This window comes from Alosa pseudoharengus, unplaced genomic scaffold (genome assembly GCF_046254945.1).
Source record: "Alosa pseudoharengus isolate Yale_2024_CS ecotype anadromous, Long Island Sound unplaced genomic scaffold, YU_APseudo_1.1 YU_APseudo_1.1_scf_10, whole genome shotgun sequence".
NCBI classification, from domain to species: Eukaryota; Metazoa; Chordata; class Actinopteri; order Clupeiformes; family Clupeidae; genus Alosa; species Alosa pseudoharengus.
The window spans coordinates 27,198,860-27,270,948 of record NW_027468565.1 but is presented as its reverse complement, the minus strand read 5'-3'; the positions used below and the strand labels follow the sequence as shown (position 1 = coordinate 27,270,948).

Below are 72,089 nucleotides of genomic sequence, written 5' to 3'. Positions count from 1 at the left end.
TAGTGAAGTTGAACCGGCAAGCCCAAAGGCCGTAGCCCTAACCAGTAGGCCATGGCTGCCCCAAAAGGCAGCATTTGAACATTAAACCACACAATGATCCAAAACATACAGCCAAACAAGACAAGAAATGGTTAACAGAGAACAATATCAACATTTTAGAGCGGACCTCAATCCGTCAAAAAAATGAGCACAAGGCCAAAGTGATGGCAAATAATCGTTCCTGCCTCAAAACCCAGATTGCTAAAAAGGTGCAGTCTACAATTATTGTGGAGAGGCTTGGTGGATATTATATGAACCATTTTGAGAGCTGTGGAGGTAAATAAAGATGTTTCCAGTGATTATTTAAAAAGGGTATGAATAATTTTGAACACGCATTTTTTATAAAAAAGATAAAAACACTTTTTTTTAGATTCCATGTTTTTACCACATTGTCTTGCAACCTTTTGGCATGTGCAAGTGTCATTTTAAGTAAGAACAAACATATTGGTCAAGAGAAAAATCAATATTTGCCAGGGGTATGAATCATTTTGTTCTTAACTATATCTTAAAAAAGTCTGAAAAGTAAACATCCGAATAAACTGCTTGTCAAATTAAAAGATAGCTAGGTTATCATAAAAAGTTGCATTGTTTGCATGATAAAATGTAATCAGGTAATCCCCAACAATGTAACTGTAATCTGATTACACATTTTTGTGTCACTAAATTTTATTGTAATCTGGGCTGATTATAGCCAACCCTGCATATGTGACCTTTAAAGAAAAGGTCAGAATATGAAAGCATAACAGGTGAATACAGTATTTGTCCAGCTCAAGCTGTCTGTTTTGCTATTTTCTGTTTTTCTATTTTAAAAACTCAACTGTTTTGTTTCTAGGGATTTATCCAAAATACTCTTGCAGGTTGAAATACCCAGAAACATCTCATTGGATAACAACACATACACTTTAGCCACTTATTTCCAGATTCTAATACTATTCCATTAATTTAATAAGGTTGAATATGTTCTGAACTCACAAAATTATTTGCAATTCAGTAGTCACCGCAACCTTTGAAACCTTCAGGGACCTGGAATGGCAACAGTACATATCGTATATGTTCTATAGTTGGAATCAATATGAAGGCAGCACCAGACGGACCACCTACAGAGAAAATAGTTCACTGCTCTGACTGAAGTCATTATCCTCAAGTCACTCAGAGCACATTCAGCCCCCACTCAAACTTCCCATGTCACTTTACTGAAATCTATGGAAAGAAAAAGGTGTTGCTTTAAAACACCAGAAGACCTACTTGTGTTTGTCCGTGAGGGAGGAGAGACTGGGCAGTGGCTGTCACTCAGGCTGAGTGAGGAGTGCACCTGAAGCGAAGATGTGTGGTGACAGATGTGTGATGTGTTCTGGAGCAACCAGCAGGCACTAACGCCAGCTCACAGAGGAAAGCAAAAACGAGAAACAAAAGGGGACTGCTGAATGGATTTGAGGCACAACGTTTTACCCCCCTTCCCCCCTTTTACGTTTGCAAAGATGCTTGAGGTTTTGCTTTTCATAAATCTAAGCTAAGACCTTAAGCTTTAGGTCTTATTCATGGAGAGTATAATCAAGGCCAGCATGCAAGTTTACATTACTGTAAACGGTAAAACATACCTGTGGATAGCTCAATGTTTGGAGAAATGCAAAAGGAGGATGTTTTGATTGCCAGAACATCGCGTTGCAAGAAAAGAAGTGTCTGAATTAACTATGCCCACTCACAGGTGCTTTATGCTCTGCTGAAGCACCAATTAGAGCATCCTATTTTGGGTGTTTTTTTTCTGTTTCTTCCTCATAGTTAGCAACTCACAGCTCCATAAAGAGACTGCACTGTTTTGTTTGAAATACATGACATGGCTGTAGATGTCTGATGTGCCAAAGGTGCAGAGGCATAACAAAATAATCTGGCGAATATTCTGACCTTTTTAATAAAACTATTGATGAGAAAATGTATTGCTTCAATCTTTTGTCATCATCATCGTAACCTTCAATACTGTAATGTACCACCTTTACCTCTGTGACCTGTGGCTGCATCATAGATGGCTGTAACACTCAGATATAAATACACATACCAAAATCCTCTGCATGTTTAGAGAGTGTTATGTGAGCTGCATGTTTATAAATACATGAGATACATATGCAAGAGCTACCTTTGTACTCTAAATGTAATGTGAAAGCCACCAGAACATATCCGCTTTTCAGAAATCATTTGTATTTTTAGATATTGATGCTACATCAAGCATTTTCATTTGCTTAGACTAAATTAAGAATGGAAGCTCATTATCTTTGAATAAATAATTAATAATTTACGCTTGTGTTGAAGGGTACAAGGATGCAGAAAAACCCTCCATTTTGAAAGGAGAATAAATTCACTTATAGTCTATGACATTCGCAAAGTGAAACTAGAAAGGAATTCATTCAGATGTGAACCTATTCTCTTTACTGAATAATTCTCTTTCTATCATGCTTTTGTGTGGCCCATGCCTTGTGAAGCCTTGATGAACTCAATTATGCATACTGCATGTCAACCTTTGTCATATGTATGAATGTTTTGTGAACTTGCTTGAGCTGTGTATGAAGCTCATGTCAGCTTCAGTTCTTTGGTGGTAGTGTAACATGTTCATCTCTGCCCTTGCCAGTGTTGTCTTCTGTTTTGGGAATCAGTGCTGAATGTATAGCTGACCACTATTCCAGGGAGACTATAGTTATACTTCTGGCAGATTCAGCATATGTGTCACTTGAAAAGTCATTTTTGCAATTATGTAAGCACATAATGTAATCTGAAAACTGCTGCCCTGAGTAAAATAAAACCAATGCAAATGTTCTCAGATGGTATTCTGTCTATAATGGAGTGGAATGAAAATGTCAGTGTCTCCAAACTTTTCAGTGTATGTTTGCATCAGCAGGTGAGTTCTTTCTAACCGAACACATGGCTGCATGTGCCCACATGAGGGTGCCCACTGAGTCTCACCCAGCTGTGGCGCTGGATAGCAGCATTCAGTCATGAGGTGCCAGCAGGAATGGATTACTGAACTGGCCTACCAGGCCCAGGGCACTAAGAGCTCAGTGTGTGTGTGTGTGTGGTGGGTTGGCCTTTTCGCATCTGTGCCCAGAGACCCATTATGGGGCTTCGGGCTTGTTACCGGAGAGTTGCCGGTTCGAACCCCGACCAGTAGGCACAGCTGAAGTGCCCTTGAGCAAAGCACCTAACCCCTCACTGCTCCCCGAGCGCCGCTGTTGTTGCAGGCAGCTCACTGCGCCGGGATTAGTGTGTGCTTCACCTCACTGTGTGTTCACTGTGTGCTGAGTGTGTTTCACTAATTCACAGATTGGGATAAATGCAGACACCAAATTTCCCTCACGGGATCAAAAGATTTTATATACTTACTGTATACTTATACTAATACTTATACTAACCCGTCCATGGATGCCAAAGGATGGCCCTGCAGGGTGTGAGTTTCCATGTTTGAGCTGTGACTAATATTCAATTGAAACTGTTCTTGGGATCTTGAGAAATGTCAGACACTTTCTTAATTAGTGCCCAGCTGTGGACGGCCTGTAATGTCTAGTTGATATTGTGATGAGTTGGGTGGTGTTTGTGATTATGATAATCAGAGTTATGTTGATGCTGATGATTATGATGGTATGGATGCCATAAGAATGTCCATTTAAAACAAAACCTATTCATGCTCCAATGAGACTGCATTAATCAGCCGTATGTTCACCCATAATTACCTAGAACCATTATGCCCAGATTTTTCCCATTGCACATAATGACTAAATACGGCAAGCGCACAAAAACATCTGCTGCTCAGTATGGATAGTTGACAGTGATGTAGTCCTCAATTTTGCGATTATGCACATGAGATATATCTTTGTTGATCAAATGTGTCCTTTTTCTTGAGATTCTTTTTCTTGTGATTGTAATAGGCATAATTTAAGATGAGGGCTACTCTCAATGAATTAAATAAATCTTGAGAGAGTGAGTGGATGAATGAATGGTTGGATCAGAGAGGTTGTGGAAATCTAGCAGCAGAACAGAGGAATAAGACGTCTCATGAACAGAGATCAGGAGTGCAAAGGAGGTGAGAGAACAGAGAGAAAACAGATGTGAGGAGCACAGAAAGGAGGTGAGAGGAGCACAGAGTGAAAGGAGGTGAGAGGAGCGCAGAAAGGAGGTGAGAGCCATGATGCCGATAACCAGGAGGGAGCAGTAAACAAAAAGTGTACTGAGAGCATCAGCTCAGAGAAACTTGCAGTCACAGATTATCTCAAATGTGCAATTCATGGTCTATTTTTCAGGGATGAGAAATTAGCTCTGCTAGTCTTAGGTTAAAAATAGCTCCCAGGATTTGGGCATAATTCCCAAACCATACAGGGAGAAAATCCTAAACAGTAAAAATCTGAACTGTAACCACTATATGGGCTAAATCAAACAACAACAAAGCAAGGACTCGAGAAAGAAAAGACAATTCAGACCTCCACAATTTCTTCCACGAAACACTGTCAATTGGGAGACATTTAACTACCAAACCAGAAATATATGTTCTTTCAATTATTCGATGTCAAAGTAAAGGCTGATTCAAAGGTTCATGTTCTTGTTGATTACAGCTGTGTAATGTCTGTGAATTGTGTTGACATGAGTTTTTGGGTGACTGAACATGCTGACAATTGTCTGTCAAATGTGATACACTGAACAATACGGTCTGAGTTATTCATCTCCAGCTTCATGATCAAAAGGATGACATAACATGGAACTCACAGTGCAAGCAAGAGTGAAACGTAAATTAATCAGTCTACTGCCTTTAATGAGACTCAACAATGTGTTTATGCATGTTTTTCTATCTGTACTTCACCTACACACTAGAATAGAAGTGAAACACGCTAGAATAGAAAGCGAAAATACTTTTTCCTCTACTTTTAACGACCAAAACATGCACGTAATTCGCTGCCGGTGTAAATTGATACACTGATTTTAATGGAATTCTAACACCAACAATAGATGGACATCAGACAGGCGACTGAAAAACACTTTAAAAAAACGGCTAGGGTAAGATGGACACAGTGACTCAGGCACAAATAGTGGCATCTCACTCAGTCAACTCTACATGGGCTCTAGGCCACATCCCCATCACAAGGGTCTTCTGCGACCAAGTGTCCTCTAAGTCAACACAAGCACCATCCAACTCAAATCAGCAATGGTGTGTGTTCATGTGAGGAGTTTGTCTTGTCCCAAGCACTATCACATGTGTGCACTGTCAGCACTGGGGTACATGCAATTTGCTATTCCATCCATCCATTTCAGATGATGCCCACTTCCCCTGCATCTCTCTCTCTCTCTCTCTCTCTCTCTCTCTCTCTCTCTCTCTCTCAGTGCAGGCAGACAATTAATCAGTGGTCTGTCGGCTCAGTGGCGTGTCTTCACTGCAGCTGCTTTGCTCAGCAAAAAGGGGGGGGGGGGGGTTGTTTGGGTAAATTAAATAAAACGCTTACTACACTAGCAGAAGGGTAAGAGATGAAGAGAGCCAACAGCAACGGATATCCTACTGGTATGACCAGACGTCTAGATGTTTTCGCCCTATTTTCACCAGCAGCCACCGACCCAGCATAAGTCAAATCAAGTCAAGTCAACTTCATTTTATAGCACATTTCATACACAGAGGTTATTCAATGTGCTTTATAAACATAAGCAAACAGGAATAGCGGATAAAAGCATAGAAGGGCAATAGTCAAAGAATAGTTTAAAAAGTAAAGAATAATAATAAAGACCAATAAAAAGAAAACATAAAACGCACAAGGTAAAATCATTTAAAAATAAAGAATAATTAATAAGCAAAGCATAGCTGAAGGGCCAGTCAATTCCACTTGCCCGAGAGGATGGGAGGGCAGGAAGTGTAATCCTCTGTTCACAGTCACAAGGACAGGCAGACACACACATAACAGACTCTACAAAGAGTCGGCAACACGCAAACAACAGCAACAACATAACAGGAGAGGTAGAGCTATTGCACAACAACAACAACAACAACAACATAACAAGCAGGGACGTCACTAGGATTTAGAGACTGGGGGGGCTTAGCCCCTATCAGTTTATTCAATGCACGCATAGCGCGCGCCAAAAAAATTTCATCACATCTTTAAAGTGCTTCTTTAATTCATCATTTATTACAGTAAAGAGTATAGCACAGCATATAGCAGAGCTGTCACCCTCTTTTCTTTACCTGCCTCCTAAGACCTCCTGCTTACCTCTCTTTCAAAATGTCCTCTGTTATGTCATATGCACTACCATTACATCTGTGGCAAGTGGAAGGTCAGTGGCATGACTGGCAGGCTCTGGCATGCTGTGCCATATCTCTGTTGCTTATTAAAGGTGCTCTAAGTGATGTATGGGTAACGTCACTTCTGTTGACTTTTAAACAAGTTGTTGTGCAATAGCTATACCTCTCCTGTTAAGTTGTTGTTGTTGTTGTGCAATAGCTCTACCTCTCCTGGGGGGTATTCCATCAACCTCGCTAAAGGCCAAACCTGGCTTATTTCGATAAGTCTCACTAATTTTAGTGAGAATTCCGTTCCATTAAAGGATAATTCCGGTGTGATTTTGATCTAAGGTGTGTTGAAACATGATACCGAGTGTGAATGTATGTCTAATAGCTCACCTCGGATTGTCCGCTGCACTCAAAAATTTGGCTCTAGTTAGCCAATGCTACCAACAGTGTTTCGTTGTGGTGCCTCAGGCATCGGCCTAGCCATGCAAATAAATCACTGTTTTACACCATTTACGAGGCTCAAAGTAGCTCCATACTTCATTGGTAGACTTCCGAGGGCCTTGACATTTAAAACGAGACATGGAGAACTTTGAAAAAGCACTGGTAGTTTATTTACAAGACGATTTATACAGACAGTACCTTAAGGAATTTTACCGTTCAACGCCATCTTGAATTTAGTCACGATAAGTCGAGCGACGAGTACGAACGAACAGGTATGATAAGGGATCAGATTCCAAAAAACACTTCCGTGGAAATGGATGGATTCCAGTTGGGGCAACTGGAAGCGATTGAATCCATGCATTTCCACTGAATTATGTTTGGAAAAAAGTAAAGCGCACTCCAATGGGGATACCTAGTAGTAGCCTTGGTAATATCAGTCCGCCGCAGAGTTGTTTAAATGCCTATACCAACTTCAGGGAACAAAGTATAACTATTGCAACGCGATGCGAGGGTAGTTGTATTTCTTACACTATTCTATGAACACGGACATTTACATCGATTGTCCGGAATTTGCCTTGGGTGTGCTTTGGAGTGGGTAAGAGTGGCAGGCTAACACATACCATTGACTTGCGCTAGCCTAGCACCTGCGAACTCCTAGCACCTGCGATAATGCCATTTTTTCAGTTATGTCTACTGTTGATAAAGGGTCATGCACATTTGGTAGGCTGTTCAGTGACAGTAATATGCTTTGCCAATGGGCTATAATCTGATGCAAGCCAAAGGATAATTCTGTAGCCTCTAGGCAGCTAATAATTAAAACTGCTTCATGTGTCGACAATTGTTCATGAATGTCAAATCAACTGTGTGCTACACAGATTAAATACTAGGCATAAATGACAAATTGAAAGCCACTGCATTTCAGATAATTATATTTCAAACACTTTGTGACTTATGGGAGACAATAGGCTATTATGTTGATACTACTTTATTTTATGACCACCTATACTTAGACAATAATTTGGAGTGAACTCTTTTAATCTAAGAACGTAGGCTATAGATAGTTTTGAATATATGCCAAAGTTGTTTTTGAGTTTATACGATTTATTCATTCACTTGTTTTGTTCAAGCATAGACTGTATAGTCTATGTGTTCAAGAGTGAAGCCAATCAAACGCGCAATTGATTTCAAACCATTAGCATTGTTGTTTTAAATGCTTTCATTATTCTCCAATTTCTGTAGGCAATCTATTTTTTTCTCTCAATGTTAAATTTGATGACTTTCGATGAAAATCCTGTAGATGGTGCTTGCCAAATCGAACAGAAATCGTCTAGTAGGGCCTATTGTCTTAATTTTACGACATCATATCCTCTTTTCGTCAATCTACTGTTTTGGTCTACTGTTCTACCTCGTGCATGAGCAGAGATGAAGCTGAACTAAACCTCGCTTGAATAAACGAGGCCAAGATGCCGCTAACTTGAGTTAATGGAACGGCATCAGCCCCAAGTGAAAGTCTACGCTAGTTCAAGCCAGACTATTTCTGTTAAGCGCCGCCTTCATTAGCGAGGTTGATGGAATACCCCCCTGTTATGTTGTTGTTGTTGTTTGCGTGTTCCCAACTCTTTGTAGAGTCTGTTATGTGTGCGTCTGCCTGTCCTTGTGACTGTGCACAAGGTGCTCTAAGCGATGCTGGGTAACGTCACTTCTGTTGACTTTTAAACAAAACAGAGAGCTAGCTCGCTACTTCCTCCCACTCCCTTCCGTGCTGCTCCCATGCAATTGAAACTCTCCTAAACGCGCATCTCGTCTGTGATTTGCTGGAACAGTTTGTTATGTTTTTATGGGCTAAGTTAGTCCAGGTTGTTTTTGTTGCCATTTTTGGAGTCTGGGCTGTCCACAGAGATCGCATTTTTTTACAGTGTATTCAGGACACAGACAGCTAGCGGTTGGTTAGGTGATGTTTACAGTAAGTGACATAAAATGTTTTAGCCTAAAAAACACGCGGCATCGCTTAGAGCACCTTTAATGTGAATGGCATGTTAATCTAAAAGATAGCATGTTAAACAACATGTTCTCCAAATGGAGACCAACTCAGCCCTTCTTTTAGGAAGGAGAGCAAATGGCCTCTGTTAAATATTTATCACTCTTTGCCGAGGTTGTTGGATTCTTTATACACTTGCTGGGTATGAATTATTAAGCATATGTAGTCAGAGATGGGCAGTATTTATGATGCATGTATTAAAAATACATATTTCAAATACATATTTCAAATACAAACTGGGGGAAGCCGTGGCCTACTGGTTAGGGCTTCGGACTTGTAACCGGAGGGTTGCCGGTTCAAACCCCGCAAAAAGTGGGTATGCGCTACATGCGGCGCATAGGGGCGCAGCTCCATGGGGGCGCCAAAGCGATGGTAAAAAAAAATTCTATATGTAGCTACTGCTGTCCGTTTCTAAATCATTTTAACATTTTCTCAATGTTCTATAACATTTTAGAGGACTAACAGGCTAGAGGCGCCCTATCTCATAAGATTCCATCTAGAATTTTGACATAGAAGAGGGAGTGGGGGCGCCGTGAGCGCTGGGCGAGCAGATAGGCCTACGAGTAGTGAGTTGCCGTCTATGGAAAAAGATGGATACAGCAAAAAAAGCTGTTGGCGACTAAAAATAGAAAAAGAAAGAGGGAAAAGGAGATGGCATGTCAAGGGATGCAACAGCAGTTAAATACGTGGACGGTGAAAGGCAACAGGTAGGATTTAAAGTGATGACGTCTGTGCTTGGAGGCTTGCAAATATGAATGTTAACAGACTAGCGTTTGTTAAGCATAATGCCGATTGAAACATAGCCTATTCCATTCAGATAGCTAGGTGGCTACCATGCTCATACTGCACTTTTAATGGCCAACTGCAAACAGAAATGTCACGCTAGCAGCACCTCATTACATGTTTCCATATCCTAACAATGAAGGCTGCTGACATTATGAGAACCGTTTAGACTCTTTTAAAGTGACAATGCACCATTTATCAATACTTATCAAGTATAACATCAAATTGGCAACATTTCTTTAAAAACGTATTCAATAGACACTAATGCACAGTAATAGCGCCAATATTGTTGTTGCATACCCCTCAAAAATGGGTAGCTGCGCCCCTGGTCGGGATTAGTGTGTGCTTCATCTCACTGTGAGTTCACTGTATGCTGACTGTGTTTCACTAATTCACGGATTGGGATAAATGCAGAGACCAAACTTCCCTCACGGGATCAAAAGAGTATATATACTTATACTTACTTAACTATTTTGCCATTTGTATTTTATTGGGTTGAAGAAAATGGCTACGTATTTTGTATCAAAGTACTTTATATAGGTGTGTATTTTTGTAACAATACTGCCAAATGTTTTTGGTAAAACCAATACTTTTGGTGATGTGATGACATCATAAACATGCAAAACAATAAATGTAGCCTCTGACTGAGTAATTTGCCATGGCTTGTTGCGATCAGAATATTGACATTCAGAAAGATGACCCAGTGCAAAATGAGTAACGTGTAGGCTGCTCTCACACACAATACACTCCCTCTCTCACACCAACCCACTCACTTCACCACATGTTTACTTGCTCACCCACACTTATAAGTTTGCCTGTTTTTGGTGGAACTTTGGAACAACTTTGACTGTGATGTGTAGGCCTATGTGTCCTCCAAAGCTGATGATACACACTTTTCTGAGCAATGTTGCTGGGCAACGTTCCTATTGGGATACAGTAGAGGGTGGCAAGGGGTGAGGAAAGGAGAAAAAACTGACTCATCTAGTTAAAAAGTGTCAGCCTACTAGGGTGCAGTTGTTTTGGTTTGAATATTATTTACAGATAGCCACACAAAGGCCTACTCAGAAAGCAAACCAGACATATAAGTTTTTGTACACCCAAGTTTTTGAATATTTACTAGACTTTGGCCACAATATCTGGACTTATTTTCTATACCAATGCACACATTTATGTCCATATTAGTTATGGTTGTAATTTATTCAACCCATCACTGGCATTAGATAGCCTATGTTTATGTTTAGCCAATGATTATTGTCATATAGTCACATTGCACTGTCTAAAAGAGATTAGTCAATATTTCTTGATTTGCCATTCAGATCAGAAATGGTTAGTTGTCCATTCCTCAAAATCATGCATGGGGTGAGGAAACGGGCAAAACCTGTTCAAAAGTGTCATAGCTTAGTCTAGGGTGCAGTTGTTGTTTACATGGAGCCATGGTAGTGGCCAAACAAAGCAAACCAGACATTAAATGTTGCACAAGTTTTTCAATATTTGCTAAGCTTTGGCCACAATATTTGGAGTTATTTTTCTATACTTCGACTGTGTTAGCTAACATTAGTCTAGTTGACAAACGCCACGGAGCATTAATTAGTATAAAGTTACCAAGTCTGCTAACGTTACCTACCAGCTGCTGGTATGCTAATTGAAGTTCGTTGTAAAAGTTTGTTTTGTTTCTGTTCAGCAGTTCATACCCAGTGAATACAGAACTATGTTTGCATTAAGGAATGTTTTTTTCTGGTGTTCAGGGAGACAGGCCCAAGATGAGACAAATGACATAATGATGCCTTAGTAGGTAAGGGATAAAGGACAACACGGTTGTCTGTTCACAGAAATTAATGCACGGTCGAGGTTGTAAAACGGCCCAACACGAAGCGGAGGGCCGTTTAAACCTCGTAACTGCATACATTTCTGTGAACAGACCACCGTGGAGTCCATTATCCCGCTTATTCCACGCTTATATCACTGTAGTAAATGTTTTGGTTCTGTTTTGTTTTGTTTTGTTTTGTTTTGTTTGTTGCTGCTTGCTTTTTAGATATTTATTTCAAATTATAGGCTACATATAACAAATGATCACAAGTAATTGGATAAAATAACTCACTGAGGATAGTGTTTGACTGGAACTGAAGTCTTTCAGTAAATTAAGCAGCTCATGTGTGCATTTCAGAGAAAGCATTTTACAAACAAATTGTGCTTGCTAACCCAATTAGCTAAATAGATTTTCCATCGATTAGAAAGCCGATCCGTTTGGGGAAAATGTCACATAGCATCCTCATTTGTCTCCATAGGTCACACTCAAGAAGCCTTAACAAGAAGGTTAAAGCTGCATACACAGTGCCCTCCTCTTCAATAGCACAAAGGTGTCTTGTTACCATCCTGAGCAGCAAGGTGTCTTGTTGCCCTCCTCCTGAACAGCAGCAAGGTGTCTTGTTACCCTTTTGCCCTCATTTATCAGCACCAAGGTGTCTTGTTGCCCTCTTGAACAGCACCAAGGTGTCTTGTTGCCCTCCTGAACAGCAGCAAGGTGTCTTGTTGCCCTCCTGCTGAACAGCAGCAAGGTATCTTGTTCCCTCCTTTTTCAGCACCAAGGTGTCGTGCCTAAACCAGTTGTGTGCCTCTCAGTTACACCACTGTGCTGGTCTGCATGAATACAAAGACGTTCTTGGAAAGAGCCCCATTGTTGTGCTGTGACTCCATCTAGCTGCTATGCAGACAGGAAGCCCCAGACAGTGATGAAGCTGAGGAGGTCGCCTGCTCGACAAGAGCCAACATGAACCTATACCACTCTCCTGCGGCTATGCTGTGGAGCCCACCACACACCCTAACACACAAACACACATAACACAGCTCTGCAGTGGAGCCCACCACACATCCTCCTGAACACACAAACACACATAACACAGCTCTGCAGTGGAGCCCACCACACATCCTGAACACACAAACACACATAACACAGCTCTGCAGTGGAGCCCACCACACATCCTGAACACACAAACACACATAACACAGCTCTGCAGTGGAGCCCACCACACATCCTGAACATACATAACACAGCTCTGCAGTGGAGTCCACCACGCATCCTAACACACAAACACACATAACACAGCTCTGCAGTGGAGCCCACCACACATCCTGAACACACAAACACACATAACACAGCTCTGCAGTGGAGCCTATCACACATCCTAACACATGAACAGTGATGGAGCGTTGGGGGGTGGGGGCGACGACTCTGGAACAAGGCACACTGGAATGGAGTGGCAGGGTTAAATCTGACTAGTTTAAAGTAAAAAAAAATCAAACGATAGGCTAACACAGTTGCTCTGATAGTCCCAATGATATAAACAGATCTGATAGCATACTAGTCTGAGTATAAAATGTTTAATAGTGAAATATATTGCCATGGTTGGTTAAGAGTAGGCTTATTCCACAGACATTACTGACGTTTCATAATGGGCAGACATTCTTTTCCTTGCAATAACTGGTGACTATTACAAATAAAATCTCCTGAAAGTAGTCTCAGTTTATTCTGACAAATTAAAAATGAATTTACTTTTTTTGAAAATGCATGGCGTACAATTGTCACTGCCTTTCTTATAAATGTTTCTCATATTGTCCTCCTTTTTTCCAAAGAAAACAAATTAGCAAAACATGTTAGATATTTTTGTCAGTTTATTTATGTCTGAAAACTAATTTCCCAGAGCAGATAGGGTAATGTGTTCATGAGACTGAGACAGAATGACAAATTGTTGAAGTCATTCATTTTCATGTGTAAGGATTTAAATGGCTTCTGCAGTATCCTGAAAAACATGAAAGGGCCTCAAATTGTTTTATTAAAATGAGGTGTTAGACAAAAATATAAACAGATACACCTACTCAACTACCTATTGGAGGACTTGAATGAAGACATTTAACAAGAGTAGCACCTAATCAATAAAGAACCCCTTCCTCATTCAAAAGGTTCATGTGATCACAATTACAGAGGCAAGGTCAGTTCACTGTCAACATTAATACAAGTCGTTTGGCTAACTGAAGTAGTGTATTATGCAGTGACATACTGTATATGTTCTGCAGTAAGACAAGGCGCTTCGGAACTCACCACCTGCTGCCCTCTGGCTAAAGATCACTTAGCGTGCTGCGGTGTCCCTCACCGTGACCCAGTCCCACACGAGTGCAGCTGACTGACTGCAGAGGACTGCATGTACTGTAGCAGCAAGGCCAGGCAAAATGCAGTGCTGTCGCAGTCAGTGACCCTGTTGTTTATTTAAGATGCCGAAGTGTAAGGAATTATGGTGGCTTTGCACTTGTTTGGTGAGGCCGTGTTAGCCATTGCTGGTATGTTTTAAAAGAAGTGGTGGCGGGTCTTGGTTGGGTTGGTGGTGGCTTAGAAAGACCCTCCTCACTCTCCTGCCTGCTTAGATGTATTTGCCTTTGGGCTAAAATATAGTACTCTTGGTTTTTAAAATGTTTAAAATGGTTTAAAAGTCTCTTACTATATATATATATACTGTATATATATCTCTTTCCATATCCGTATCTCCTTCCACCTGTAATTACATTGTAAGATGTAGCAAGACTGTTTTGAATTTATGCACACTTGAAGGATTCATGTTTGATTCCTAAATCAGTAATTACTGAGTGGCCTGTGTTTACCTCAACACAGCTGTGGGACTGTGTGTGTCTGTGGCCCCCCCACTTTAGAGATCCATGATTGGTCACACATGTGCGATAGCATTACTAACTGGGTGGTGGCGTCATCACCTCTCTGAGGACTCATGCACTGCGAGGGGTAAAGAAACAAATGTGTGTGTGTGTGTGTTTGGAGTGCTGGAGGACGAGCGGGTGAGAATTAGCCGGTCAGATGCAGTGAGCCCTGGAGCAGGTCTTGTCCCCTCTTGTCTCCTCAATGTTTCCATAGCTCCGAGGCTGCTCCCTGTATCACGGGATCTTGGGGCTCAGTGACCTTGCATGACTCCAGAAAGAGTCGTCCACTCTAAGGATGACAGGACGCAGCCAGAGGTCATCTTACAGATAAGCCTCATTGCAGACATCAGCAGTCTAACTCCAGGCCCATTTTGCATTTAGCCCCCTTTAAAATACATGAATAAATAAATAAATAAATAACACCCTGCTGTCCAGACAATTGGGGTTAACAGGCTGACTGTTAGCTGGAGGAGCAGGCCCATGAACCATGAAACAACTGAGTGGTGTAATTTCCCTCAGATGGGGCTCTGCGCACACGCTGCTGCTGCACCACTGGCAGGCAGGCAGGCCGGCCAGCACTGGGCCATCCATCTCCTCCGCCATGACGGGGGTGACGTGAGGACAGCATGGAGGTGGATGTGGAGGGTGGAGCGATGGCATGAGGTAAAAGAGGCGTGTGATTCCCAAGTGCTAACTGGAGCCTGAGTGTGAGTGTGGATGGATGTGGGCACCAGAGTGTGTTGATTGAACGCCTTTTTGCTGGTTAACATGCCGTGAACCCTGGTGGGAATATGCGTCAGCCTCCTCTGCCTCTAACTCTTCCACATACATACACACACACACACAGACACACACACACACACCATAAACAGTTGTGTCCAATAAATAAGGCTTTCCCTTATCCTCTGAGCTTCTAATGGTGTCCTTGTCAATTCTCAGGTGTTTTCTTCAATGGAGAACAGCAGGATATCCCAATTAAAATTAAAAACAAAAAATGAAATCACTGAATTATCTTTGACCACCTTTAAAGCCAGAATGTGAATATGAACAAAAACAGGCTTTGCAGAGGACCTTAAATTTCTGCATGATCTCTGTTTCATAGGATGAAGCATTTGCAAAACATACAAGCTGATTTATATCTTTTTTTTTCAAGGCAACTCATAACATGATGAACGGCAGTTCTGTCATTGTCTGAGCGGCCCTCTATAGGCGATTACTGACCTAGCAACTTTTGTGTTCAGGTAGGAACACTGCCCCCCCCCCCTTTCCAAAATAGAAATGGAAAAGCTGCTATGCTACAAGAATTCGACGATCTCTTTCAACAGACTGTTGGTGCATTCTCTCTGTATTCTATCAGAGTTATGCTCATACTTAGTAGCAAAAGACACATATTTAGTTTGTTTATAATTGTGCTTCTCAACTGTAGGGGGACCCTGAGAGCAAATCTTCTTTAGTGCTGCTTTAATGAATACGTTATTCACAAATTGATTTGCATTCAGTCAACAAGTGCGTGCGTCTGCCAAGTGGCAACACAAAACACCTTCCCAACCACTAAATGGCCTCATCACATCATTCATGAGATGTTCATGAGTAAGAGCCATGCTGCTCTTTCCACTGTGAGAGAGAATAGAGATGTGAGCAAGTGAGGTGAGAGCAGCAGTATCGGCCTGTTCCTCTGTCCTCCGCTGTGAGAGAATTGAGATGTGAGGTGAGAGCAGCAGTATCGGTCTGTTCCTCTATCTTCTGCTGCGAGGGTATTATCTCATCAAGCATGCTTATCCAAAGGCCCTGACAGCCCAAAGTCTTTTCTCTTCAGGCTGGCCTGCAGCTACTGAGCTGTGACAGGGCTGCTGATGACTACTCTTGTGCACCACTGACTCATCCCGCCGCTTCCCACCTCAGGCAGAGCATCCCACCCAGAGCACCACACACAGCCCACCGCACCGCACACAGCCCACCGCACCGTGCACATCCAGGCCCTGAAGCTTTTACTTACAGATCAACTATCAATACATTGTGATCATGGCATGTTTATAAATGTGGGGAGTCATCCATTCAAACCCCAAGTGACATGGAGAAAGAGAACAGGCAGAGACCGCTGTGGCAGTCATGTAACAATTATTTATTCAGGGAAGACTGACTGGGCATTGAGCTCCTTTACAGCACAAATTCACAATCAACAACAACAACAACAAACAACAAGGACAAAAGAAGAAAAAAAAATCAAAGCTTTCATCTATCTACACACATACCTCACTCATATGCTGGTTTTGTGGCCAAGTGGAAATAATGCATGATTATTAGATATGGAGGGAAGACCATCATTATGACACTTCAATTAGTTCTATGCAGAGGTTGCCATGGAAATAAATGAAAATAGTTCTGATCCAGTTGATATCCCATTCTCAGCTAATTGTGAACCTCCCTTGGAACTTCCTGAAGGTAAGTCTTTTAAAATGGAAACTGAAAAGACAGCATTTTTTTAGTTTAGTTATTACGCAACTAAGAATCAGCTAAATTTCTCTGTCACTTGACTCAGCTACACAGACAATTTAATTAAGTCAAGTTACAGTAGTGCTTCATTTGCAGTGGTTCAGTGGAGGTGAAAATAGGTGTGTTGGGAAAGCATTATTGATCCTCCATACAGTATGCCTTGGTAACTGTAAAAGGCAGTGATGAGGGCTGGTCGCATTAAGCATTTAGTCAGCCTAACGGAAGTACATATTTAGAGAAATTAGTTGGTGCGTGATGCATACAATGTTAGTTTTAGTATTAAACACCAGCATTAAGTAACATGTTGAAAAGTATGATCAAGAGCACATTCTAAAAGACGAAGACCAACTGTTCTTTATTTAGTGAGAGAGGGGGGGAGGGGGGGTGCACAATTTGAAAGTAATTTTTCCATCTGCTACCACTTCTCTCTTTGCTTTACTTTCATCTCTGTCCTGAGGAGGAACAGAGTGAATGTGGCCAGTTTAGACTGTCCCTGTCTATTCCGCTATCAGGCTCCCACACTCATGAATGCTGTGAGATATCTCAGCATCAGATTTGGGAGCAAAATAGGCATGTCATGAGACGTGCATCATTTACTTTAAAGCTAACCAGCTCTCTATTTTCCAGACAAATCAGGTCCATAAATGGCAACCAATGATGTCTGACTGGATGGGAAAGGGAACGTTATAAGGTATAATATTGCAAAACAGAACAAAACAAAAGGACTTGTTATATTAAGCAATACTTGTTGTTTAATACTGCACTCCACTCCACAACATTGTAGCTCAGAAGCCAAACCTCTCCAACTCCAGAGGGAGCAGGACAAGAGAGTTTCATGTCAAAGAAGAAGAAACCCCCCACCTCCAGGAGGAGTGACATCCAGCACATATTCCAGTGCTACGCCTCCGACCATGACAACCGCCTCACCGCCTCCGCCCTTCTTACCTTCCTCCATAGGGAGCAGGTGGAGGTCTCAGCCAATCAGGAGACAGCTGAGGCCTTGATTGACAGATATGAGGTGGATGAGTCAGGTTAGCTGAGTGTTTTGCTCCTGGAAGTCAAAATGCAAATCAAGTGGCTCTTTATGATGCTATTATATCATCAATGACATCATAAATATGCATGCATTCTGTAGGACTTTACTTGGGTAGGCTATACAAAAGCTTAGTCAAGCTGCACAGATGCAAGTTATTCAAGTGTGACATGAGTTGGGCTCTTTCCGCTCGGTTCTTTTCCTAAACACCTCTAAATATAAAACTTAGCAAAATAGACGGGAAAAAAGCTCTGGGTAGCAAAATTGATGGGTTGAGAAAAGTCAGCTACAAATATTTTGCTAAGAGGCAAAAATGACTCACACAGGGGGTGTAGGACAGTACCCTGATTTAACTTTGGTCTCACAGATGAAAGCACAGATACAATGCAATTATATCAGCCTTTAAATGTCCCAAAGGAGTAAGGCTTTTTGCGTCAATGTAATAAAATATCACTCTACTATAATGAAATGAAACAAACAAAAAATTTCCAGAGGCCTTTAACAGATGAGCAAAAAATAGGCCAGACTATAACTGCAGTGTGTCATTGAAATAAACATTCGCATGCTTCTCTTCTTGTTGTTGACTCTGTACAGCCAGAGCGGAGATAAACATGACATTTGACGGTTTCCTACGGCTAATGGAGTCAAAGGACTGCTGTGTGTTGGACCAGACCCACACACGGGTGTACCAGGACATGAGTCAGCCTCTCTGCCATTACTTCATCTCCTCCTCCCACAACACATACCTGACTGGAGACCAGCTCGTGGGAAAGAGCCACTTAGATGCCTACATCAGGTACTAGAATGCCCACATCAGGTACTAGAATGCCCACATCAAGGTACTGGAAGGCCTACATCAGGTACTAAAATGCCCACATCAGGTACTGGAATGCCATCATTAGGTACTAGAATACCAACATTAGGTACTAGAATGCTCACAACAGGTACTAGAATGCCTACATCAGGTACTGTAAGGCCTACATCAGGTATTACAATGCCCACATCAGGTAATGGAAGGCCTACATCAGGTACTAGAATGCCCACATCAGGTACTGGAAGGCCTACATCAGGTACTAGAATGCCAACATCAGTTACTGGAAGGCCTACATCAGGTACTAGAATACCCACATCAGGTACTGGAAGGCCTACATCAGGTACTAGAATGCCTACAGCAGGCACTGGAATGCCATCATACTAGAATGTGAAGATTTTGGGATGCACCATTTCATTTTGTCCCTGTAGTCTGAACTGTCATGTCTGATTACCCAAAACTGTAAATCAGATATAACTTGTATTGTCTGGGGAATTTTTACTTACATAACCTACTATGTGTGATCGCCAAGGGCTAGGTTTGGTCTGAGCTTTGGTGGGGACACCACCAACCCCCCCCCCCCCCCCCCCCTCTATGCATTGACCCATGTAAGCACAGCTCAGTTTTAAGAAACTTAAATACATGCATGCTTAGCATTTTGTGAAAAGATATCATTAAGGCTACATTGACAAACTCTTAACTGTGAGCTGCCTGTATATTCTCTGATTCTGATATTTACAGATATATACTGTAGGCGATGTAAGCACAGCTCAGTTTTAAGAAATGCTTAAAGCCGAAAGACCATGTTGAATTTTGCTACAATTAATTTTTAAAACCGGATTACTCTGGAACAGCTAGCTATACACGGGAATGCATTACACCTTTGTGTTCGGTAAGGTCTGCTGTTTATTCTGATATATGGTTTGTCATGTGTTGCGTGAAGAGTGTGTAGGCCTACAATATTCCACCGAGACGAATGGATGTGGAGGTGTGCGCCGAGAATAATTATTAAATATCTTGAAGTCATTTTTCTCGCGAACTGTTTATCACAGCAAATAGTGGCTAGCTAGCACCGTTTAAAAGCTGAAAAAAGGCTCTTTCATGTGTAGCCTACGAGGAGTTCAACAGAGAAGAATGGGTGAATTTGGACGCACTTCGTATGCCTTGTAGTGAAGTGAAGCTGAAGCGCTGCGCAGGAGACTGTGGCTCACTGGTAGTTATTATAGTATACTTCAAATCAGCACGATTTACCCTTATAGGCTACTGCACATTACAAGATCTGTACGAGATGATCCGCAGCACTGAAGTGAGAAATGATTTAACTCTTTGTGTAGCGCATGTGAGTGCTTTTTCCCCCATTTCGACCTGAATATTGGTGGGGACATTTCAGTCGTAATTTGACATTGGTGTGGACACGTCCTTCGGTCCCCACGCAAATCTACGCCCTTGGTGATCGCTTTCAGATTGTGCCAGCAAATTACTTTGTGCAACAACAAATCAACAGATTGGTTCTGGCTGGTATTGTGAGACAATTTAATATTTTGTGACATATTTTTCATTTTTGTTTTGTGAGGCATCAACTGGCACCATTACTGTTCTGAGGAAAGGTCACCTGACTCTCAGGACCTTTTCTGTAGTTGGTCTTCCAAATAGTGAACGAGTCTATATCCAGTTTATATGATCAATGTTTTGGGTGTAATATGTACAACAGGTATAATATCTGATTTAGCATCATTTGTGATTAACTTTTCATACGGTCAGTCTGTAAGTGCATCACTTTAGCACAGAAAACCTTGCGCAACGGACCAATCTCACTTGGCAATTTTTGAAAGTCAAAATCTAAATGAGCACCATTATTCAGCTCAGAGACTGATGGTGTTTCCTCCTGCTGGAATCCGATCGGACATTTCATCGGGTCCTGCAGCCCATTTTTAAGCGGCCAAACTGACAGATTAGAACAATGTAGGCAAGGAAATGGACTGAGGACAGCAAAAATGAGTATTTATGGGCTTCCTGAGTGCCTCGCGACCGCGGCCGCCCTGCCCTGCCCTGTAATCTACAGCCCTCGTGCCGAATGCACGGAGCGGTGGGAGGGTTTGGGGGTGGGCTGCTTTACTTACCTAATGAGGGTGGGCCGATGGAAGGCTGCTCCTGACCTCTCCAAATGCCCCTTTTATCTTTTGCTGCATGCGCGGCAGTGTGCACGGCAGCCATGATTAAAACAAAAAGCACAACACTCAGCATAATGCGGCTGTTTAATAGGAGTCTCCAAGCCCATGAAGAGATTCATTTGCACACTGAACATAGAAACCAAGTGAACGTAAATCAAGAGGGCTTTGATTTGTATTTCATAGTTTCATAGCAGAACGGCTCCCCAACGCTCAGTGGTACCTGCTACTGTACAAGCAATGCAATAAGTGATTATCAATAACGGTCTTAAGTTGCGATCATAAGTGATCTGTGAATATACCAGTGAAATAAGATTTTTGAGAACGAAATAAAAATCAGAGAGAGGGGGCTCAGAGTAAAATCTCTAGATTCCTGTAAGTCATGAGGGAGAGAATCTCTAGATTCCTGTATGCAGTGAGGGAGAGTATCTCTAGATTCTTGTATGCCTTGAGGAAGCGTATCTCTCTGCATATCTAGACTCCTGTATGTTGTGAGGAAGAGGATCTCTTCCTGTATACCGTGAGGGATTATATCTCTGCATGTCTAGATTCCTGTATAAGGGGAGGGGGGGTCTCTGCCCCACTCTCTCTCTCTGGCCCACTGTTTTGGGTTTGTGCGTTGGACATATTTCAGCAGGGCCTTACATTGCCATACATTACTGCATTATTGATAAGTCACAGCTGTAGTCAGCAAAACAAACACCAACGCTCCCATTAAGGGCAAGGAGCCTGTAAACAACACGGTTAGTGTTATCTCTGTGTCTGCAGCACTTGCTGAGTTTCCTTTCATGTGCTGATCCTGGCACTGTGTTGTGACCCAGTGTTCTCAGGAGAGGCTGCCGCTGTCTGGAGATCGACTGCTGGGACGGTCCCGATACGGAGCCCATCGTCTACCACGGCTACACCCTCACCAGCAAGATCCTCTTTAAAGATGTCATCGCCACAGTGCAAGAGTATGCTTTCATGGTACGCAGGCATAGAATGTTAAAGGAGAACTATGCTTTTGCCTCCGTCTCGCTCTCCTGATGCTCTCTCTCTCTCTCTCTCTCTCTCTCTCTTGCTCTCTCTCTCTCGCTCTCTCTGTGACTGTGGAGATCATTATGAATATTACAGCTCCTTAATAGTCACACTCAGCGCTGTGGGGTGCAAATTCAGGCTTTGATCAGTGGAGCTCAGAACATCTTCAGTAGTTCTATGAACAGAGGAAATCCTCACAGAGACCACTGCCTTTTAACTGCAGTGAATCGCACAGCTGAGAGAAAGAGTGGGACTTCTGTATCAACCCATGTGTATCAACCCATATTAAAAATCATGGGGAAAATGATCAAATATCCTTCATGAAACGTAACATTTTCTTAACAGTGTCTATGGGAGGCTCTCCTACATTTTTAATGTTAAAATGAAATGAGACTTGATGCACACATTAGTGAGATCGACTGATGATGGGTGTCCTTGTAGGCTTCTCCGTACCCCATCATCCTCTCCCTGGAGAACCATTGCAGCCACGGGCAGCAGGAGGTCATGGCCCATTACCTCACCTCCATCCTGGGAGACATGCTGCTGGATACTGGCCTAACCGTGGATGTCCAGGGAGATCTGCCAAGCCCTGACGTAAGTCACTTTGCAAAGCTCTCACTGCCTAACTGTAGGGTATTTTTCAGTGTCTGACTGCAGTAGCTATTGTGTGGAATGTACTGCATGCTATGGCATTATAACAGCTTTGGATATTTGGACTTTAATCTCCATATTGTCTTTTGTGGTGTCCCCAATTCATGTTCTGCACAATACATGTAATATAGATCTAATAATATTAATATAATATACAGTAGTAATATTTGCTAGAAGGTTGTTGGTACAAACAACCATGTTATAGGTTTTCTCTCTCTCTCTTTTCCACACACACACATATGCACACACACACACACACACACACACACACACACACACTGGAACAATATGCTCTCACTAGTATAGCAATAGAATTTCAATAGACATGAGGCATAAATACTGCTACCAAAAATAGAGTATTGACTTCTTTATTACCCAATCCTGGGATTTTGCTTTCTTAATATAATGGATTGAAAAGAATGTTGTTTCTATGTGGACTTAGGGTACTATAATTTCCATAGAGGCATGCCAAACCCTCCCAACAGGCTGATGTCCTTAAGAAGCTGTATAGATTCTGGATATCCCAGCGCATAGTTATTTGCTGTTGGTGCACCAGACTGGCGGCAGTAGAGTGTGTCTAGTGGTGCTGATTATAGGTCTGGTGTAATGGTTCATCGCCAGGAACCGGGGTCTGGCTCTCTGGGAGACGCAGGATTTAGAGACTTCATCATAAGCTATTCTGCAGAATGTGTGTTTTTGAGAATGTATTGTTATGATAGGATATTCCGCAAACATTTCCAGTAGTACGAATGAAAAGTGTTGCCTCTGCTTTCAATCACTTGTGTGGACCTTTTTAATATCCAGGGTGTGTATAAATCTTTGATGTGAAAATAGCAGGGCTCCATGTGGTTATCACTATCTGAAAAAACACATGTTCAGTTTGTTCACGGGCAGTGGGGAGAGGAGATTTATTGATGAGAGAAGTTTGGTCGTTATGGGTTTTTCGCTCCTGGAAAATGTGAGATTTGTTATGCTACCATATGATTCATTCCAGATAGAGGAAATGTTTTCCCCCAAGTCAGTCATCCATGATAAGATGATGACTAAATCCTGTACAAAAATGTATGACTGTTAAGGCAGCAATAACTAGCCTAATTACTCATCATAGAAATATAATTCATCACCCTATGTTGGTCATCTTATATACCTTGTTTTTATAAAAGTCGGTTTGTAACATTACTCTTAGTTTGTCCAGAGATGAATGGCTTGTCTGTATTTGTTAATACATTAAAGTAACACTGGATAATGGATATTAGATATTGAATAGACATGACAGATGCATGAATAGATGCAGGGTATCATAGTATTGGGATGTCCTTAAATTACCACAAAGTACTGACCAGATACTCTGCTAATCTGTCAATGTCAATTTTTTATTTATAAATCTGCTGACAGGAGCTGAAATATAAAGTTCTCATAAAGAACAAAAAGCTGAACTCTGCACCGCAGTTGGAGTTGGAGTCCAGAGGGTCGGAAGCGAATGCTGATGGAGAGGCCGGTGTGGAGGAGAGCGATGAGGAAGAGGATGCTGATGAGGAGGAGGAAGAAATGCCAGCGAAGAGGTCCAAAAAGAAGAAAGTACGATGAGCAGCTGTTCTAGACTGTTGAGAGCTGTATTGAGTGGCTCACCATAGGGCTGTGGCCCTGAGTGTTTTGAACACTTACATCCACAAATGTGTGATGCAATAACAATGGCAACGTGGCAGGCTGCCTGCCTCTGTGGATGGTCTATTACCATACCAACGTTTGAATTTTAAACTTTGTAACTTTACAACTGATGCATTTCTGTGTCAGAGCTCTGAGTTAGAGTTTAGTACAATTAAGCTCTAAAATGTGATCATCCACATTCCCCTGAGCGTTTTAAAACTTGTGGTCCCCTCCCACCCTTAGAGTTCATAGTGCAGTGTTACTATGCTTATATGTGATAGTCAGGTAATTATAAGAATTGCGTCAGGTTTTTATACCCTTCCTGAACATTTAGCTATGGTTCTTTCAACACAGAAAAAGAAGGTCGTAGTAGCACAGGCATTGTCTGATTTGGTCATCTACACCAAGTCTGTGAAGTTTATCAGCTTCGTGCACTCCAGAGATAACCAGCAGTTCTACGAGAACACATCATTTGCAGAGAAGAAAGCCAAGAAGCTGGTCAAAAACTCAGGTAGGCTAATTTGCCTTAGGTCAGATCAGGGCAGAAAGGCTCTGTCATTTCATTATCAATTGACCATCAAACTCTAATAAGTGTACAAAACAAAACCCAAGAGAGAGAGAGAGAGAGAGAGTGAGAGGGAAAGAGAGAGAGAGAGTTGTGGGAGACAGAGAATGAGACAGATATAGTCTCATAGTCTCTCATGGTGGAGAAAATGAGTGTCGTTTTGAGTTTTTCTGTTTATCAAATGGATCTTGTGTTGTAATCTCCCTCTGGTGTGCTCCCCTCGCAGGAGCAGAGTTTGTGCTGCACAACGTGCGGTGCCTCAGCCGAGTTTACCCCGCAGGCTCCCGAACCCTCTCCTCCAACTTCAACCCACAGGAGTTCTGGAACGCCGGCATCCAGTTAGGTCTGTACCAAGCTCACACTCGCTGATGCACCCCTCATATGGGACACAGGAGACCCACAACCTGCATATGGGACACATAGGAGATCCACAACCTGCATATGGGACACATAGGAGATCCACACACTCTCTGTCTCTCTCTCTTTCTCTCTCTCTCACTCTCTCTCTCTCTCTCTCTCTCTCACACACACACACACACACACACACACACACACACACACACACACACTCTCTGTCTCTCTCTCTTTCTCTCTCTCTCTCTCTCTCTCTCTCACACACACACACACACACACACACACACACTCTCTGTCTCTCTCTCTTTCTCTCTCTCTCTCTCTCTCTCTCACACACACACACACACACACACACTCTCTGTCTCTCTCTCTTTCTCTCTCTCTCTCTCTCTCTCTCTCACACACACACACACACACACACACACACACTCTCTGTCTCTCTCTCTCTCTCTCTCTCTCACACACACACACACACACACACACACAATGTGAATGGAGAAAGATAGGGTAGACAGCCTTTGATGCCAACTGTGCAGCTTTGATACAACTGAGGGACTGACAATTTTCTGCTAATTGCCCTCCGGCAGGTGAGGTGAGGCTTGAAATGACTTGAATTATCTCCAAGGTTTCTCCTTCTGCCACATGCTTTGCGTCTTTTTGCCCCTCGGTTGTGTAAAGGAAATACGTTTTGTGAATGTCTCCCCTTGCATGTGATATTGTTCATTCTGTTCAATTCTGTTAGATTCTTTTCCGTCTCTGCACAAAGCTGAACTCGACCTTAGCAGAAAACTTATCCAGAAAACTTGTAAAGTGGCAAAATCACAAAATCGAACAGGAGCAGAGATGAAAAAGAAACTATAAACGCAACTCTCACGTCACATGCCATCAGAGCTGCTATAGAATTTGGGTGCATGTCATGTATATGACTGTCTGTGAAAATAAGCAGTCTTAAAAACACCCAATTCTCTACTTCAGTGTGCTTGCACCACAAGCTAAATCCCACAGGATTACATTTGTATAGTTCAGCATGGCTTGCCTGAAGCCTTTTTTCCTGCGTGTCTGCACTTTGTGACTGTGCCCCCGTGCTAACATTGTGTTTTGGTTGCCTTGGACCCTCGCAGTGGCTCTAAACTTCCAGTCCCTTGGCTTACCCATGGACCTGAACAATGGCCGTTTCCAGGACAACGGCGGCTCGGGCTACGTACTGAAGCCCCATTTCCTGCGGTCCGGGGAGAGCAGCTTTGATCCCAACGCTTTCAAATACAACCTGAGGCCAGCTCACCTCCTGTTGAAGGTACAGAGGCAGTATGCACACTGTTTTGTTAGTAGATGAATGAATACTTCTCAGAAAAGTGTCCAATTCATTACATGATGTGATTTGACGTTAAAGGAACACGTCAACATTTTGGGAAATTAGTCTCCCCACAGACTTAGATAAGATGAGACATAACCTTCTGTTTGTGCGTGCAGTAACTCAGTCTGACCAACCCACCATTAGCCTAGCTTCGCATAGCTCATTGAGGTGGTTGGAACAGTTTTGTTATTTCTGTGTTTATGCAGTGGCCATCCCAAATACCCAAATACATACAGTACATAAAAGTGCTGAAAAAGGGACATTTTCATGATATGGGGCCTTCAGAAAAACAAAACAAAATATAAAAAGAGCTCAATCCTCCACCACCAAAGACACAAAGTACACAAATGCAACGAAAGAACAGGGTTCCACATCACATAACACATCCAGTTAAACTCAATGTTAAAAAATCCTAGGAAGACTTCTTAGCTCCACAAGGTCAAGGATGCCTGCCAAAACGATGGGTGCCAGGAAGTTACATAATCTGATAATTAGCACACGTACAGCCCAAATGCATTGTACGGCTCATCACAATAATAACTTCTTTTGAAGAAACTAAGGCATCATTTCTTTACAGATAGGCCCGGTCTAATTAAATTATTCATGTACATTCTGCAGAGGCAAAGGGACAAGACCTCTTGAAGTCTGCAAGAAAATAAAATGACTTTAGGCTTTCACTGTTGAGAGCTCTCTCTTGTAGAGAAATATGATCATTCATGAATTACTGATTATAATTGAATCATCTAGGAGTGCTGAATGATTCTGAACAATATTTTAGCATCTCCCCTCTGAGGATAGGTAAGACTGACACATTGAGCAGGTATATTTAACCATCTGAGCTGGATGTTTTGCACTAATTCAGTCTGACAGTGTGAATTGGCCGCCTACAGGTGCTAAAAGGCCAGCCGTGTCTATGGGCTGCAGCCAAGATATACACATACTCCCCATAGGGACGAAGGGTGTGAGAGCTGACAGGTGAACAAATCTCTTTTTTCTCACCTGCATTGAATGACAGTGTGAGGGAGAGAGAGAGACAGGGAGAGAGGGAGAGGAGAGTGTGTGCATACAAAGTATTGACAGCCCATTCTCTTGGCTGATCTATTCCTAGTTAGAGATGTAACGGTATGAACATTTACATCACGATTATAGAGACCTTCCCCATAAAGGGCATGTAACACCAAGAATGATAATTACAACGATAATGGTAAAAAATTATCGCTCTAGCTAATATGAATGACGCTAATATGAACGACCACATCGTTTTTTCTCTGTTTTGTGCCATTTTCTTACTTTCTCTCAATATTTCAAGGTCCAAGCACAGGTATAATGGCTGTTTTTCCATTTCCTGTTTTGAAGCCAGTGCTGAGAAAATTAAAGTGATTGATGAAGTAGGCTAGACGCCGGATCTGATTTTGAAAACATACTCCCCCAAAGACATTATAATCCACTAATATTGTTTCACTGAGTGTGAATAGATGGTAATTAAGCAGTGTACTATTTGGCTGTGTGAGGCAAAAACTGGTCCTTGCCAAAATAAGCTTGTTAGAGTTTCTACCCAGAAATGAATGTCATTTTTGTTCTGGTCTCCTAGCAATATAGTAGAGATCTGCTCTTATTATCTCTGAGTTATTCTTGCACCTCTTTAACTAGGGAAGATGTTAGTCCTCTCTTGTACTCTCTCTCTCTCTCTCTCTCTCTCTCTCTCTCTCTCTCTCCCAGACGTTTGGTTTCCTCTCTTTATTTCCCATTTGGACCCTTGAATAAAACATGCCAGTGAGTGCCGTATATGTGCAGCTGTATCTGTGAGGTCTTCACCTCTACCTGTTCCTGTGCGGCGCCGCCTTTAATGATTCTTTTGCTGCCAGTGTGTGAGTTCTGTCTAATTTCTCTGGTGTAAAGAGGTCTGGCTTATAAATAGGTTAGCTTAGGTTGGTAAATTATTCAACCAGAGTGGGGAATAGAGCGTCTTTATTTTTAACCTACCTGAGGAATACTCTAATTTGCATTCTATGGCACCAGAGTCTTTTAAATTGAACACTGTGTGTTTGTGCCACCTTATACTTATACGTCCACCTGAGCTGGAATACCTGAGACATATACGGATACACTCTTGATCACAATATATTATTATTTTTCAGGCATGCAGTGGACAGTCCTACCCAGAAAAACTATTAACAGAAATGTTATTACAGAAAGCTAATTACAGGGACAGTCCGTCTGGAGCAACTCAGGGTTAGGTGCCTTGCTCAGGTGCACCACGTTGGCTAACCCTTATATCGAGTCCACGACTTTCTGGCACTACACATTTAACATATCTGACTAGACCTCCACCGCCCAGGGTGCACAGTAAAGGCCCATGCAGTGACATGGAGCTAAATCTGACTAAATGATGAAAAGAAAACTTCTGCAGAATTTCTTACACAAGAAAGTTCTTCACTGCTTTGCAGTAGATATGAGTGTGAGACAGTGGTGGTCTGAGGGGTAAAACAGCTACTAGAAGCTTAAGCAGCATGTGGTGTCCAGCAGCACGCACGTACGCATGCACAGACACAAAAACGTACACACATGCAGTACACACACACACACACACATACACATACACATACACACACACACACACACACAAACACACACACACACACACACACACACACACACCTCTTCCACTTCAGACTTTAAAATGGGAGCACTTTGCTAATTGCACGTTACGGATGCTAAGCAACCCATTTCAGCTGATTATCATCAATGATGCTGTCAAATAGGAGCTTTAAAGTTGGACTTTGAGGGTAAGTTTCCAGGCTGTGAAACTGAGACTGTGTCTGAACAGCCATGGATCTAAACTGTGCTGTGCTAAAACAGCATTTCCTCAGACAGACTCGCTGTGATCTTTTGGGTGAAGTGCCATTTGGGTGTGGTATTAATCGCCTCTGCCCCTCTCTATGTGTTTGGGTGTTTTTATTTTGTAATCCACAGGTGATTAGCGGCTCCAACCTCCCTTCTTCCAGGACTGGCAAGGCCCTGGATCCGTTCGTGAGAGTGGAAATCCACGGGGTTGTTTCCGACTGCTGCAGAAAGCAGACAGATGCAGTCAAGCACAATGGTTGGTTTTTTGATGTGGTCTCTTTTTTAAGTATATTTTTTGGGCTTTTTGCCTTTATTCCGACAGGACAGTGAAGATTGACAGGAAGTGAGTGGGAGAGAGAGAGATGGGGTGGGATCGGGACATGACCGCAGGTCGAATTCGAACCTGGGTCCCCGTGGGCACATGGTACGGGCGCTGTAGCCTGTTGCGCCTGTAAGAAAAACATGGCCTGCAGACATAAAAATCTTGGGGGGAGGGGGGGGGGGGGTGAATTGTCAGATAAGTACAGACAGATACAGGAGGTGCTTTGATGCAGTAAACCAAGAACCAATTAGACGAAGTACGAGGAATGGTCTAGACTACAGCTAATGACATTAATTAATTTGCTGGTGAAAGTCCTTCAGTCCAACACACCAGTCTCCACTTCAAGGTCTTCAGCTTACTTAATGTTCTTTCAGATATGTACGCTTTGAACAGAACATTACGCTGTATGTTGAATTGTTTCTTATGATTAATTTAAGACGTTCACTAACAGCTGTACTACTTGAGAAGGTTAATGTAAATTAAGTTTTAATTTTTTTCTTCAAAAGAATTAGAGTCTTTGAGTTTGCTTTGAGAGTGCAGGCAGCGCTCTGCTGAGATGGCTCTTTAAGATGAGCAGGATAAGGAGGCCCAGCTCTTATAGACCTCCAGAAGTGCCTCCAGAAATGGAACGGAAACGGAGTGCTGAACCTTCTGAGTACTTTAAGATGCGAGTACTTTCTGCCGAGGCACACCACACAGAAAATCCAGACTTGAGGTTAAACGTAATGTACAAGTACAGATAGTGGGAGAAAGCTGTGGCCTGATGACAGCTATGTTTATGGAAGCAAACTACTAGCATCCGTAAAAGAATTTGATGTTAATAACCCACATCCAGACATTGTCAGTGATGCATTACATGTGTCATACTGTGCACACTCATTTACATTTGCTGGTCTTTACTGGTTGTTACCAACAAATGTATCCTGATAAAAAGAGGAAGAAGCAGCCTGACTGGTAGTTCAGCCAAAGTAGTTGTACCAAAGAATCCTTGGAATAATTGTTGATTGTACTCACACGGAAATGCCATCAGAACAGAGACTCAGCCAGAAGGTTTTGATGACCAGATCAAAGTCAGAAAGCAACACCAAACAAAAGACCTCTTAATTCTGTATTGGTAAACACAACTAGATTAGAAGCACAGTTGTTTTTACAGCTCTGACCTTTTGGTCATCTTTTATCTTATAATTTTCCTGCATTCCCCTGCAGACCACCTGTAAAATGTGGTGTGTGTGTGTGTGTGTGTGTGTATGTGTGTGTGGTGCGTGTGGTGCTTGCGTGTGTGTGGTGCGTGCGTGTGTGAGGTGTGCATGTGGTGCATGCGTGTGTGTTTGTGCGTGTGTGTGTGTGTGTGATGTGTGTGTGTGTGTGTGTGAAGTGCGCATGTTTGTGTGTGCATGTGTGTGTTTGCAGTGTGTGCACGCGCGTGTGACACTCAGACAGACAGACAGGCTCTCATTAGCCTGACTCTCTCCTCTCCTCTCCCCAGCAGCCTCAAAGCAGCAGCTGTGGAGGAAATACCACTCGAGAGTGTAATTGCTTGTGCGGCTTAGAGGATTTGATGGACATATTCATACCCACTCGCTTTTCATGCTCCGCGTCGGAAGAATCCGCTCTTTAAAAAAACATGCACCCCCCTTTTTTCTAGTGCATGATTGCCTCTTAATTAAACCATAAACAACATATTTGATCAGGGAGTCTGTGACTGCCACACTGGTGGGGAAGATGACAGCTGAATTTATCTCCAGGAGAGTTGGTTTCCTCGGGTGGAGGAGATAGAGTGTGTGTAGAGGAGACTTGAAAGCAAGATGTTAGTTGACTAAAAATAAAGATTTGGAGATGTTTAATTTGTAGACATAGAAGAAGGAAGATAAAACCAAGTGACAGTAAGATTTCATCAGTTATTAGTACAGTTCAGATTTATTTTCTTTCTCTGGTTTACACTTTGCCAGACTCTTAAGAGTCGGATTTGATAGGATGTGAAAAGCATATGTGATTTTTTCTGAAGAGTGCAACAAGTTAAATTTATGACTTATTTAAAACATTGTGAATGAAATATAAGACTTATTTTATGCCCACAGTGGCAAATAATTTGAAGGAAAAGTTGAAGGAGTCCCAGGATCATTTGCAGAGTAAATAAAGTTGTTCTGTAACAATACAAACTATACAAACTAGGCTACGTTTTTTTTAGCACTTGATGTGATATACTGTCATATATATCTGTACCATTAAGAGGAAGAACTACAATGTCAAACAACTTCAATCTATGTTACTAAAAACGTTAAATGACCATTAACATAATACAGACTTAACTGAGTGTATTTAAGACCTAGTGTGTAATATTTGGGTGAATTTAAGGCCTAACAATCATAGTATAACATTTTAGACTTTTAGACTCTTTAAGACCCTGCGGCAACCCTGTAACCCTCTTCCTACACTGTGTGTTTCAGCACTGAGTCCGAGGTGGGACGCTGCCATGAACTTCACCATCGAGGTGCCCGAGCTGGCCCTGGTCCGGTTCTCTGTGCGGGACCAAACCGGACTCCTCAAGAGTGAATTTGTTGGCCAGTACACACTCCCTTTCACCAGCATGAGAAAAGGTCAGATGAGACGCCACCACACACTCCTGTTTATGTGTGTGCTTGTGTGTGTGTGCGTGCTTGTGTGTGTGTGCCAAAACTCTCAGTCTAGGAAGTACTAGTTTTTGAGATGTACATCGCACCTGAATGTGTGGAAATTGAAATTGAAGCATAGAACAGATGACAGCATAGAACAGAGAACATTTTTATTTGTTATCCAGCTGTGTGTGTGTGTATAATTGAGTAAGGGTCTGCATATGTGTGTGTATGCATGTCTGCCTGTATGTGTGTGTATGTGTGTGTTGACTTTCTGTCCTCAGGATATCGTTGGGTGCCTCTTCTATCTCGAGAAGGCTACAGCCTGGACCCTTCCTCCCTCTTTATCTACGCATGGTACTCTTAAGGCCTGGCTCTCTGACCTATGCCCCCCCCCCCAGCCTGAGCCATCACATGAGGAGCAGCTAGCCAGCAACATGGTGCCAGCAAAAAATAAATAAATAAAAGCACATTCCTATGCTAAGAATGCATTTTTTTTTATTCAAGACACAATCGTCTCAAACATACACGCCTGGACCTCCCCTCCTCCTCCTCATGTCCAGGTAATTACAAGCCTCACGGTGGTTTGTGAGAGCAATTAGAGCCGGACTTCTGGCACCAAACATCAGGAAAAACACACACACACACACACACACAGCAAAGAAAACAATGACTAAAAACAGACAGTAGAAATAATACACCCCATCCACACAGGCACAGTGGTGATATAAATAGCATGTTAAATAATACACACGCATACAATTAAAACAACACACGCACAGTGGCTACATCATTAGTCTAATCCTTCATAATGATCCGGAGCCTAGTGGCGGCATGTCGGGATATTTCGATAATAGGCTGAGGCTGTGTAGGATAGCTGACCACAAGGACTGCTCTCTGTCCCCCTGCTCTTTGTAAATGGCACCAGTGGCTGACGCCGTGACGCGAGGGAGCAGATTTAGGGCCAGCTGTGGGGCCTGTAGGGAATGTGTGTGTGTGTGTGTGTGTGTGTGTGTGTGTGTGTGTGTGTGTGTGTGTGTGTGTGTGTGTGTGTGTGTGCTGACGCAGGACATGCCATTTCAAAAGCCGCCATGCAGTTAAAAGGCATCTATTCAACACCCGGAGCAGGAACCACAAACCACTCTGAGTTCTTCACACAGTGCAGGAACCACAAAGAGTTCTTCACACAGAGCAGGAACCACAAAGAGTTCTTCACACAGAGCAGGAACCACAAAGAGGTTCAGAATTCTTTGAACCTTGGTGTTATTTAGTGAATCAGCCTGCATTTCCACCAGTTTCCGCCGAACCAAGAGTGCGTCATCAACAATGGGTGTTGCATGCAAAACAAAAGTTAATGAGATGCATAAACGGGAGAATGATATGAACAGTTGCCCCGTAAAAACAGCAGGAAAAAAATGCTAGTCAACGTCTGCAGTGTAATGTCAGTTGACTAGTTTTGGGCAATTCCACGCAAAACTGTCACGTCCATAACGCCAACTAAATACCATGGCATTGTGTTGGCCTTATGGACGTGACTGTTTTGCGCGCAATTGCCCTTTAGTTTACTCATGACAACAGTTGATATGAACGGAAAACTTATGCTTTTAGCTTTCTCCCCTCTGAAGGGCAGATTGACACGACCACTCTGGTTCACAGGAAAAAAAACACCAAACCAAAGTGCCATGTTTCGAAACGTGTTTTGTTTGGTCGAAATGCTCTGAACGGAGCCAGTTCTCTGTCTGAGGAAAAAAGCTATATTATGTTTTATAAATGCTCCTAGTATTCAGCTATGATGATGACCTGGAGTTTGCACAATTGTGTTAAAACCATAAAAAAAATACTTGCATAATATATACACATCATACGTCTCTCTACGCTTTACATGTAGCCATTAAATGTACTCAAGTGCAACATATATCTCCTGGATGTTCACACAGCAGTTCCATATGAACAGATGACTCCTGTAAACAGTTCTCTCCCATGGAGATGCTTCTTCTGTAACAACTCCATCCAGCCCTGTCAGTCTGTCTGCCTGGCTACAAAATGAATGTGCAGGCATTTTCACGTGCCACTTTACCAGAGGTGTGGACTGCCATCTGGTGGCCGCACGGCTAAAACACACTCCAGTGATTTTTTTTTTTTTTTAAATGGGACAGTGTCCAAGTGGGTACCACTCCTCGACGTCCATCTTCCTCTCCCCCAGGAAGATGTTGGTCGCTGCCACAAAGTTCTTCTTGCTCTTGACCGTCACCTCCAGCACACGATCGTGGAGACTCAGGATATTTCTGTACTCAATCTAAATGACAAAAAATAATGTTTGTTATCAAGAAGCAGCTAACTGAAGCCAGCACCAAACAATGGGCTCATTCATAACCCCTTGTCCTGGTGGAGTTTATATGGAGATCATAACCTGCGCGGAGGCTTTGTGAACTCTACTGGGGTTGTGATTGGCTGAAAAACAAAGCAGCTTTTCAGGCGAACATGACTCATAGTTTCAAAATATCCTTATCTGATAGAGATAGTGCTAAAGCTTCCCACAGGTGACCAGCTAAAGGTTAAAGTCCGGTGAAAAACCGAAAGGAGATGGTTCTCTAGAGAGTGGCATTTCCTGTATGATAGGTCGAGGGAGTGTCTCAGACCAATCTGTTGAATGTAGGGTTGCCATTGATTTGAGCTTTCCTCAGACTGACATGATAAATGTGACATAGAGGGATAGTGGATCAAAGTCAAAGTCTGCTTTATTGTCAATTTCTTCACATGCCCAGACATACAAAGAGATTGAAATTACGTTTCTCACTATCCCACGGTGAAGACAAGACATATTCTACCAATTAAGTCCACAGACAAACATAACATTCAAGTAAACAATAAAAAGTAAATAAGAAGGCACATACAATGAAGAAATAAGAGCAGCAAAATTGGGTTGAAATTGTGCAATTGTGCATCTGTCTGGCTTTGCGTCTGCACGTGGTGTGGGTAGTGGTGCGCTGCACGTGGTGTGGGTAGTGGTGGGCTGCACGTGGTGTGGGTAGTGGTGGGCTGCACGTGGTGTGGGTAGTGGTGCGCTGCACGTGGTGTGGGTAGTGGTGCGCTGCACGTGGTGTGGGTAGTGGTGCGCTGCACGTGGTGTCTCGTACCAGTTCGTTGAATGTTGGGTTGTCGTTGTTTTTCACCACTTTGGTCTTTTTCTTTGAAGTGTTGTGCTGGTCTGGTCTGAGGCGAGTGACCACATAGGCATCTGGACACGAGCCATTTGGCAATCTCTGGAGGAATTCAGAGAGAGGGATAGCAGAGAGAAGGATGGAGAGATCACTGACAAACGACTGCAGCAGTAGGACTATAATCTGAGGTGAGGTCCTACATTGCCCATAATTTCAATAATTGAGATAAGCTCAATCAACCCATTAATTACATTTTCATTGTGAGATTATTCATCGTAAGAGACCTGAAGTGCTTGTAGGACTGCACTTCAAAAAACGTACAATGTTCTTTAGGTGCTTGACCATGACCGAGAGTTTCAAGTCTTTGTAAGACATGAGGAGCTGAATCTGGGGTTTGGATGGACCAGTTGGATCTGCAAATAAAATGTTAACATGAGTAAAAAGATAAGCACATACTTTGTTCTTTTTTAAGTGTTTCTACAGTAAAAAGAAATATGTGAAAGCCTCTCAGAACAAGTTTGCAGACTGATATTTCAAAGAGGCTGAGCGGTGATATCGGTGTCAGCCCCGCCCCCTACCATGCATACCTTTTATCGTTGTGGCCGGTCCATCCAGGAACATGCTGCAGACAAACTCATTCTGTTTGAGACATTCAGATTAAAGAGTCAGAAAGATTCTGAAATACCACATTATGACATTCAAAACATGAAGAAGCCAGCCCGAACACTGGCCAGGAGGGACACAAGAACGGCTACTTACACCTTTGCATGGACCCTCGAACAGCTCCTTCAGATATTTGTTGAGCAGAGTCATTTTTCTGTTTGCTGTAAAAGACATATTAAACCACCTAGGGAATCTAGCAGGTGGATGAGAGTGTGTTAATGTCACATCTCAGAGACAAGCTTTCATAACAGTGATAACACAACGTTCACTGCCATTTTAGCGACGCTATAAAATATTTGCCATGTACAGAAGACTTGACATTTTCACAAGGAAAGACAGGTAAGATAAACATTTACTCACTGTGGAAGAGCAGACTCTATAAAGTGCTTCTGCAGCTTTTTGTGAATTAGCTCAAATTGTCCAAAGGTTTTTTCACTGATGAGGAACCCATCATCAATGGTCACTCTCACTTCAAAGGTCTGAAACGCAAAACCACAACCCATATTTCCCCTTCTTAGATGTTCAAGAACGTTCTTACATTAGGCCTTACGGTACAGTGCTGTAGAGATGCTAAATGATGAACAAATACAAAGCAAGCTAACGCTAAAGCATATTAGTGTCATCTGGGCAGTTAGCAAGACAGAGAGCTTGACACTGAGCAGATGGGCACGGTCTGCTCACAAGTGGCCTGGATAAGACTGATGCCACGTTGTTTACCTCATTAGCGCCCAGTGCTAAGTGGCTGGGTCGTAGACACTCACAACCCCTTCAAGCAAAGGGGAACATAATTATATCGCTGGGGGTCCATTTTGTCTGTGGCATGAATTAGAAGGAAGAGCAATTCATAGGTGTCATTTCACAATATGGCCCTTGTGCCAAGATCTTGTATCTATCTTTACACTTCCTCTTTTTCCTTGAATGTAATGCCTGTACAATATCTGTTTTGTAGACGGGAGTGAATTATTAGTGTTTGAATAGGTTTTATCTTTAGCCTTGAACGTGACTCCTGTACAAAATCTGTTTTGTACACCGGAGTGAATTATGAGTGTTTGAGTAGGAGTCTGTGTAAAGTGTCTCACCACATATTTTCCTTTCATCCGGAACTTCTGGATGATGACCTCTTGGATGTTTGTGCTGGAAGAGGACGCCTGCACAGGGGCCGAGGGCGATGTGGTCTTCTTGGCTGGAATCTGGACCATGTTATGGATGAGGAAGTTGAGCTTGACCGGGAAACTCCCCATGCTTTCCTTAATCTTCCTATGAGGGTAAAGGACCATACAAACGTCATTTAGACCTAAACCAAAATAACACTATGTGATGAAGGAACCCACTTTTAGGCATTGTTATAATATTAGGCTCCTCCAATAGGGTCTTCATGGACAGAATTAACCTATGGATGTGAATGACAGTTTTGAAATACTAGAAAGTGATGGTGAAATGGATAGATTTTTTATTAAGACTATACAAGAGCAGTGCATGTTCCTTTGTTTAAGATCTGCACTACTTACAACAGAAACAAACAAACAAACAAAATAAATGACTTTAAAATCTCTGCTGCTCACATTTTGAAGCATCTGATCGTAATTTCATAACAGGTGTTTATTTCAACTCCACAACATATTACTGTGTATCTCTACCCAGCTGTCACTTGCACTAACCAATTTTATGCTGACACATATTGCCTACCATTAATTACTTTATATGCGCACTTTGCAAACAAACACAGTAACACTCATCAACAGACAGGATGGCTGCAACGTATTCTGACTTCGGTTAAATGAATCATTCCTGCTCTTGTGTACATGCTGTCATGTGTATTTTCTTATCTCTTCTCACTCTCCCCTCTTCCTGTTCCTTATCCTCTCTCTCCTCCTGCTCACTCCATCTCTCTCTCACACAGCCCAAGGCAGACCACCCACCACCACCCACCACCACCTCCACCACCCACCACCTGAACTGGGCTATGCTCAAAGTTCTTTGCTGTTGAAAAGTAGCTTTTTCTTCCTGGCTACCTATGCCAAATGGTGTAGTTGAATATTTCTAATGTTGTTAAATAAGAAAATCAAATAAAAACAAAACACTTTGGACTTTGATAGTCTGTATAGACTACAGGTATTCAGATTATATCTGTTGCCACTCTCTTAACAACACATGGTTAAGGTTAGGTTAAGAAGATGGATTTTGGCGATGTTACTAATAACAACAACTCTAAAGATTAACTTGAATTTCAATAAACCCCCTTCTAAAGCCTCTCAAAGTAGACTATCCAAGTTAAGTGTTGCAGGAAATCTGCTGATACCTATGAACTGCGATGAGCCGCTTCATTTGGTGACTGAAATGTTAGTATGAACTCACTGTGTGAAGTACGCTGTGGCCTCCAGCTCAGAATCACGAGGTCTGAGGTTGCTGTGCACATACTGCAGGTCCTGTACATCCTTCATCTCGGGCATGCCTGCACCCAGCATCTACACACACAGACACAAGGTAAGGCAACGCAGGTTGATTTATATAGTGCATTTCATACATAGGGGTCATTCAATGTGCTTTACATAAACAAAAACAAAGAATAATAGTAAATTAATTAATAAAAGATAAATAGTTTAATAAAAAAATATTAAAAAGTAAAGTACATAAAATAGAACAATTAAAAGACATAAAAGACACAAGGTAGAGTAATTAAAAGACATCTGCATCTGATTAACAAGACGTGCATTTGACCAGTTAGCAGAAAGCGTCTGAGAACGGTTTGGTCTTAAGATTTAGAAACAGAGAGAGAGAGAGAGAGAGAGAGAGAGAGAGAGAGAGAGAGAGAGAGAGAGAGAGGCAAGAATAAAACTGTTTACACCTCATACTACTCCATACTACTTAGCACCACATACAAAGCTAAAACATCTTAATCTTACCAGCTGTAGCAGGCTTAGCACCAGGACACTACGTCTTCGCAGTCCATTATACGCTGTACAGCATAGCTCCACAAACCGATGGAATCGCTGCGGATTCTCCCCCCCTCCTGTAATAAAGTGCTGCATCTCTGAAGAGAAGATGAATGGGGTCCGGTCCCTACCATCACAAAAATTAGGGGGAGAGAGCAGAGTGGAGAAGTAAGGTAAGACTTAAGTGTTACTAATTTGGTGATAAAATGGTGTACATAGCCACTGGTCATTTGAGTGGGTTTCTGAACTTGCCTTTTAATGGAGGCGAACTTCTGGGCGTTGCCCATGATCTTGCCAAAGTCGATGTGGAACATGTGGCCGCTGTGTTTGAGCATGATGTTGTCATTGTGGCGATCACAGATGCCCAGTACGAATGTCGCCACGCACCAGCCCGCGCAGGAGTGCAGGAAGTTCATAACAGCCTGGCAACAAGAGAAGCATTGTGTTCAGGTCTGTTGATGGCGCCTGTTTTTTTATCTGCACATCTTCTGTTTAAAGGGACACCAGGCAAGCCTGATGCTTTTTCTCTATGAAACTCCCCCTCGCTCGGTCTGAAGCTCTTTTCCTTTTCTTTGCGTCTTCCGTCAAGGGTTTTCGCTGCTTCTTCGCCGGCTCTGCCATTATACACACGTTTGCAACAATCTCTAGAGTTTCGTTAGCCTGCCTCTGTGCTGTAAACTGATCCTGCTTCGGTCGGCGGGTAGGATACACCGAACTTGCAAGTGGGATATTCTTCCTACAGGCAGTAGGGGCAGGCGAGAGAGCCTTCATTCGCCCTGTAATGAGTCATTTAACCATATACAAAGATGATTAATTAACACGAAAACATTGCCTGGTGTCCCTTTAACATTGGCCCTTTATTAGTATACAACCTTCGGAACGATGTTTCATGGCCTTTGATGCTCTGACAGGAGGCTGACTCATAGCTGTAGTTCAACAATAACTAACAGAGCCCTCAAGTGCTCAAAATGTATGTGTGTAATTGGCTCATTTATTCATTCCCTCACTATCCATCTCAAGCTGGTGTGTGGTGAGCTGTGAGTTGTGTTCATGTGTGTGTGTGTGTGTGTGTGTGTGTGTGTGTGTGTGTGTACCTCCTCATAGTTTTCCCATGTTTTGTTCCTCATATGGAACCATTTTTCCAGGGAGTCTTCCCTCAGCACGCCCCCGAGACCAAACTCCAGGTGGATCTTGGCCAAGGTCACTGCGTCTGGCACAACCTCCACCAGCCCTGGGAAATGTTCAGAAAAAATGAGTATATGGCCTTCATGCAGAGAAAGTCACATTGCATTACCAAAACACATACATGCATACAACAAAATGACACCGCTGGTTATGGTGATTCTGCAGGATATTCTGGCTCTTCCTTAGTGATATTAATGAGTCACCGTCATGGTGAATGACCTGTGGACTGACCCTGGTTTTTGCCTGTGGAGAGGCACCTGTACGTGACCATACGCATGTCCAGCCCCTCCTGCAGCCACACCCTGTTCATCACACGCACGATCTGCAGCACCAGCATGTCCTGCCGCAGGTTATCTCCAGTCTGGAGGGAACAATACATCTATTAGACAACTACTACTGGCACCCACAGACACAATATGCAGGTTATCTCCAGTCTGGAGGGAACAATACATCTATTAAATAACTACTACTGCCACCCACAGACACAATATGCAGGTTCTCTCTTGTCTGGAGGGAACAATACATCTATTAAATAACTACTACTGGCACCCACAGACACAATATGCAGGTTCTCTCTTGTCTGGAGGGAACAATACACTACTGACACCCACAGACACAATATGCAGGTTATCTCCTGTCTGGAGGGAACAACACATCTATTTAACAACTACTACTGACACAGATATATTACACTATAACGTTACAGAATGGACAGTCCTGCCGCAGGTTACCTCCTGTCTGGACAGCACAGCATATTTATGAACACCATTATTAATGTTACAGAATGAACATTTCACACCACAGTTCTTCTAAACTACTACTAATGACACCCAGAGACACTCTATCATCCTTTAGGTTATCTCCTGGATATCTTATGGACAGCAGGTTCAGGTTACTTTATTTGGTTTGCAGTAAAGAGTTCTCATTAATAGACACACATGTAGAACATAGACACTTGTCACACATCACACCACATTTCTACTTAACTACTACTGACTAGGGATGTAACGGTATAAAAATTTAACCTCACGGTTATAGTGACCAAAATGATCACGGTTTTCGGTATTATCACGGTATTTCTAAAAGTGTGTTCAATATGTTCAGAAAGCACTGATAGGCCTGCACAAGCTGAAATAGTTTCAAAAAGTGTCCATGTTTAATTGGCTATGTGCTTATAGCTTAACTTACCCTACCATAACTTGGAGTTTGCTATTTCTGTTATTTGGATCCAATGAGTGAGACCAAAGTAAGCGTTCGAAATAAAACTTTAGGCTACCGCATTCTCCTGATAACGTGAGTGGAATGGATTTAATGTGGACGCGAACATAAAAAGACGCAGAGTGGCTACATGCGGTGAAAATGTTACGTCTTTTAAAATCAGGTGTAGCCTAATCTTAATCGTAGTTAAAACCATCAATTAGACAACAGAATCAGTGGGGGAGCAGTTTTGTTCCATTGTACCAGGCCTACTGTATGTCAAAAGCTGGCTCGGATGAAGCTGGGAAGGATTAAACACACGGTTTCCACACCGCGGTAATCAACAGTGATAATCATGATATTTGAAAAGAAAACGGTAATTGTTATCGTCAACATTTTTACCATTATAATCGTTACATCCCTACTACTGACACCCACAGGCACACTCTATTTTCCAACTTAGCTGATTAATGACAAACCTATGAGGTTATCAGTATTATTGAGGTCCATTGAGCTTTGCTTAGATGCCTCTGTGGAGCATACCTTGCAGATGACGTGGACATTTTTGCCAAGAGGTTCAACGGTGATGAAGGACACATCTAGAGGCGCAGTGTTGGAGTTGTAGAACTTACAGGCCTAAAGGTAACACCACACTACGGGTCAGAACATCCTGTAACTGGGCCTTTGGCCAGTAGTAATTGTCATTCAAACAAACACCTAAAGGTCTTACATCCATGTCCACCCCCGTTACCATGATGGCAGGGTCTAGTGGTAACCGACAGGACACCCCTTCTTTAAAGAACTTATCGATTTTCCACTTGCCGCTGTTCAAAACATCCTGAGGTGAATGGAGAAGAATACAGCATGCTGAATTAAACAGCACCACCTCTGCAAGCAGGGTATTAATGCATGATAATCCAATGGCATGGTTACGGAGGTACAAATATGCAGGATATTAAAGGGACACCAGGCAATGTTTTCGTGTTAATTAATCATCTTTGTAAGTCGGTATATGGTTAAATGACTCGTTACAGGGCAAATGAAGACTCTCTCGCCCGCCCCTACTGCCTGTAGGAAGAATACCCCGCTTGCAAGTTCGGTGTATCCGACCCGCCGACCTTCAGTCTCACAAAGTCTCAGACATCGCGAGAAGCAGAATCAGTTTACATCCTGCGTCCCCAGCACAGAGGCAGGCTAACGAAACGCTAGCGATTATTGCAAACGTGTGTATAATGGCAGAGCCGGCGAAGAAGCAGCGAAAACCCTTGACGGAAGACGCAAAGAAAAGGAAAAGTGCTTCAGACCGAGCGAGGGCTCGCACGCGTATCGACACGTACAGACGCAAGGGGGAGCTTCGTAGAGAAAAAGCATCAGGCTTGCCTGGTGTCCCTTTAATGCATGATAATCCAATGACTAAAGCACACCTCACTAATGTACTGTAACAGGATAGCTAAAACTATATTGCTTACATTGTTTGTTCAAAGCAAAACAACATGCATAGTTAAAAAAGACCAACATAATAGGATCATTTGTACAGTAAATGCATTCTTAAATACAAATGCAAAAAAGACCAAAAGAATAGGATCATTTTTAAATGGAAATGTATAAAAGGCCTGTAACTCGACTGAACACTGTTCAGTGCATAAAAAGAAGTGTAGAGGGCCAAAAATTCACTGCGGAGCAAAGCCCACCTTCCTCCTGGCCTTGTCGGTGGCTCGAATCCTGTCGGCCAGCTGGACAAGCAGTCCGATCAGCTGGCTCTCTCGCTCCAGCTCCACCCTCAGGACGCGGCCGCAGCAGTGCCTCAGCGCCGCCGTCACCTTGCCGAACCAGCCGCGGTAGTGCGCATCCTCCTGAGCGTCCATCAGCAGCCTGGACAGGACACAGGGAAACACTAGGGATGAGCCGTACTGCACCATTACCAATATACTGGTAGAATTCCTCCTCATGACATACAGTACAGTAGCATAAGGTGGGTGAGAACAAGCACGGAGGAAGCAGATTGGGACACTACACACACCTCACATGAGGTGGGGACTTCTCTTCAGTGCTTCAGGACACTGAGTAGCTCGTCCAATTTACTATAACAGGGAAGCTAACTGCCACTGCCACGCTAACTATGAGGATGCACACCCAGGATGCTTGATATTACGCACTATGCACTATGCAATGTTGTTGATCGGGTAGGATCTTGACCCTTTTAGTCAGTTTTTGACTAACTGGGAACCATCTAGGCCAGCGGTTCCCAAACTTTTTCCCCCGCGGACCACCTTCTACATCCTGACTCGGCTCGCATACCCCCACCATCCAACACATAAAAAAGTAACTAATTCTATTGACGCATTCCAGGCATCGTTGTTTAATTAGCCGCACTACATGATAACATAATAAAAATGTGCAACTGGTCTATGAGCTCTCACGTAAAAAAAACCAGTGTGGAGAACCACATTAGAATTAGGTAGCATCTCACTGCAGACTACGCACTGTGGCTTTGGGCAGTCTGTCTCCCAATCCACGTGAAGCCTAGGGCTATATGCCTCATCATACTTTCGTTTTCTTCGCGCAATCTTTTATCTCTCGTTCTTTCTTTTATCCCCCTGCGCTCCATCTCCACCTTCATTAGTCTTACCCCCCTACCCATTCCATCGTTACCTGTGTCCTGCTCTGTTTCTCTCGCTTCTCCTCTTCGATCGCTTTAATTAGGCCTTTTGGACCGTGTACCTGTTTATAGCAGTGGCGTAACGAGCAAATGGTGGGCCCAGGTGCGAGAGCGCTACCCGGGCCTCATACCGACATACTTTGGCCCAGGATGAATTAGCTCTTGTTGTATAAAATTATCACTATGGTTTGTAGACATCATGATGAGAGAACGAGTTTGAAACTGTAAAGCATGTATTCATATAACCTTAATCATAATCAAGTAATACACTGAAGTTATTCCTAACCATAATACTCTTATAACATTTTAAATAACAAGTTTAACTAATACTATTAACATACTGAAGCTATTCTACCAGAATTCCCCCTACGTGCGCTCTGTATCCCGATGTCTCTGTTTGCTGCCCTGTGTCTCATTTTGTTGCACTGTGTCTCATGCTGCCTTAGCCTAGGCCTTTTGAAGAAACCAAAGTCGGCCTTGAAGCTGCAAGATAACACGTACACAGGGCGAGCTCTACTCATAACAACCAGTAGGAGAGTGCAGGGGGGCGAACGATATTTAACCCATGCACAATGCATGACCTGTGATCACTCTATACTGTACACCCCTGAACTTTCCATAAACTTAAGGTGAAAAGTTTGTTCGGGGTAGTGTTGTGTCAGCATTTTGGAGGGGTATAAGTAAGAGAGTTCTACCTTTGTTCGGGAGTGCGATCATGCGATCCACTCAGGCTTTGCGCTATGTAGTCATTAAAGGAATTTTTGCACGGAACTCTGCCGGACTTTTGAGTCTTCTTTTTGGGACAAGTTTTTGACTTCAGCACTTATAATGGTGTATTTTTGTTACGTTGTGGGCAAGATGTTTGGACTTAATTTCTGGCCCGAGTCTGAATATCTGCCACGACACTCTGATACATGCAATACACATTAAGGGTGACTTCAATTGTTTATGCAAAGGGCCTGAGGCACCGAAGTAGCTTAGTAGTTACAGATTACAATTTCAAATAAAAAACACACGACTACATAGGACCCATTACATGTGAAAACATTAAAATTTATTTTATTAACAGCCTGCACTCAGGCCAGGGTAATCTAATATTTGGCTACTGCATTAACATCAACTCGCATGGAATTATGGGAACACTCAATGCGCTCAATGCGCCTCTTCAACCCTCTGCTGAAACTGCAAGCGTAGATTGCTTGCTTATAAACTCGCACTGCGCAGAAACAAAACTTAATGTAGCCTAACTTATTTAACCGTGCAGAAACCAAATAAAATCATTCATATGCATACAATCCCCAATATGCGTGAATTAGGCCATTAGAAGAAGGCCATCTTACGAGCCTTTCGTTGTGCAAAATCGTCAACGATGTTCCCAATATTTAATGCTGGCTCTCGTATTTTCAATACACAGGATAGCTAACCCACTGAGCCTCTCCTGCCCCATGCTGCTCCTTAGGTAGGTCTTAATAAGTTTGAGTTTGGAAAAAGATCGCTCAGCTGTTGCCACAGTCACAGGCAATGTCAGAAACAACATGAGAGCAGTACACACTTCCCCGAATGTGGATGTTACACTGTCATAATCTACCACCAGCATTTTGGCAAGTTGAAAAATAGATGACTTCTGTGAAATCTCTGCTTTAAAGCAAGACCTGAACGAGAGGAGTGTTGGGAATGTCGGTGCAATATTGCGCCAGACGATCGGGTTAAAAATTTTCTGCCTGGCCCTCCCCCCTGGTCAAATTTTTTTTTCCAGGGGCCTCCCCCCGGCTCAAAAAAATTATCCTAGGCCCTCCCCCCTACGTGAATCAAATAAAACTGGTCGAAAAATGACGTTTACAAGGTTAAAACGTCATAAGCACACATACACACACACGGGGCTACAAACCAGTGTTGCGCGGGTTTGGTCACAAGCTGCCCGCGGTCGCCCGATATTTTAATCAACCCAACCGCAACTCGGACCGAGAATATTAATTAGGACAAAATTATACCCGACCCGCGATCCGACCCGCTTATTTACAAAATGTGTGCTTTTGGTTATAGCCTGCATGCAGTAGTCAATTTCTGTAAAACAAACGAATTTATTTGCGAAACTTTATGCAGTAGAACTACACGCAGGCCTGCAGGACATAATGTTTGCGCAGGAGAGAGAATGAGAACAAGAGCGCAAGCACGCACGCAACCACCAAGGATTAGAACACTAGGATAAGATTTGGCCATGGACATACTTCTTTCGAAAATAGAAATGGGGAGGCAAGGTAGGCAAGAGAGATACATTGCTGGTCAAAACGTTAGCGTTGTCGTGGCCTTTATTGAAATATATCCTTTAGTTTATATATATTTTATGTAGTATCTTTATTCTGTGTAATATCATTGTTTTGTGAAACTGAATTCTGTAGTATGTTCAGTGTGGGAAAGGAAGACTGGTTTAAGTGAAAGAGCAGGCCTGGCAGAAAATGGCATAGATAAGGTTTGGTGACAGGAAATGTATACAAAACCTAAAGAATGTATGAATGACAGGATGAGAGGGCAAAGGTGAAGTACCATACGTTACTTGGTCAGTTATCTGTAAACATAGAGGGTCTTGTCTGGGATGACTTGAAGGGGTATAAAGGCTGGACAACAGCCAGAAGATGTTAGCTCACTTTGCTCACTGCTCACTGCTCACTGCTCACTTTGCTTAGCTTAGCTTTCACTTACTTGCTTTCTTCACTAATGCTCCGGAGTGCATTAAAGCCATCATCTGCAGTATACATCCATGGTGTGCGGACTTCTTTTGAGTTGTATTATTTAATGTGGATTTGACACCACATAATTGGCGAGCCAGCCAGGAGTTGGAAAGGACAATATTTAAGTATCATCTCAGGGTCCGGGGTTTGGTCAGGGGAGAAGCTGATGCGCAACTTAAAATAAGGTGAGCAACTTTGCTTAATAGCAGCTAGTCTCCTCTGATCAGGCTGTACACTGAGTTATGAATACTTGTCTAAAACGTCCTCCAGTCAAAGAATCTTGCTAAAACAAAGACCAAGGGATTAATACTGCAGATTATGGTAAGCATTTGTGTGTACACTAATGTAAACAAAAGTTCTGCATGTGGAGAACTAGGCAAATTCCTGCATGTGGAGGAATACTATAGCCATATCAAAGAAGTTTTGCATGAGGAAAACTTAAAGTTCTGCATGAGGAGAACTGACTCAATTCCTGCATGAGAAGGAATGAGAGAGATAAAAGTAACAGTTTTGCATGTGAAAAACTGAAAGGTCTGCATGTGAAGACCAGGTCTGCATGTGAAGACCTCATTTCCTGCATGTGGAGGAAATAATATACTAACAAGTTGAGTACAGCTGATATCTGATATCAGGGCTGAATAAGTTAAAGTTGAAACACTCCAAGAGCGAGTGGATGCCCAGGTGCCTGGAATAATGTTTAATAATGTTGTGTAAAAGTTGTGGATGTAAAGCTAAAAGAGAATACAAAGAAGTGTTGAATGGAAGTATAATAGATTTTTAGTATATGTTGCTGGTAGAATTAGAAGTCCATGGCAGAGCATTGGTAAAAGACGTCATATATTTGTATAACTTGTGATTAAGGAGAAGAGGCTGTGTGTGTGTGTGTGTGTGATACCAGGCAGAGGATCTGCTGGTTGAAATAGGAAAAGGTGGGGGCTTGTGTAAACAGAGCAAATGCTGGGGACAAAGGATGTAGGTCTGAGATGGTTAAAGAATGTTGAACTGGGAAATATTGGAAAATATTTCACTTTGAAAGATGTTTGGGGAATGTTTAATACTGCAAAGTGTTGGGTTGAATGTTTTGGTCTTCCATGATCAAGATATTAGAAATGGTTGATAATGAGAATGTGGTAGTGGGAAAATGGTTTTGAAAGGTTGGTAACGCCAGAGCAGAATGGTTCTGAATTACAGTGGGCAGTTGTCTGCAGAAGTGGAGTGCTGCTTGCTGAGAATATAATATTGCCATAATAGATGGTCAAGGCAAAAGAGGAATAGTTTCATTGCTTGACACTGGGGCTGTCATAGTCACTTTGACCTTTTAAAAATTTAATTTGCAATAATGAGAGATACAGATACAGTTCTGCTAGTTTTTGATTTTCTTTAAAATACTCTACAGTTCTAGGTTAAAAGATTTTCATGATACTGGATAAAGGCAAATTATATTAGTGTTTACATACTTTAGTCATACAGTATAGCTTACGTGCATAAATAATTCACTAATCCAATAGTCAAATAATGTATAGTGTATAGTTTGGTTAAGCTAGTCTCTTTAGGTTTCTGTTTTGTTTAAAAGGTCATTTCATGTTAGCATTGTTTATAATAAGATTATTATTACAAGTTAAAGAGAGCTTGTGGGAAAAATCACATCTGTGTTATGCTGTGGATGAGTAGGCCTACGGACAGATAAGTAGGCCTAGCATGGTTAAATATGGAGTTTTAAGATCCAGGATTTGGGATGAACGCTGATGGTGGTTCCAGGTGTTGGAAAAGTGTTGTTGTGTCAAGTGTTGATTAAAAGACTAAGATATATTATGTATAAGAAGTAATATGTTGGCAATTGATAGGTTATATTAGTGGTAGCCTACTAATGATATATATGTTAGCTTATCAGTAGGTGGTAGGTTCAACTGTTAAATTAGCATTGTTAAGGATATGATAATAATGATAGTAGTATTAATAATAGGTCTAAATTAAATAGCTTAGCTATTAGCATGACTAGGCTAGGCTAGGTTTGCATAGTATTATTAGGCTCAGATAGCGGTTGGCATTATTAGGCTAAAGCTGGGTCAGCAACCTGCATTACTACACTGGATAGCAGTATTGAAATTAATTTGGTTCATGGTAACATTGTTGAAGCTTAGGTATGCTACCCATACATCAGAAGACTTTAGATAGATTTTAGAAAGATTTTGTGATGGATTATAGTTCATGGAGCACCACAGTGTTATTGGGGGAAAATAATTGAATTTAAGACTCCTTTGGATAATGTTTTAGACATATATAGGAACTCAATAAGGTTTATCAATAACTCATATTACAGTTATATGTTTGGTGTATTGTGGTATGTGTGTCATGAGTATGTGTATTATGATTAACATCCTACCTTGTGGTGTTATGGGTGTTAATATACAATAAGATCAGGTATTGTTTCCATGTACATTTACAGTTAGGTGACTGTTTAGCTCTGAAGAGGTGGTTTGGGCAAGGTCATTTGGTTATAGAGCTGTCTCGCTATGTGGAAAAGGTTTATGGCTATAGGCTATGGTTATAGCCTTCCCACATAGTCCTGTTTTTGTTAAGAGTTTGAAAAGGGGTTTTGTGTAGTTCACATCACGGGTTGCATAAGCCAAGATTAACTGACATATGATAATAATCAAAAAATGGTTAATATTTGAAATAACAGCGACACTGAAAAAGACTGACTCTGACTGACTGAAAATGTTTTGGATTACTACTTTATATTTAACAATCTAGATGATGGGGATATTGATGGTTTCAGAAGATCTCTGGGGATATTTAGTTTCTACCTGTCAAATGGTTTGAAGAATCATATGGTATAAGGCAGAAATTGTTGTTAGCACTGGGGGTTGATGGAAACTGGTGCTAAGCTGCTTGGCCCTAGAGTATAATTTGTTATTTACATAGCTATATTATAATTTAGATAATACTGTTATAATTAAGTGGTTATAGGGTTATATGGGGTGTTAGTTAATTTGCTGTTGGGGGTTTTATGGGGGCTCAGTACAGAGGGAACTGAGTAGTGACTCCCTTAGGTAAATTAGTTGTGAAATGTACTGTGGGTCTATTTATTTTTAACTAAGAATATGCATAGCTTAAACTTTTTGTGTAAAAATCATAGAAATGGGAAATTGATTTGTATTTGGTATACATAAAGAGTTTTGAGTATATCTAGCCTACACTTATACTTAGATTTATATTTAGAGACTGTATATGTAGTATAGTATATTTATACTGAAGGAAAGGTTTAAGGATACTTATTTACCTATAGATAGAGGTTGGATAGATAGATGGATGCTTTATTGATCCCCAAGGGGAAATTCAAGAAGAATGTTGAATGTTGAGGAGGTATGATAAGGTATGATAAAGTTAATTTCATAAAATTCATTTAGTAAATGTTAATATTACACTTTTGATAAAGTTACAGTGCTAAAGGATATAAAAAAATACATGGAGACAACTGGGGAATTATACTTCAATGGCTTAATTGATAAATTAACTGGAAGTATGTTTTGGTAGTGAGGAATGGCATAATATATTAGACCATTCACTGTGGAATGCAGCATATGGACAGGAAGAGCCTCAAAGTTATAGAATTATATAAGATAATTACTCTAGTAATGTTTAGAGAAACTGGGTAAGCTGACTAATGGTAAAGGGAATGCCATGGTCAACCAAGTAAGTATGGAAAGTTGATAGTCACCTATAAGGTAATAAGTAGTGTTACAGAAACCCCAGGCTAAAGTAAAATGACTTAGTGTAAAGACTAAGTGTTCCACTTAGTGGAATCCCCATTCTGATAGTTTAAGAGACCAAAAGGGATGAGTGGGTAAACAGAACAATGAAAAAGTGTTGCAGGAAAGTGGTTGAGAGAATGAGGAAATATACAGATTTATGGCCTATACAAGAATTAATGGATTTAGCACTGTTACAAAGATCAGGGATTACATGAAAATTGACAATAGTAGAGCTATAAGAAGAATAGGTCAGTCATAGTGGAAATAGTAGGAAAAAGAGGTATTTAAAATGCTCAAAAACATCTTGACATCTTGATAGATTAATACAATAGGAGATAAGAGGCAGAAGTAAGGAGATGACTTGGGAGTGAGTGACCATACATGTAGGACTAATAATAGATGCAGATGTTATAGGAAGATATAAGGGATAAAATGTACAGTTAATGGTAAATTACAAAAGGGCAAGATAAAGTAGATGATAGATAGAGAGTAATTTAATAAATACTACAATCTGCCTGCAGCATGAGTTCCTCATCCCCTCCAGCTAAACAGTAAATGTAATGCTGCCTCTTATATCTAAGGGGGGAAAGGCTCATTACCAGCCGTGTGAGGACATGCTGATGTGCAGGGGTTAATCCAAGTACTCCCTGTCCTGACAGAGTTCGGAGCAAGTTCAGCACAACAGTGCTGAGCATGGACAAACTGAAAAAAGATATGGACTCTGAGGCCTTTGTTAAGGCAACAGTGGCAAACTGGAGAGCAAAGAGGGAACTTGGAAGTGCAATGGAAGCGCTTGCAGCATCAAAAAGACAATACAGGCACCTATGGTGACCTAAGGCTTCAAGTCTGGGGAAACCAGTAGTAGCACCACCCTCAACACTATGACAGTAGGAGCAACCATCACAGGTGTTCCCAAACCTGTCAGTCTACTGGCCTATGGATACCTATTATAGTGGGCACAGTCAAGCCCATGGCAGCCACAATCTCCACGTCAGTGGGGGTGGAGACTCAGACAAGATGGGAATAACTAAGGCAGAGTGAGAGGAAATTACGGAGGAGGCATCATGTGAAAATGGACATCTGAAGCAAGACAATCATCAGTTTGTTTTGACTGTCAAAAAAGTGGACATTTCAGAAACTGTTGGAAAGAAACAGGACAGGGAGAGGGAGGAGACACCCAGGCACTGAAGGATGAGCCCAACGAGCATGCCTTCCTCTTCCCTTGTGAAATAGTATAGTTTTAAGGAGGCCTAGAGAATTCTACAGGAGAAGGTGTATACCAATACTATCAAAGGGAGTTGATGAGGACACCATGCTGAGGGACTCTCTTATGGGTGAGCCCACCTGATACCCAATGATGCCCAGACTAGGTACAGAGAAGGTAGTTAAGACATCTCAGGGTAAGTAGGTAAATACTATGTTAAGCAAATTTAAAGTATGATTTACTCTTATTCTTACCTTTATTATATTTTGATTGTTATTTTGAATAGAAGTGACTACTGTTTAATTAATTGTAAATGCAAATGTTTTAGTCAAATTAAGTGACAAAGTGATAGCACTGCTATTTTTAATGTCAAATGACACTCCATTAATTTTTAGGATAGGTGGTGGTGTAAGTAGGTAAGACTAACTGGACTATGTCCTAGGGACTGTTACATATTAACATATTACCTCTAGATCATGGGAGTTCCCTAGTGGTCACTCACACTCAACAAGTCTAAGGAATAGAATGATTTAGCTTTAATGGGAAAAATAAAGTTTGTAGGAATATTGAAATGATGTAATATCTGCTTTACATGTAACTAATGTGAAGCCAAAAGATCTTACGTACTATACTATGATATTTGATAAAGAAAGCAATAGATAAAACAAAGAAAGCAGAGAAATAGGATTGATAGGATAGAAAATAGAACTAGGATTTACTAATAGTTTAGATAACCTAGATAAAGTATAGGGTTAGAAGAGGTAAGCTTAGTTTTTGAAGAATAAAACATTACAAAAGTCTATGACATGCAGAGAAATTTGAAGTAAGGTATGTTGAAGAAATTATGAGATTACTGTATGTCCTAGAACAGCTAATTAATATAGCTTACATAATAACCAGTCTTAAAGTAGTATCCCAAATTGACAATAAGTAAAATAACATTTCTTATAGGGAAATTTGTTTAGTCTTTATGCAAAAAGAGAATAGATGGAATTAGGATCATCATAAGTCATTGTCAGAAGATTAAAATGTTTTATTATTTCAGAAATAGAAAAGCTGGTGGAAAGATGTTGGTCTTCATGGAAGGAATGGAGGTCCACAAACTCTATTCTGTTAATCACAGTAACAAAGGGGGGCGAACCCCTGGTAGAATGTTAAATTGTATGATTTGTTACATTTGTTACCTTGGGTTAAAGATTTTTATAATTTTTCACTGTCATTATCTGATTAATGTTTTATTTGAATGTCCCTTTGGGAAAAAAGAGTCTGCTAAATTCCATAACTGTAACTCTAATGGTTAGTGCCATTTATATGATACTAACCAGATACTTTCTCAACAGATACTTGATATGGTGCTTTCCTTTGCGCATATTTTGGATCTATGCGCAAGGGGGGAGTAGTAAAGAGGAATATTTTTAGAGGAATATTTTTATTGAAGGATTTTTGATTTTCATAGTTACAGGTAGTTATTGATGATAGTCTAACAAATGTCATGTGTATAGTCATAATATCAGGAAAGTGATAGTGTTGTCTAAACCATTAAGTCCCAGAAGGATCATAAAAACACTTAGTGATTGATTACATTGATATGATAAAAATAAGAAACTTTGGTAGTGGTTTGTAGGGGTTTTCAGATAGATAATAAGGGCAAATGACATGTTAAAAGGGAGAATTGGTAAAATATATGCCTCAACAGATTTAACTGGTTTGATGCCTTACACATTGCTTCGATGCAAATAAGGTCACAACAAAACCAGAGTCATCACTTTTTGCACTAAAGATAAAAAACTGAGAGGTCCATCAGAGGCCCACCTTTGGATCAGCTCCAAGGACAAATTAGAAATGATATGGAATAATTGTCATTAATTCACAGAACAATTTATAAGCAGGAAAAAGGACTTTCGGAAGGACCTACAGGGAAAGAGTCAACAATCTATAGTATACTGCCTGGGGACAGAAATGATCCTGGCAGTGGTGGGTATAGTGTTTTTGGCATGTATGCTCCTGTTCCCCTGTTGATTATAGACTTCCAGGCAAGGAATCCAGTGAGGAAGGGGGGACATTGTCCCAGCAACATCTGCCCTGATAACAAACAGGGAATGGACAGAAAACTGCAGAGATCCCAGTCCATGACATACCACCAAACCACCAGGAAATTAGCCATTCAACTGTTTTTCACAAACTGTGAGGCCACAAAGAAGAGTCAGGTAACACAGAGATTATTGACTGACCAAATCTTATAAACCACCAGGAATCTGGAATATTGACGAATCTTCCAATATGAAAGAAGTCTGTTATGTGCTTGGAGCACTAAGAGAACAGGTGGCTGCAACCTCTTGGGTAGCTATGCACCACTGGATGATGTTGGATCAGATATTATCCAAAGAAAATGGAGTGTGTGTCAACATAGGAGTAGTATTGTAGTAGTAGTATAAGTAGTATGTTTATTCCCATAACATAGCTATGGCAAAACTAATAATGATAGAAAGATAGTTTAAGGGGGCATTAGGAGGATTAGAAATATGGCTAGCACAATAGGAATAGTTGTAGGAATAGGTTTGCTTGTATTTGTGCTTGTTTTCTCTTTGTTTCTTCCTTGTTTGAGATCCATAGTGCTTAAAACAGTGGCTGGGAGAAATGGATCATAAATGCCACTGCTGTTGATGAATGAAGCAAATGGCAACCCTAGTGGAAGGAGATACTAGTGCCAGGACAGAGGACAAGGAAATGGCAACATGACAGTGATGCCAGTGATCCCAGAACTGATGCTCCTCATTGGAGAAAGGAGGAACATTAGAATACAGTATGCTGGTTGGAAGCAAAACCAGCTCTTTCATTGATGAAGTGGGATTGGGTGTGGACTCCACTCCGTCCAACAGCCAAGCCACCAATGTTCTCAGAGCATATGAGATGGAGTACGGAACTAAGAAAATGGCTTTTGTTTTTGTGAATAGCAACATTCGTAACATACTTCACACTTGAAGCGCAGCATCCAACATTTGCTAATACATCTGCGATTGCATTTACACTCTGCCATCTCCGAGGAACAATGGACTAAAAACTGTGTGTAATGAGAATGTATTATTAATAGTTTGGTGTTACTTTGGTTTCAGAGAAGAGGGTAATTATAGCATGTAACCTATCTTCATGTAGAAGCTTAGAATATTATAGGACTAGCCCTATCTGAAAACACCCATCAGGAATTCTGATGTGATCTGTTTGCTCATTTGATGAATTTATGGGGATGGGAAAAGCATATGTGTAGTTGAAGGAAAGTTTCTCCTTTCGCTTGTTGTAAACAAGTGTTGCTGTAAAAACAGGACAGTGGAAGAGTTTCCCTTATGAAGGTTTTTTCCTCTAAAAACAATGAAAAAAAAGAGGTTTTCCTTTAAGGGTTTTCGCTTCCACCGAGAGGATTTGAAACTTGCCATTCTATTTGATAATAACACTACACTATTGGATTTGATTTAAGTGAGGGTTGGTTCAAGGGTGTAATAACAGTACTAATATAAGAGTTTTATGTTTATCAGTGGTATTGGGGACAATTGGTTAAACTCATAGTTGCTGCTGTGGTAACTGGTTTGCTTAGCTGACTGGTTGTAGTGTGACTCAGCTTAGCAGCTGTATTTTCTTGATAGTAGGGGAGGTGTTAAAATAGTGATAAATGTTTGATCTTGCTGCATAAGTGAGCACTTCATGCTCAAAGGGGGGAATGTCGTGGCCTTTATTGAAATATATCCTTTAGTTTATATATATTTTATGTAGTATCTTTATTCTGTGTAATATCATTGTTTTGTGAAACTGAATTCTGTAGTATGTTCAGTGTGGGAAAGGAAGACTGGTTTAAGTGAAAGAGCAGGCCTGGCAGAAAATGGCATAGATAAGGTTTGGTGACAGGAAATGTATACAAAACCTAAAGAATGTATGAATGACAGGATGAGAGGGCAAAGGTGAAGTACCATACGTTACTTGGTCAGTTATCTGTAAACATAGAGGGTCTTGTCTGGGATGACTTGAAGGGGTATAAAGGCTGGACAACAGCCAGAAGATGTTAGCTCACTTTGCTCACTGCTCACTGCTCACTGCTCACTTTGCTTAGCTTAGCTTTCACTTACTTGCTTTCTTCACTAATGCTCCGGAGTGCATTAAAGCCATCATCTGCAGTATACATCCATGGTGTGCGGACTTCTTTTGAGTTGTATTATTTAATGTGGATTTGACACCACAGCGTAAGAACTGGTTTAAAATGCTGAATGAAGCACAAAGCTTTACTAAAGCACATCCACTGTTTAAAGTTACAAACACAACGAACTAAGGTAACTTTTATGCATGCGCGAACCTATACATACCGGTAGATATGGCTGTGTAGTCTGTGCCATAAGATTTATTCCTGCAGGCTGCCCGTTTCGGCTGTCATACTTTTAAATGGCTTCGCAAGAAGTAGGCCTAGTACATAGACCATAACTTGTCATCTTCTTTAAGAACTTTTCCCAATATTTCCCATAGCCTATATCGCTTTTCCTGAAGGGGTGTCTTTATTATTTTAACTCGCGTCTTCAGCTTCTTTACTGTTGACTTACTGTATTGATGCTTTACTGTATTGATGCTAGCCTTCTCGTGATATTTTAAGTAGGCCTATTTGTAGAAAATATATATTTAATTAATTTTAACTGAACCGCCCGCAAATGACCCGAATATCATTAAAATATTTGGTTTATGACTCATAACCGCGGGTGACCTGCAAGCTTACGAGGGGAGTTGTGGGAGATTCAGGTAGGGTTGCGACTTTTTGGACTAGCCCACTCTGTCAAAGAGACGTGAATCATGTTTTGGCGTACAAACCTTTTAAAATATCGAAAACGGATCATTGATCAGGGGAAAAAATATCATGGATCAGGAAAAAATTATTTTCCTCGGCCCTCCCCCCAGGCCAAAAAAATTCTCCTGGGCCTTCCCCTAAGGCTTAAAAAATTATCTTAGGCCCTCCCCCCCCTGACGACCGGCCCTCCCCCCCCCGGTAAATATCGTACAGTCCCTTAGCCAGTTTTCCATGTTTACGCAGCCTTCTACCTAGCCTATACTTCAACGAAACTAACACGCCAGATATTCTGGCTGCCCGCAGGAAATCACGTGTAGCCTATTGTGTGTAGCTTATTTTTGAATGATAACATACCCTATTATAGAGTACAAATGATTTCCTTTAATTTCACGTTTCCATATCATTATAACCCAATTCGAAATTATGTATTATTTATGAATTAATTAGAGTATTAATTAATTAATCATTTTTAACTCTATTCCGCCATTGCCCTTTTCATCACGCGTACCCCCTAGTGGCAGCTCGCGTACCACCGGGGGTACACGTACCACAGTTTGGGAATCCCTGATCTAGGCAATGACTGGTGTTGAATATTGACACCAATAAATATTGATTCTTCCATTGTGTTGCTTTAACTGTGTTTTATGAAGAAAGGTGTGTAGGGATGTAACATTGGAGGACAACCTCACCAGTACAGCTGCTGAGCGATGCGCACGTTGCATAGGGAGCGCTTCAGCAGCAGTGTCACCAGAGGCCCATCCAGCTCCCACTCCATCTTTAGAGCCTGTCGCACAGAGATGAGGTCACCGTCACACAAAGATGAGGTCACAGTCACACAGAAATGAGGAGAGGGAGTTAAGTCATTTAGAGACGAGTGACTGCCGCAGGAAGTGCGTCATAACAAAGGGACACCAGACACTCATGTAACAGCTGTAGTAGGCCTACTGCTGCAGGCTCGGAAAATTAGTTAGAATATAAGGCAGAGTTTCACATGCTGCTTCCTCATGTTGGAATGTGCAAAAATGTAAAAAAAATCAAAAGGATACCTTCTTGAATATGATTTCTGCAACAGTGGTACTGAAAACGTTTTTGCTGTATAAACCAATGTCACACAGAAAACACAAAATCTATGTGATATAATTATGACTTGTTAAATTTATGCCTACAATGGTTTATTTAACATCATGGAAATTTATTTTGTCAGTCATCATGTTCATGTTAATGAATAGCGAGGACATTTAAACCATAGCCATAAACCAAAATTCTGTGTGATATCTGCCGTGAGTCCCTATGCGTGAGTCACGTCTTTTCGAGCTCCTCCCAGCTGACTCTGGCAGATCAGGTGGACAGTCAGGCGCAATCGATTATTTCATAAATAAATGTTAAAGGAACCATATGTAAGATTGTGGCCAAAACTGGTACTGCAATCACTTTCAAATTACTATAGAGCGGTGTATCCCCTCCCCCTCCCCCCTGACGCGAGGTTGCCAACCGAAACATACTGACTTTGTGATTAGTAGATAGGTGGAGGGTGGCGCATCAGGCCAAAACACAACATGACATGACAAAACACAACATCAACATCAGTTGAGGGCTGCAACTTCACTTTTTAAATGACAATATCCTGGCCGGACTAACTTTTGTCAGTGATATAAGTATTTGAAATGAACATGATTTCTTAATGTCTAGTGACATATCAGGGCCATTTTATGATTAATTGAAATACATTTCTTACATACGGTTCCTTTAATTATGAAGCATAATAAAAAGCATATACCTAATGCGACTATTTTTTCCATAAACTGTAAAAGAAAATAAGGTTTTCCCGCTGTATTCTCCATAAAGAGTAAAGTAAATTATGTACCGGTACTTACTTCCGAAATTGACATCACTTCCTGGACTTGTCTGACGTCTTTAAATTACTTAAGCCCAACTGGAAATGAGGTCACAGTCACACCACTTGGTGTGGTGCTCAAAGTACACTTAAATGATCAACATGACTCACTGATGTATAAAGCTGATGGCCAAAGTAGTAACAAAGTAATGAAGATGGTCACACTCCAAAATACTCTTATTGTCTTTTAATATTTTTCTCTCAGTAACTCCTACTGCTACTCAGAAAAAGTAAGAGTAAGAGTACAAGTAATAAGAGTATTTTGGAGTACGACCATCTTTATTATTTTGGATTATTGGAAGTTTTGGAAAACACACCCATGAAACATAAAGCGGGAGAGCGTGGGGTTTTTGCGAATAGAACATTCATAAAATGAGCAATGGCATATCTAGCCAACAAATCAACAAACCACCTTATTTTGTCTGAGAGACCTAGGACCTAGACCTAAGCACAAAGCAAGGCCAGCACTCTCACCTGCACCAGCTGTGGCAAAAACTCCTCCAGCTCCCCGTCTGATACATGCTCAAAGTATTGCACAGCGGCCATCCGGACGGTCTGGTCATGAAAACTAGTGTACAGCAAATTAATGCAGGTGTTAAAAAAGTCAGCCAAGGTATGATGAGTCAACAAAGTAAAACAAAACCATTGTTATTCTCTGGTCTCAATGCTGTGAGTGTAATCTCACATAATAGAGATTTCATATTACACCCTGTAGTTCTTGCTGGCGTGACTGACCTGTCACTGAGCAGGAAGAGAGCCTCCTCTGAGGTCTGCAGGTTCCAGTGCTCCAGGATGGTGTAAATCTCCGTCAGGTCCTGCGGTCGCCACTGGGGGGCGCCACCCAGCACTAGGTGCAGCAGGCTGTACTGCTCACTGCAGGAGTGGCGCTTGGACCACAGCAGGGCTCGCTCGTTCTCTGTCAGGCTGTGACAGTGGTGGTGTTAAGGCAAAGGTGTGAGTCCTACAAACATGCCACTCTCTCTCTCTTTACAGTAAATAAGGCGCTGGTTTTGAGTGACTGTGTCTTGAGCTTTGTCCCCGAGTGTTTCTGGTATCTACATCAATGGCCCTTTTTTCCCCTTAGGAGCTTTTAAATCACCTCTATAAAACTAACTAAATCATATGCTATGGTGAGGCCCCAGAAAAGACAGAGTAAATAATATAGGCTAGGGAATAAACACTGCACCTGACTGTGCTTGCATGCAAATGCACTCATTTAGATGATGCTTTTGTCTAAAGCGACTTAAGGCGATGAGGACTGACATTAAAGCTACAGTACAAAATGGAGACCTTAGAGTAATGATTAATAAATGCAGAACAGGATGAATAGAGGATGGTAGTGCAGAAGTTCAAGTGACAACCAGAGAAGTGATTAAGAGTCAGCCAGAAGACGTAGCCATGAGAGACAGTAGTGGGTAGGAGGAGGTGCATGTTAAGTGTGTGGTACTGAGCAGGTTACTTACAGATGAAAGCAATGATTCTGGGAAACCTCTACAATTCTTTTTTTGAGCTCCAAACAAGGTTCTGTGAACAACACTGACCCGGGCAGAGCAACAGGTCTGTCATATGTCCAATGTTTCAGCTCTGGGAACTCCACCTAAGGACGGAAAATAAAACAGAATTAAATAACTGTACACAGAACAGTTTTATTAGCTTCATCAGGAGCAAAAAGTAGTGTGTTGTGTATTATTGCTACTGTAAGTGCATTTATTTACATTCACATTTATTCATTCAGCTGACACTTTTATTTGGAATGGAATGGAATGGAAATCTATTTATTTGAATCAGGGACAATGCACAAAATAACATTTATTCTGGGATCCAGGAAAATATGTCTTGGGCCAGGTTATAGCAGCAATTGCTAATTTGCACCTGTAGTCCCTGGGCAAGTATAAAAACATAAAATAAAATTACAGTAACATAAATAAATTACATAGAACTAAACATGATGTGATGGCCATAGTATTTAACAAACAAGCAGTCTTAGAATAGAAAACATGGACGCCAGGACTTACACTCTCTTACCCCCCTCCCCATGCTTTTTTTTAAAGCAGCTTGGAACAAATGAGGACTGACATTCAAGCCACAGTGCAAACGCAGACGATAGAATATTAATTGCTACCTGTAAAGGTGTGTATTATGTTTCTTGGTGTTTTATGCCCCCAACGTTGTCTTCAAGGCAGCGCTGCTTGGAAGGCACTATGGTTAGGCATGGGTTAAAGTTAGGGTTAGGGTTAGGGTTAGGTTTAGGATAAGGTGCCTATAAGTCGACAGTGGCAGCGCTGCTTGGAAGACGACGTTGGGAGCATAAAACACCATCAAACCGTGTATTATTGTGTGGATGTGGTATTCGTATTATTGTGTGATGTGATTACATGTGACTACTGCATTAGTAAGTGGACTGGAGAAGGCTTTGAGAGAGCGCCCCACCTGCAGGATGACCCCGCTGGGCTGACGGTGGTTGTCCGACAGGGCCGGCGACGGAGGCGTGCTGACCTCCACCAGCATGGACATGCTGAGCAGCGTGGTGCCGCAGACCAGAGTCCTGTCAGGAGGAGAAAACTCTCCATTAGCTAATGAGCAGGGGAGATGGAAGAGGACCACTAAGGAGACCACCAGCGGGACTCCACGATACACAGCTCAGTCCTACAGGCAGCCGCTAATTAAAGGGTTCAGTGGATGGATGGATGAAGCATAAATCACCACGATTGATTTTGTTCCAGCATCCATTATTTTGAAGACGGAGAGGTAGGTCTACTGTAACATGCAGTCACACAAGATCATGGGTAAAGAGCTTTATTAGCGGAGCTTAAAGGCGTAGTGCATGATCCTGATGAGAGATTGTTGATATTTGAGCTGAACTGCCAATCACACTACACCCATGTTGTGTCTATTAAGCAATGTGTTGATAGTGCCCTTAATGGAAGAGAAAGAATCTGACCGATGAGCTACACGTTACTGTACCTGTTAAAGGGTGCGCCAACATGAGTGCACTGTCACTTGCCACGCACATCAGCGCCGGCGTTTGTAACTGGCGAACACTGGATGAACAATGGATCTTATGCAGCGGCCCCAACAAAATAGAACTGAATCGTAATCTACACGGCGGCGACTACAGTTGAGTTGTATTGAGAACAATGGAATCTAATGGAATGTGGAAAGTGGAGTGAGCCACACTCATGTCGGTGCCGGTGTGCGTTGGCCTTTAGTGTACTTATCTACACTAGATTAGTGTACCTATCTACATGTTACCTGTTAGTGTAGAGGGGTAGGACTGCCCAGCGCAGAAGCTCTTGGGATTTACCCTGTTTGGACCCAAACAGACGGAACGTCAGCATGGATTCATAGGGAAGATCTCGGACTTGGACCGGAAATACCACCCTAGAGAGACAAACACAGGCATGCGTTTGTGGAATGTGCTCAGAAGCGTCACAATAAGACTTATGAAATGTGATGATTTTGCACCTAAAGCCAGAAAAGGTTCTTACATTCTGTTGCAGCGGAGCTTGTTGCCTATGGAGAGAGCGGTGCTGATGTTCTCAGATACCACCGGCTCACAGAGGTTCTTGCCTCCGTACGTCAGGGAGCACGACAGGCTAAACAAATCCAGACTGGAGATAACAGAGACAACCTTACACACACATACTGATATCCTCATGAATTCACTCATAAATACACTATATCATACAGTAATATGCTATTAGCCTCTTTCGGAGACTGAAAACAGAGAGTTACAGAGATCCTGTACCAGCTGAAGCTCACAAATAATGATCTCTAATATGTTTAATCTGTAATCCATGTCATTCTTATGTCAAGCAGACACAGGTTATATTTGTTTTGGTTTGTAAACTTGCCTCCAGTCTAAAAAAGCGGAATGTTTTTAGCCTCACCCAGAGGTCATTGCCGTGGTTAAAGCTTTTTTGGTTTTAGAGCAGGTCACACAGTACCTGATGAGCCAGTTGTGTTCTAGTTTGTAGAGGGCGGCGAGGTTGAACTGCAGAGTACCCGTGTTGAGGCCGACGTCAGCCTTGGGGAGGATGTGATTCGCGTCCTCAACTCGGTAGTCTGAGTGGAAGTTGTCAAAGAAGATGTACAGAAATTTCTCCAGAGCTTGGTGCAGGATCACCACACCTGCAACAAAACAGAACTACAGATATGTACTGCGTGTTTTCATGCCCATACTGTATACTGATGCAGAAGAGGAGTGTTTTTCTCGACAAGTCTGCTCAACAGGTCAAACTTCCTAATCAGGTGCCAAAAGGCGTTCAACAGCCTCCTCTTTCAGCGCACACTCCAGTGGCAGGATTAGGAAGATCTCAGTCCCATTCACAGACACATACCTGTATCTGTGTCAGAAGGATAAGCAAGATCTCAAGATTAGTAAGATCTCAGTCCCATTCACAGACACATACCTGTCTCTATATCACTCATCTCTGGCGGGCTCTGGGAAACAGAAAAGCTCAATCATCATCTGATCTGAACTCGGTCAGTGTCAGATCATAGACAGCTAAATGGCCTAATGAAATGCTTTTAAAAAAGTCTTTAAAAGATGCATTGCAATAATTTCATACATTAATCTCCTATAAATAGTACAGTATAATGTTATACATGTACAGTATATGCTATATCACTAGCCCACATAGTGTATCAGAAGAAGAAAGATTATATTTTCTCAATTTCACAAAATAATACTGTTGAGAATGTTGATGCAGGTACATACCAGCATCTTGGGCGTTATTCTCTTGACCGTGCCTATGGCCTCCTCCAGTTGTACAGTGGAAATGCCGGACAGTAGATTACAGATGGTCCGCACCTCTGTTACTATCTGGTTTACATTGTCCCCAGACTGTAATAAAGTTACACCCATTACTTTTTAGAACGGTGTGTGTTTCAATCGGCCACATACATGGAGCGATATACAGTATATGGAGCGATATTACACAACTGATTGTGATGTTTCGTAACATGTCCGTAATAATCCACAGAGCGTCTTGTGTGATGGAATACTTTTAGGACTGCTAATCTCTGGCTGCACAACCAGTGTCCAGTGGCTAAGTGAGGCTCACACACCTGCTGACGGCCTGCCATTTCAGAAAATATCATTTCAGATGTACACAGAACAGGTGTTACAGTCTTAGTGCTGTAGGTAGGGGATTTCCCACAGCCGCCAATCAACAACCAAGCCTATTTACCATCAAAATCATAATCACCAACAAAGCAAAAAACCATCCTCAACAGAACAGCCCTTGAGAGCATTTCACTGGGTTATCAAGCAGACGCCTTCCTTCATCGGCGTATAAAGTCTATATAAAGTCGGCCTGAGATTACTGGTGGAGAGCACCACACCCTGCCTACCTGTGGGCACAGGTCTTTAAACACGGACCAAGGGGTCAGATAAGAGGGCCAAGCACACACCTGAGTTCTCAAGAGCTGGTTCACCTCGTCTTTGTAGAAACGCAGCTTCTGCTGTAGAACCACCCTGAAAATAAGTGAGTACACGGTTTAGGATAGATCATATAAACATATGCTGACAAATGCTCACATAGGTCGATGCTACCCTGTCAAAGGAAAAGATAAGATATATATTTGTGGGATTAAATACGGCCAGGAAAGTGGTTGTTGTTACCGTGATGTGTTGAAGACACTCGCAGACAGCAAGAGATTATTTAAATGAAATGGTTGGTTGTCATCTTCCTCCTACAGACACATGGCATTATGCAGAGTGAAAAATAGCTAGCATTACATATCACACATTTAGGCTACATCTATTAGATATATTTTTTAGATATCAGTGTGCCTGAATACATGTAAAACTTATACACAGGCACAGCTGAATGGACCAGTAACTTAATTCAAGTGTGAAAGGACTACACTTCTAGCATCTGATCATTCACACATGATGGTGGTTGGAAAGGAAATGCAGTTCAGGTAGAAATTACAGCATTTTTAAGCAAACAAAGGCTATGATGTTACAGAAACATGGAATTGAATGGAATTGTTGTTGCTGTGAGTCTGCTGTGTTGTCATTGTCTCCAAGGGCACTTTTACTGCAGGTGCGGTGCCACACCGGTCTCTCCTGCGCCCGTCAGGTAAATACAGGCTGGTGGGAGCAGCATTACTGATAAACAGAGCAAAGTCTCTCTGGCCAGGTGGACGTTTCAAACAAAAACACTGGCAGAGCAGGCGAGGGGAGGACCCACAGGCCATATTATGGTTGTTAACCAGTCACAAAGGAGCGGGGAATGGGCCAATGGGAGAAAGCAGGCCATTTGAACTTAAGACACAATGCCCAGCCCTAGCAGGTCAATGTTTAAACCGCACTTCAATGGTAATGTAATTTTCAAATGTGCCACGAGTACAATGACTTACATCTCTGCACAGTCGATTTGCCACATTGCTATGTTGCACAATTCTCACATGCATGTCCAGAGAGAACTTGTGATACTTCTGAATGCTCTCGCACTGTCCTAGAATCTCATCACTGCAAAGGAAAACACAGGAGGAATATAATCAATCAACAGGAGGAACATTCCTGATCAACAGGAGAACTCTATAAACGCACTGACAAAAAAAGCCCAAGAAAGTTTTGATCTGACACTGGTACATTGATAAAGATTGGTTTAGGGTGGTAAGTAAGTGTTTTGTTCTAGCACAATTACCACTCAAAGTGCTTCACACAGCCATAGACTAAAGGTGCAACAGACATAAGGTATCACAGATACATTAATACAGGTTTGTTTTGGGTGCCACAGGTGACCTCTTACTTTCTCAGGTACTCCTCAGAGTCACAGAGCTTCATGAGGCACTGTTCACCGGCACTGGGCGGCTTGTCCAACAAAATGCAAATCTCCTGAATAAAGTCCAGCACTGTCCTGTTTACTGTAAGCAAAGCGGGACATTTTATGGGCACAAGAGCAAAAGATCACTATGAATATACAGCTTACTGCACAGAGGCAAAATGGAGGAGCAAAAGAAAAGTAGTTTCACCATTACAAAACAGAGGAAGAAAAAAATAAATGGTGAGTGAGATAGAAGGGAAAATCAAAAGTGACCATTAAGGATTTTCAGAGCCATGAACAGTTGGATAGTATCCTTCATTACCGCCAACAATGTGCAATCACTTATGCTAATGGCACCAAACTCATCAGTGTAACTACAGTTTTCAGTTTGTCTTAATGCATTAAATGACTGAAATAAAGTCTATATTCCAAAAGGCAAAAGCTTACACGGAGTGGGAACCGGTAGTTGTGAGAACCACGGCGTGGATACGTTGAAGGTTAACTCAGCTGTCTCCAAAAGAGACGTGTGAAGAGGGAACACTCTGCCCCACACCAAACCGGTGTTATAGTCAGGGTTGTTGTGGGGGTATCGGCACATTAGCCTGAAATATATGGGAGAATGACCTTCAACCATGTCATCATGTAATGGCAATGTCAAAACATGCATACTTGAAGAAATACTTTAACAAACATACTTTAACATACACACACACACACACACACACAAACCCTTTTACGAAAAAGAACTATTACAATACGTATAAGAGCTCTACAGTATTCTATGATTCTATAATGTTCTGTAATACATCTACTCTAATGTACTATCTACTGTACTATAATGTTCTGTAATAGATCTTTACTTTCTTCAGTGTTCCTATAGTAAGATACAACCTTATAGTACTTCAATGTCCCAAAAATACTATAAGATTCCTACAATATTTATAATTCATGTACGATTACTATACAATTTTGTCCAAATATGATTCCTATAGTGCTAAAACAATAAAAGTCCTCTGATATACCACTATGATGATCCCTTACCTTGTTGTTAAGGCACACAGACAGGATATTCGAATATTGCTCCCCTGAGGGCTATCAATTAGTCTGATAGTCCAGTTGTCATCCTACAAAGAAGAATCAGGTAATCACTCTTGAGAGAACAGATCCTGGTTTCAATCATAACTAAGTGCCTTTTTCTTCGTAACTCTCTGTTTAAACCCTTTGGTACTACTCACTGCAAAGTCCCTCGAGTCGACAGATGTGGCGGTTCGTACGATTTTCCTCGAAAAATCACAGGAGTGCGGTCTCTCGGTCCGTTGTTGAACACTCAGAAACCTTCTCCGTGGAGGCACCGGGGGCGGCATGACAGCCCCAGGTGCGGCAATGAATGCCTCTCTCGTGGGCACCTGCTCTGTGTCTGTGTAATCCTCGAGCCCATGCAGCACTTCATAGTACGGTTCTGGAGCAGGGGCAGTAGCTGTTGCACCATCTAGCGTCTCATAAAAATGGTCCTGAGGGTCAGCACTGATAGGAGGCGCCGTGGGGAAAGTTGGCTGGGACACGGAGAGCGCGGAAAGAGATTGATATAAATCCAAGTCGTCATCGTCCAAAAAACTTAAGTCAAGTTCATCCATTATAGACCGTAAAGACAGGCTGTGTGACATCAATTCTTGTTACCAATAAAAAGGTTATATTTGGCATAAGCAATGCGGTTGTGTGACTAACAAGTTCAACATAAAGTTTAATCCTGTGGGTTTACAATGGAATAGGCCTACTTGGATAGGGCGTGAAGTATATTCAGGGTTCCTACACATTTTCCATTTCAAAATTCCATACTTTTTCCATACTCAAATTTCCAAACTTCCCGGTAGATTTTCTGACCATATTCTCGACATTGCGGCCACTTCTGGTTTGGGATAACTCGGTGAAAACAAAGGTATGGACAACTGAAGTGAATTAAAAAATTACACTTAATATTCGACCATTTAGCTTGGTCATTTTTAGTTGTATCTTGACGATGGGGACTGAGAGTTAAGCTACACAACAGTAGGAATGGTTCATTATGACCTGAGTGAAGTGATTAGTACTGCAAATGCAATAGTCTGGAAACACAAATATTTCTCCATACCCTGGTTTCTTTTTTCCATATTTATCCAGACCTGGAAATTACTAAAATCAAATTCCATACTTTTCCAGGTTTTCCATACTGCGTAGGAACCCTGTATATTGAACCACACCTGCCACATGTGGCTGGTTAGCGTAACGACCAAATAAGCAGTCAGTGTAATAATTAACAAATCCTTCAAATTATAACTGGAAAGAGAAGCTTGAACGTTTGAAGATATCTGTTAACACCCAGCTTGAGGAGCCAAACGACCATTGTATTCCTCCATTCAGCACATCGTCCAGGGTTCGTAGCTAATTTACCCTAGAGATGAAAAACACAAACAGAACGATGCAGATGCCAATATACAGTGGGACATAGCTTAAACATGTTTGCCTTCAACCACCAGATTAAACATGTTAAATTTCATCTTAAACTGGATAATATAAAGAAATCATTTAGTTTTACCTAGAACTCCTCCGCCTCCGTCCACAGCTGGCAGCGAGAAAAGAACAGGACTTCACTGACTACAGCACTTCAGGTTTTACCTGTTGATATTTAAAGTAGACTAGGCCACGCTTTTTAGTGCTCTCGTACCTGACATCACAAGTTGCTTAATTTCGCAACAGAATGTGAGAACAAAACAAAGCTCAAGGGCAATTCCATGGAAAATTACGTTTTTTGTAACATCCATAACGCCAATAAAATGTGATGGTATGGTAGGCCTATGATGTGAATGATTACATGACATTTGAGCATTTGCTATTGTTGGCTGAAGAATGTACATGAGAAAAAAATGCACAAAAAATGAATGTATCATTCACATCACATCATACAAATGCCAAGGCATTTCACTGGCGTTATGGATGTGACAAAAAGTCAATTTTCCGTGGAATTGCCCTCAAGTGAAACCACTTTAAAGTGAAAATAGTTTTACATAACTGCTTGTCTGGGTTGAGAAAAAAATACAGTAGGTCTGTCTCTTATTTGCAAAAATAATTTACAGGCTATTTACAGGGTTCCCACAGGTCATGGAGTTGGAAAGTCTATTCGAGACATGGAAAGTCAAGGAATATTATCATTTTGGGGGCAAAGTCATGGAATATTAAGGAATTTTGTTGTATCAGCTGGCTTGCCAAAACACATTAATACAAATATTATATTTGATTATATTTAGGTTAGGTTTACTGCTTGCTTGAGTTTTGATGGTTAGCCCAACTTTGTTTATTCAATTCCCATTTAGTCATTCTGCTGCTCTAAAATGTTTTTTTTTTGTCAGGGAAAAGTCATGGAATTTTACATTTGACTTACAGTGGGAACTCTGGATACAGTATTTATCAACTGCAAGCAAAACATCATTGATGTGTTGATGTCTATCTGTCCTCCATTACAAAGAAAGGAAAGCAGATACAGAGGAGTTTCATGCTCTCAAAGTGAAAGGCCTGGTCTTATTTGCTACTGCTACTTGTGTTGTGGTTCTACCTGATTGCATTGCGTTTCTGTCTGCACACTCCCAGTTGCGGAATGCCATAGAGCAGGTTCAACTCAACTGCTCTGCTAGGAAGACAATGTTTCCTCCTCTAATGATATGTTTCTGCTCATCTCGCTGGAGAACATCTCTCTTGCGCAGGTAAGTAAGCCGATCTAACCGACTGAGTGTGGTGTGTTGAGTAAGGAGAGCGTGAGTTTATACAGTATGTTCATGTTTGTCTTATGCAGAGCTTGAATTGATTCCAACACCAATGCTGCATTTTCATCTCTCACACAGAGATAATGACTGAAAAGGGATCTTATTTCACATGGTTCCATCCAGCTGCTGGCAATGCATCCCAGAACCATCTCTCATTCACTGCTATCTCTGGTCTATACTACATCTTCTTCCCCTTAGCAGGACTTGCCATAGTAGTGGCTGTTATTGGTTCTCTGGTGAGAAGTCTTTAAACAACAATTATGTATGTCCATCTCCTTCCCTTGCAGTGTTGTGTGTGAAATATCATGATATATCAGAATCCAAAGAGTATCCAATATCCAAGGTCCTGATAAAGTATATGTAGGCTATTCCTTGTGTGACCATATTGATGTTATCTTAGTGAGGAGCTTCATTCTAACTCAGCCTCATATCACACCAAGCCACATACAGAAAGGCATTGTCTGGACTAGCTCTGGATGTTTGGTGATTTGGTGATTCCCGGTGGTAGACCTGTGGTCCTCCTCCTGGCTGCATCCCGGATGGCAAAGTCAGATTGGCAGATATCCTACCACTGGTGGCATGCCGCCGGTAGCCAGAGCCGGACAGTAACGGAGTACATTTACTTGAGTACAGTACTTGAGTACAATTTTGAGGGATCTGTACTTTACTCGAGTATCATTTTTGGGGAGTACTCATGACTTTACTCAAGTACATTTGAGAGGCAAATATTGTACTCTTTACTCCACTACATTTCTATCCATAACCGTGAGTACCCGTTACTACTTCTAAAAAAAAAAGGAAAAAATAAAAATCTCGGAAACCCTCAATTTCTTGTTTCCCTCTCAAACGTGATTGGATTGTGCAGACGCCACTGATTGGGACAGCCTATCAGCAATCACCTTCAGCTTTCCGCCAAAGTCAACTCCATGGCCAGATTTAGATAAGAGACGAAACCATGGACGAAACAATGGATGAAGAAGCAGCAGGTCCATTCCGAGAATGTGCCAACATGTGGCCCCACCTCGCCAGACTACTTCAATTTTCTGAACAAGTTAATGATAGTTATCGCTTCAAGTGTTTCAATTACAAAATAGTATTTTGTATTTGAAATACGTATTTTAAATACATGTATTAGAAATACTGCCCATCCCTGGCAACATGGTAAAAAGATGAAAATGACTTTTTGAAATTACTTCCAATTCATTTTACATTCTCCAAGGTATTAACATTAGCATTTTTCATAACTCCATGTAGGACGTTTCTGTACATAAATGTAAGCACTGTGGCAGTAGTAATGCAATATTTAGAAAACGTAGGCTACTCTTGTACTCTTGATACTCAAGTACTTTTAAAAACAAGTACTTCAGTACTTTTACTTAAGTAGACATCTGACTGTTGTACTTTTACTCAAGTAATGAAGCTGTGTACTCTGTCCGCCTCTGCCGGTAGCGTGCCACTTCTGGTCCGCTATTGGACCACCATCTAACTTGTTGTGAATATTAAGAAAATATGTGAAATGTTATTAGAATGAAGTATAACCTCTACAGTATAAATCAAAAAAAGAGTTTGGACCACAAGTGGCCCCCAGTGGTCCGCCATGCCTCTTGCTATCTGGGATGTTAAAGTGACACCACACATCTGAGTCCAGTGCCTGGCGTATTCTGATATGTCAGATTAGGGCACATGGATTTTTGATATGTCAGATTAGTGCACATGGATTTTTGAACGCTGCAGACATTAAGCATTTTGTCTTCACCATTTCTAGGTTTGTCACATAAGAAGGAAACGGAGGTAGGAACAACTATGGTACATGGTTCTATCACTAATTGGCAAAATAACAGAACACCTACTGTAATCACCTACTTTACTAATATCTAATGTGGGTGTTCCGTTCACCACCTTTGGTCTTTTTATATCTGACGAGGCATTGTAGAGCCTATATACCGTATTTTGAACTGATCATAGAATGTTTTGGATCATTGCTGCATCCTTTCTTTGTTTTCAGGCTTGATGAACTGAGATATAAACTCATTCCCATATATGAGTACGACCCAGGAGAACAGGAAGCAACTGAGAAAAATGAGGATGACAACAATGAGGAAGAACAGCTAACAGTGAGCTAACCAGTGTCTTAGAAGTGGCTGACTATAAGTATCAAAAGGCTTTAAAGGCTTTACATTAAATGACATCAAGTGAAATTAATTAAAATAAGTTTCTTGACAACTTTGGCAATGTGAACAGCTTTGTTGATTTTGCCGTTGTGTTACAGGAGCCACTCTGTGGCGACAGTATTGGACTGAAAGTGAAACTGGCTCTCAAACAGGATTGATGGCAGGCAGCAGAGCAGTGGTGGACAGCTTCTCCTGTAGCCCCCGCAGTGCCAGGGCCTCACTGCTGAACAGTAAAGAGACCAGAGAGAAGAGAGCGCTGGAAATGGAAATGGATGAATCTGTGTCATTTTCATGTCACTAGAGGGCGCTCCTGTTATTATCATCAAATGACTTTTATCAAATGACTTTTTGATGCACTGTATAGAGTAAACGCTACAATATATATTAAGTTTTATCTGTTATAATGTGTGATAACAGTATAAATGCATTTTTTTTTACACTTTTTGTGTCATGTTTTTTTGCCATCTCTCTAAACCAAACTCTGTGGGTTGTCAAAAACTCTCAGACTTATTTCAATCAGTGTTGCTGTTTGTTGGAATTTTGCGACTTTGGCGCTTAGAGGGTTAATCCCCAGATAGGCTCCTATTTTATTCTACCCCTTGTTTTGCATCACTGATGTCTGCATACTCTTAAGAAAGCAAGAGTATTTCGGAATGCCTTGGTTTTCCATGCCATGCCTATGGAATGGGGAACACTTACAGTTTTTCTCAGTCGCTTTGGTACATTTCTCAGATCAGAATTGAAATTCTCTTTATTTTTTGCTTACTCGGTCTTGTCTCGGAATTGAAAGCAAAAATACTTGGTCTTGACCTACATTGGAAGGAGGTGGACTTGTAATTTTAGAGCAAGCCACATGTCCTTTCCCCCCCATTTTTTTGTAACTGTGTATATTTCATAGTATATTCTAAATATCCACCATTACAGATATTCTTATTTTAATAAGAATTATAATATTGACTGGCATTAAATTATATCCCATGGTGCTATGCTGCGCAGTGCAAAGGTTTTGGGAGATACAATCTTTGT

The 72,089-nt window shown here is 41.6% G+C and overlaps 2 protein-coding genes across 4 annotated transcripts; one reads left to right on the top strand and one right to left on the bottom strand.

Moving 5' to 3' along the window:
- Positions 1–17,577: 17,577 nt before the first annotated feature.
- Positions 17,578–33,590, top strand: LOC143104974 (1-phosphatidylinositol 4,5-bisphosphate phosphodiesterase zeta-1-like). The gene is made up of 11 exons (XM_076269345.1): positions 17,578–17,773; positions 18,370–18,571; positions 21,576–21,720; positions 22,213–22,365; positions 23,818–24,000; positions 24,424–24,580; positions 24,861–24,977; positions 26,110–26,282; positions 29,316–29,442; positions 31,956–32,105; positions 32,405–33,590. The coding sequence occupies exons 1-11, from the start codon at positions 17,578–17,580 to the stop codon at positions 32,485–32,487; spliced, it is 1,686 nt and encodes a 561-aa protein (XP_076125460.1). The 3' UTR covers positions 32,488–33,590.
- On the bottom strand, positions 32,599–67,743 carry pik3c2g (phosphatidylinositol-4-phosphate 3-kinase catalytic subunit type 2 gamma). 3 transcript variants are annotated; one of them, XM_076269317.1, is made up of 33 exons: positions 67,671–67,743; positions 66,334–67,526; positions 66,140–66,222; positions 65,546–65,700; positions 65,084–65,198; positions 64,689–64,800; positions 63,946–64,016; positions 63,735–63,798; positions 63,040–63,165; positions 62,732–62,762; positions 62,267–62,450; positions 61,808–61,930; positions 61,572–61,700; positions 60,750–60,864; positions 59,783–59,916; positions 59,055–59,243; positions 58,794–58,887; positions 57,115–57,209; positions 42,951–43,131; positions 41,990–42,097; positions 41,803–41,895; positions 40,294–40,423; positions 39,972–40,108; positions 39,130–39,299; positions 38,848–39,004; positions 38,300–38,409; positions 37,024–37,201; positions 36,305–36,423; positions 36,041–36,137; positions 35,869–35,920; positions 35,603–35,694; positions 35,258–35,383; positions 32,599–34,416 (listed from the first exon to the last, which is right to left on the bottom strand). In XM_076269317.1, the coding sequence occupies exons 2-33, from the start codon at positions 66,760–66,762 to the stop codon at positions 34,264–34,266; spliced, it is 4,152 nt and encodes a 1,383-aa protein (XP_076125432.1). In that variant the 5' UTR covers positions 66,763–67,526; positions 67,671–67,743; the 3' UTR covers positions 32,599–34,263. The 3 variants fall into 3 exon arrangements, 2 of the variants coding, with proteins under 2 accessions (XP_076125432.1, XP_076125442.1); XM_076269327.1 differs by lacking the exon at positions 32,599–34,416 and having other exon boundaries at positions 35,295–35,383; positions 35,533–35,694; XR_012983138.1 differs by lacking the exons at positions 32,599–34,416; positions 35,258–35,383 and having other exon boundaries at positions 35,612–35,694; positions 36,041–36,105.
- Between the last annotated feature and the right edge of the window lie 4,346 nt (positions 67,744–72,089).

Excerpts from the sequence above, each read along its gene's own strand:
- pik3c2g (XM_076269317.1), bottom strand. The coding sequence starts at position 66,762 with ATGTCACACAGCCTGTCTTTACGGTCTATAATGGATGAACTTGACTTA. Across the intron at positions 65,701-66,139 it reads CTGTGTGCCTTAACAACAAG|GCTAATGTGCCGATACCCCC; the intron begins GTAAGGGATCAT and ends CATATATTTCAG. Across the intron at positions 42,098-42,950 it reads CCGACAAGGCCAGGAGGAAG|GATGTTTTGAACAGCGGCAA; the intron begins GTGGGCTTTGCT and ends CATTCACCTCAG.
- LOC143104974 (XM_076269345.1), top strand. The coding sequence starts at position 17,578 with ATGTCAAAGAAGAAGAAACCCCCCACCTCCAGGAGGAGTGACATCCAG. Across the intron at positions 17,774-18,369 it reads ATATGAGGTGGATGAGTCAG|CCAGAGCGGAGATAAACATG; the intron begins GTTAGCTGAGTG and ends GACTCTGTACAG. Across the intron at positions 29,443-31,955 it reads AGATGCAGTCAAGCACAATG|CACTGAGTCCGAGGTGGGAC; the intron begins GTTGGTTTTTTG and ends TGTGTGTTTCAG.